Source organism: Rhinolophus ferrumequinum, chromosome 9, assembly GCF_004115265.2.
Source record: "Rhinolophus ferrumequinum isolate MPI-CBG mRhiFer1 chromosome 9, mRhiFer1_v1.p, whole genome shotgun sequence".
Classification (NCBI taxonomy): Eukaryota; Metazoa; Chordata; class Mammalia; order Chiroptera; family Rhinolophidae; genus Rhinolophus; species Rhinolophus ferrumequinum.
Window position 1 is genome coordinate 92,549,259 of NC_046292.1, and position 72,089 is coordinate 92,621,347.

Consider the following 72,089-nt stretch of genomic DNA (forward strand, 5'->3'; position numbering starts at 1 on the left):
CTCCAGATGCTGACTGCAGATGTTTATGAGGTCACAAAACAGAAGATGTAAATGTCCTGACTCTGCTCTATGCCCTGGGAAACATCCTTTTATTTATTTTTTTCCTACTTAGAGAGAGGGCGGGAGAGAAAAAAACCCCCACCAGATTAGCTTAATTTCCTGTTTTAAATACTTATGTGTTAAAGGAGTTTACTTACATATGAAATTGAATCATGTGTGAAGAAATTTTGACCAAAAATCATTTTCTTTTAATCTGCACATGTTGTGGATTGTGAAAGTGTTTGTGCTCACATGCAAAACTGCTTATCAGTGTGGAAGGCTTAGTCCATGTGAGGCACCATTGAAAATAAACTGTACTCAGCAACATTGTAAATTAGTCCTAAACCTCATTCTGAAAAGGACGCTTTAAAAGTTTATTTATGAGTTCATTACTGTTTTGTTTGTTCGTTTATTCCGTTCTTCATATTCTACATATAAGTGAGATCACATGGTATTTGTGTTTCTCAGTCTGACTTATTTCACTTAGCATAATACCCTCCAGGTCCATCCATGCTGGGGGGATGGGTGAGATAGGTGAAGGGATTAGAAAGTACAAATTCGTAATCACAAAATTGTCACAGGGATGTGCAACATGGGTACTAGACTTACCAGGCAGATCACTTCAGAAATTATATCCATGCCTAACCATTTCACTGTATACCTGAAACTAATATAAAATAATATTGAATGTCAATTGTAATTAAAAATATATAGTCATGGGATGTAAATAAATTACAGCATAGGGAATATAGTGAATGGTGTTGTAATAGCTGTGTATGATGTCAGAGGGATAGTAGACTTGGTGGAGTTATCACTTTGTGAGGGGTGTAAATGTCTAATTATTAAGTTGTTTTGTACACCCGGAAACTAATAATAATAAAAACTGAAAGGGATACATATGTGATCCAACAGAGCTAATGGATTCGTTTTTTAAATTTATTAAATTTATTGAGGTAACATTGGTTAATAAAATTATATAGGTTTCAAAAAAAAGTTTACTTAGCTCTTTTATCTTTAAATAATAGTAGACATTAAGTATGTTCATAGAATGATTTTGTTACTACCAAGAAAATAATTTAAGGTCTTAAAAATTCCATCATGTAATAATGTTTTACCTATAGTACTTTGGCGTATTTTATATGAGAATAAATATAAAAATGAAATTATAGAACTGAGTGGCTTCAAAATAGAATTTTAGGTTTTGCTGTTTTTAATCTTTATGATGCAGGAGTGTGTACAAGTGAACATTTGTAAAACTTTCATATCTTCAGCAAATATGTATTGAACCATAGCTAAACGCCAGGAACCTTTGCCAAATGCTATAGAATCAGAGGTGAGCAAGGTAGGTGTGTTTGCTGCCTGGCCCATACCGAAGAAATTTAAGTAAGCACAAAGGGATAACAGGAGAGAGAGATGGCTGGGTTGAACCATGTCCCCCCAAATTCATATGTTGGAGTCCAAACCCCCAATACCTCAGAAGGTAACTGTTTTGGAGATGGGACCTTCAAAGTAGGGATTAAGGTAAAATGAGGTCATATAACAAGGCCTAACCCAATATGACTGGTGTCCTTATGAAAAAAGGAGAGTAGGACACACACACACACACACACACACACACACACACACACAGAGGGAAGACTGTGTGAGGACACAGGAAGTAGGCAGCCATCTATTTACAAGCCAAAGAGAGAGGCCTCAGAAAAAACAACATTGCAAACAACATGATCTTGAACTTCTAGCCTCCAGAACTGAGAGGAAATAAATTCTGCTATTTATGCCCCCCAATCTGTGGTACTCTGTTATGGCAGCTCTAGCAAAGTGATACAGGTAGAAATAGGAGTTTTACAATCGGTTGGAGCGCATCCTCTCAACCACAAGGTTGCCGGTTTCGACTCCTGCAGGGGATGGTGGGCTGCGCCCCCTGCAACTAGCAATGGCGACTGGACCTGGAGCTGAGCTGCGCCCTCCACAGCTGGGATTGAAGGGACAACAACTTGACTTGGAGAAAGGGCCTGGAAGTACACACTGTTCCCCAGTAAAGTCCTGCTCCCCTTCCCCAATAAAATCTTTAAAAAAAAAAAAAAAAAAAAAGAAATAGGAGTTTTAGGTTGTACTATTTTTAATCTTTATGATGCTGGTAGATCTGCAAGTGAACATTTGTAAAACTTTCATATCTTCCACAAATATGTATTGAACCACCGAAATAGAAAGGCAAATAGTGCTCCAGGATAATGCATCAAATGTCAGCTTACTGTCATCTGGCGGGGGCAAATACAATGCTGTACACAGAGTATACACCGAATAAACGCTAACGCTTGCCAGACACAACTGCAGTCCATAAGGTGATACATTGCTACTGCTTTCACTACCCCTTCTATTAGTATTATCATTTGCAGGGCTCCTGAGCATGGGACTGATGTCATGTGCTGGACCTCATCCCTGCACGTCATGTTTAAGGGTACGAGAGTAGAGGTGATACTTGATATCAGTTCTAAAGAAAATCACTCCCAACATTGAACGATTCTGTTACGAGCCATTGGAAGTTATTTTCAACTAAAGGAGAAAGGCAGGTTTGTATTGTGCACACTGTTCACACCATCTCTTTTATTGGGAAGAAATTGAGATCCTTTTCAGTCACATTTTTGTCTATGGTAAGTGGATAAATGTGGTTTGCATCACTCAGTGCCTTGGGAATGTCTTACGGGATATTTATGGAATGGGCAAAGTTTAGCACAGTCTGGAGCCAAGATGTCTCCATTATTGAGCCAATATAGTCAAATGTTTATGACCCATCTCCAGAATGGTATGCATATGTGTGCGGTTGACAGTGCAGTTGAACATATCCCCAGGACCTGAAGGAAAGCTGCAGAGAAACAAGAATGATTTGTGGGCTGCCCACAAATCATTTTCTGTTTTGGAAGCCTGCAGCTGCCAGAGAAGGTCCAACAGCACATGAGTATTTATAAGACTTTTCCTGTTCAGAGAATCAAGCCTCCGAAGCCTGATGAGAACCTCAAAGGCTGTAGGAAAGCCCAGGTCCCTACGCTTTCATTTTCTTTCTTCTTTTCCCTGGTTTCCACCTTTAGGACCAGTTTTATCCAGCATCCCTCAAACTTCTGAAGGGAGTCATCTATAACAGTGGTTCTCAAAATGTGGTCTGTTGGACCCAAGGGGTCTCTGGGACCCTTTCCAGGGGCTTTCCAGGGGCTACACAGCATGTGAAAATAACATTGCTCAGATGGCTAATGAAATGTGTGTTCATGTATTCTTATGTTCTCTAGTATGTTCTTAATCAGTACATGCATGTGTGCATTTTCAGAGATAAACTCAGTTCTCAGTACTTCTGTGTTCTTACTAGTTATTTTTCATTATGCCTACCAAAATCTTTATGGATTATTATTTTGAAATCCCAAGTTTCCTTTACGAAAAGCTATCATTAAAATTATTTATATTTTGAAGTATTAATAACATCTCTCTTATAATCAGGAATTAGCTAGAGATGTCTTATACAATTTCTACTATTTAATATTTTAAAAGATCAAATAAAAAATAGAATTATTTTTATTTACAAATGAAATGCTTGTATACATAGAAATCCAAGAGATCCAATATCAAACCAATTGGTACTGAATAGCACATTTAATATAAAAATAAGGGGGAAATCTTACTCACAGCAACAAAAAGTTTTGAGGGTGTAAAGATGGCAGGAGACGAACAAAGTGTGAGAAACATGGTTCTAGAATTTTGACTAGACCAGATCAAGTCCAGCCCCACTAATTTCAGGAAATGGACTTATCTTTGAGCAGTCCCTAACCTATCTTGACCGAAATCTATTAATTCAACTAAACTAGGATTTCTTGACTCCCAAGTTCCTGTCATGGTAAATGGTGATACAAACGCAGAGGTTTGAAATAAGATTTCAAGGAGGTATGCAAGGGGATGGGTGGCCCTTGGATCCCAAGAGAGACTGGTTGACCACTTTGAGATCTTACGGTGCAGTGTATTTAAGTACAGGTTCAGGCATTTTCGTATATTTGAAATACCAAATATATGGGAAGAGGGGGACTGTCTTTTCTGGTGGTTTCTACTTTGGCAGTGAGAATAAGGAGATAGGAGGGCATAGTGTTTTAAGGAAAGAGGAGGTATGAAATAGTCTCGTTTATTTCTTGCTTTTACAAATTATTCAAACTGTATTATAATAATATAAATTGACATTTAAAGATACAGACACCATAAACGAAAAGAGGTTAAAGTCTGTAGTGTATAAGATAAACGGTTCATACATAGAATGTACAAAGAGCTCTTATTAATTAAGACAAATAATAGAAAAATAGGCAAAAGACACAATTTGGCAATTCATAGTTAGGGAAATCCAAATTACACATCAATATGAAAAGAAGCTCAGTAAAATAGGGAAATGCAATTTAAATAATGATATTGTTTTCACCTATCAGCTTGGAAAGAATTAATAAGAGTGAGACAGACAGAATTAGGAGAAATGAACTCTCCAATATATTGTTGCTGGGAGTGTGAATTAATACACCACCTTTGGAAAAAAACTTGGCAATATCTAAAATTAGGGGAAAAGAATCCCTATATAACTTTGACACAACAATCTTACACTTGGGAATCTATCCTTATAGAAAATCCATAGTATGTAACCATACATGTATAAAAATGTTTATTACTACATTTTTCCTTATTGAAAAGTTTATTCACATTCTATTCACATTCATTAAAGTGTACATTTCAGTGTACATATATTCGTAAAATTGTGCAACTGTCATCAATCACTATCTAGTTCCAGAACATATTCATTACCCCAGAAAGAAACCCTGTAGCCACTAGCAGTCATTCACCATCTCCTCCTAACCTCAGGCCCTGTTTCTATGGATTTGCACTGGACATTTTATATAAATGAAATCAAATATTATGTGGTCTTTCATGTCTGACTTCTTTTACTTATGTAATGCTTTCATGGTTCATCCATGTTGTAACATGTATCTGTACTTGATGAGTTTTAATGGCCAACTAATATTCCGTTATATGCATAGACCACATTTGGTTTATCAATTTATCAGTTGATGGACATTTGGGTTATTTCTATTTTGGGCTACTATAAGTAATGCTGCTGTGAACATTTGTGTGCATGTTTTTGTGTGGATGCATGTTTTCCAATTACTAAGTCATATGGTAAATCTATGTTTAACACTTTGAAGAACTGTGCAAACTCCTTTCCAAAGCTGCTGCACCATTTCGCGTTCCCACCAGCAGTGTATCAGGTTCCAATTTCTCCACCTCACCAATATTATTTTAATTCTAGCCATCATAGCGAGTATAAAGTGTGGTTTTGATTTGCATTTCCCTAATGACCTGTGATACTGAGCACTTTTTTTTTTATGCACTTATTTGCTGTTTGTATACCTTTGGAGAAATGTCTATCAAAATACTTGGCTCATTTTTAAAAATTGAGTTGTCTTTTTATTATTGAGTTGTAAGACTTCTTGGTATAGTATTGATATGCATCCCTTGTTGGACATATGATTTGTAGATATTTTCTCCCATTCTGTGGGTTAGCTTTCACTTTCTTAATCATGTCCTTTGAAACACAAGGGTTTTTAATTTTTTTAAAAAAATTTTATTGGGGAATATTGGGGAACAGTGTGTTTTTCCAGGGCCCATCAGCTCCAAGTAGTTGTCCTTCAATCTAGTTGTGGAGGGCGCAGCTCAGCTCCAAGTCCAGTTGCCATTTTAAACCTTTAGTTGCAGAGGACGCAGCCCACCATCCCACGCGGGAATTGAACTGGCAACCTTGTTGTTCAGAGCTCGTGTTCTAACCAACTGAGCCAGCTGGACGCCCAAGAGTTTTTAATTTTGATGAAGTCCAATTTATCTGTTTTTACTTTTGTTACTTGGGCTTTCAGTATTATATATAAGAAGGCTTTGCCTAACTCAAGGTCACAAAGATTTCTCCTGTGTTTTCTAATGGTTTGATAGTTTTAACTGTTACATTTAAGTCTATTATGCACAGGGAGTTAATGTTTTTTATATATGATTGTAAGGAAAGAGTCCAGTTTCATTCATTTGCATATAGATATCCAGTTGTTCAGCACCATTCTTGATTATTTTTCCCCATTGAATTGTCTAGTCAGGTTTGTCAAAAATCAATTGCCCATAAGTTAGTGGGTACATTTCTGAACTCTCAACTATATTCCATTGCTCTATATGTCTATTTTCATGCAGATACCACACTGTCTTGATTATAATAACTTTTTAGAAAGTTGTGAAATTGAGAACTGTGCATATTCCAACTTTGTTCTTTTTGATAGCCAAAGAACATTTGGCTATCTTGGCTCTTGCATTTCTATATGAATTTTAAGATCAGCTTGTCAAATTCTGAATAAAAGCCAACTGGAATTTTGATAGATTGTGTTGAATCTGTAGACCAGTTTGGGGAGTATTGCCCTCTGAACAGTATTAAGTCTTTCAATCCATGAACATGGGATGTCTTTCTGTTTATTTGTGTGATTTTTTTAAAAAAAATTTAATGATGTTTTGTAGTTTTCCATTTTTAACTTACACTTTGTTTAATTTGTTACTAAATATTTTATTATTTTTGATGGCATTGTGAATGGGGTGGTTTTCTAGTTTTCATTTTTAAAATGTGTATAGCTAGTGTGTAGAAATGCAATCAATTTTTGTATGTTGATCTTGTATCCTGCAACTTTGCTGCACTTGTTTATTATTTCTTATAGTTTCTGTGTGTGTGTGTGTGTTTGTATGTACATTCATTTCTATATACAATATCATGTCAAGTGCAATAGAGGTAGATCTCTTTCTTCCCAACCCAGATGCTTTTCTATTTTTTTTCCCTTGCCTAATTGTTCTGGATAGAATTCCAGTGCAATGTTGAATAGAAGTGGTGATAGCAGACATTCTTGTCTTTTTCCTAATCTTAGTGGGAAAGCATTCATTCTTTCACCATTAAGTGTGATGTTATATGTGGCTTTTTCATAAATGCCTTCATGAGGTGGAGAAGGTTTTTATTTTTTTAGTGCTTTTATCATGAAAAAGCATTGAATTTTGTCAAATGGTTTTTCTACATCTATTGAGATGATCATGTGGCTTTTTTTTTATCCTGTGGCTTTTGTACTTTATTCTGTTGATGTGGTGTATTACATTAATTAATTTTCAGATGTTAAGTCAACCTTATATACCTAGAATAACTCCCACTTGGACATGGTGTATAATTCTTTGTATACTCATGTTACTGGATTCAATTTAGTAGTATTTTGTCGAGGATTGTTGCGTCTATATTCATAAGGAATATTCATGTATCTTTTTTTTTCTTTTGTCATCTTTGGTTTTGCCATCAGTGTTATACTGGCCTTATAGAATGAGGTGGAAAGTGTTTCTTCTTCTTCCATTTTTTGGGGAAGAATTTGTAAAGAATTTGTATTAATTATTATTTAAGTGTTTGGTAGAATTTACTAGTGAAGTCAACAGGTCCTCGGTCCTTCCTTCTTCGTGGAAAGTTTTTTGATTACTAATTTAATCTCTTTGTTTCAGTTTTTCTTTTAGATTTTGGTAGTCTAGGTCTTTCTAGGAAGTTTTCCGTTTCATCTAAGTCATCTAATTTGTTGATATATAATTGCCTATAATATTACCTTCTAATCCTTATTTTCGTAAGATAGATAGTAATATCCTCTCTTGTATTCCTAATTTTGGTAGTTGAGTTTTTTCTCTTTCTTCCTTGATCAATTTAGCTAAAAGTTTGTCAACTTTGTTGATCTTTTCAAAGAAACAGCTTTTATTTTATTGGCTTTGTTTATTGTTTTTCTGTTCTTCATTTAATTAATTTCAACTTTAATCTTTATTTTTTTCTCCCTTATACTTTCTTTTTCGTTTGCTCTTCTTTTTCTAGTTTCTTAAGATAGAAGGTTAGGTTGTTGATTTGAGGTGTTTTTTGTTTTGTTTTGTTTTGTTTTGTTTTAGTATAGGTGTTTGCATCTATAAAATTATATTTAAAAACTGATTTTGTTGCATCCCATAAGTTTTGGTATGTTTGTTTTTGTGTTTATTTATCTTAAAGTATTTTCTAAGTTCCTTTGTGATTTCTTCTTTGACTCATTGGTCTCTAGGAATGTGTTATGTAATTTCCACATATTTGCAAATATCCTAAACTTCCTTCTGTTATCGATTTCTCATTTCATTCTATTTTGTTCAGAAAACATATTTTGTATATATCAATCCTTTTAAATGTATTGAGACTTGTTTTATGAACTAGCATGTGGTCAATCCTGGAGAATGTCATATGTGCTTGAGGAGAAAAAAATATGTATGTATTCTGCTGTTGTTGCCAGGAATTTTCTAAAGATGTCTGTTAAGTCTAGTTGTTTGATAGTGTTGTTTAATTCTTCTGTTTGCTTATGTCTAGTTTTTCTATCCATTATTGAAAGTTGAGTATTGAAGTCTCCAATTTTTATTGTTGAGTTGTTCACTACTCCCTTCAATTCTGTCTGCTTTAGCTATATGTATTTTGGGGACTCTGTTGTTAGATGCATATCTGTTATGTTAGGTGCATATATGTTTATAATTGTTTTGTTTTTGGTTAATTGACCCCTTTATCAGTATAAAGTGTTCTTCGTTGTATCTAGTAACATTTGTTAGTCTTAAAATATATTTTATCTGATGGTGGTATAGCCATTACAGCTCTTTTTATTGTTGCATGTTATATCTTCTTCTGGACTTTTACTTACAACTATTTGTGTCTTTAAATGTAAAGTGTGTCTTTTTTAGACAGCACATAGTGGGATCATGTGTCTAAAGTCCATTCTGCCAATCTCTTTCTTTTGATTTGACTTTTTATTCATTTACATTTAATATAATTAATGATAAGGTAGGATTTATGTTTACCATTTTACTGTTTTCTAGATGTGATAACTTTTTTTCCTTTATTCTACCAGTATCACTTTCTTCTGTGTTACACAGATATTTTCTAGTATACCATTTAAGTTCCCATTTTATTTCTCTAAATACATTTTTTACTTATTTTCTTAATGATTGTACTGGGGATCATAATCAACACCCTAATTTATAGCAATCTAATTTAAATAATTTCAGTACTGTACAAAAACTTTGCTGCTACACATTATATAGCTTAATTCACTCCCTTCTCCTTTGTTCTGTTATTTTCATTCAAATTACATCTTTATAGATTGTATGCCCATCAACACAGATTAACTATTATTGCTTTATAAAGTAACTTTTAAATTAGGTAGGCAAAAAAGAGTTACAATAAAAATACATTTGAACTGTCTTTTATATTTACCTATGAAGTGAATTTTACTGTGTTCTTTAGTTTTTCATGTGGATTTGAGTTACTATCTACTGTATTTATTTATTTATTTATTTATTTATTTATTTATTTATTTATTTTACATCCCTTGCCCCAGACAGAATCATCCTAATGAATAATGATCACAATAATATTGTGCTTTGCATTTTTTTCAGGGATACCTGAACAGCTGAATGCTTTATGAATATTATTTAATTAAGCCTTGTAATAATCCCATGAAGAGAACTGGAAAACTGAAAGACTGGTTCAATCTCTGCATAGATAAGGAAACCTGTCAGGGCAGATCTTCTAGCAATGGATTCTCTCAGTTTTTGTTTATCTGAAAAGTGTTAACTTCCGTTTCATTTTTTTGAAGGACAGTTTTGCTGGATATAGAATTCTTGGTGGACAATTTTTTCCATTAAGCACTTTAAATGTGTAATCTCATTGTTTTATGGACTTCATGGTTTTTGATGAGAAATCAGCTATTAACTTTTATTGAGAAGCCCAAGCACACAATGAGTTCTTTCTTTTTTTGCTACTTTCAGGATGATTTCTTTGTTTTTGTCCTTTGACAGTTTGATTATGATGTGTCTAGGTCTTGATTTCTTTGAGTTTTTCCTACTTGGAGTTTGTTGAGTTTTTTGGATGTGTAGATTAATGTATTCCATCAAATTTTGCATGATTTTGCCCATTATTTTTTCAAATATTCTTTTTGTCCTTAAACCTCATTTTAAAAAAAATTTTTACTTTTTTTACTCCCATTATGCATATGTCCATATACTTGTTGGTGTTCCAGAGGCCTCTGAGGCACTGTTCATTTTTCTTCATTCTTTTGTCTTTCTGTTTCTCATACTGGATAACTTCTATTAACTTATTTTCCAGAATTCAGATTTTTTTCTTCTGCCTACTCAAATCTGCTGTTGAGTTCCTCTAGTAAATTTTTTATTTTAGCTTCTGTACTTTTTCCTTCTAGATTTGCAAATTAGTCTTTTTTTAAAAGTTAATTTCTCTTTATTGATATTTCATATTTGGTGAAACGTCATTCTCATACTTTTCTTGAGCTGCTTAGATATGATTGTCTTTAGCTCCTTGGACATATTTAAAATTGCAGATTTAAAGCCTTTGTCTAGTAAATTTAATATCTGGGTTTCCTCAGATATAGTTTCTTTTGATTTTTTCTTCCTGTACTGAGTGATCATTTCTTGTTTCTCTGTATGTCTTGTTTCTGTGCATAATTTTTTTTTGGAAAACTGGATATTTTGAATAATATAATGTGTCTACTCTGTAAATCAAATTTTCCCTCACCCAAGGTTTGTTGTTGTTACTGTTTGTTTAGTAGCTTTTTGAATGAATTCTGTAAATTCTGTGTTCTTTGTCATGTATGACCACTGAAATCTCTGCTCAGGAATCAGCTTATGATTGGACAGCAATTTTCTCAAATGTCTGGAACCAGTAAATCTTCCAGTGTTTGCCTAGGGGCTTTTGTATGTGTTGAGACATGCCTTTAATACCCAATAGGACAGATGACATCTCTGTCTTAGCCATAGCTTGCTGCTTGCACAGAGTCTTGGTCAGCCGGTGGTGAGAAAGTAGGAACTTCTCAAGTCTTTTCTGGGATGCACATAACCCTACAAATGCATGTGGCCTTCTAGACTCCCAGGGATATGTCAGAGCTTTTCAAAACCTTCTATGGACATCTCAGTTCCCAGCTTTTCCTTTTAACCTTTTTTTAGTCTAATTTTTGCTCCACTTTTTATCATTGCTTCAGGCAATCATGATGTTACACAATTGCTACTGATTTGTCTTTCATAAATACCCCTGGGAAAAAGGTTGTTAGCACTTTATTTGAGTCAGGTCAAATAAAGTGGGGTCTTTCAGAGAACCACCTGAAAAGCCAGATAATGACTATTTTCTGTGATTGGGACTTTGAAGAAGTTTCAAACACCTTTCAACCCCCTTTAGATGTTGCCAGGATGCTGGTTTCACCATGATTTGGAGCTGTTTGTTTTCAAGGCTCCAAGAAGGTAGGGAGGAGGAGATGGGGATAGAACAGTTTAAAATGCCACACAGCTCTCTGTTATTACCAAGATTCAGCTGTTTTACCTGAGTAAAACATGCCTGGTTTATTTCAAGCCTTGGCTGATTTTCAGAGGTCAAAAAAAGTTGACGATGACAACTTTTGCTAGTGTTTTTGTTGCTATTAGGGAAGAGAGGATATTTGGAGGTCATTACTTTGCCATTCATAGGAATGTCTACCTAGTTTTTAACAGCAAAAGCCTGAAAACAACCTGATGGTTCATCAGCAAGGAAGTTCAATATGCCATGTAACACCTATATTACAAAATATTGTGAAACCTCTCAAAAGAATGAGTTAGAATTATGTCTCTTGAATTGAAGGCGTGGGGTGTTCATGATGTTTTAAATTAGAAACATTGGAGAGAGAATGAGTTCATGTGCTTATGTATGTATGTGTCCATTTATCTTTTTTTTTTTTTTAAATGACCAAAAGCCCTTATACATGTGTCTGTATTTTCCTTGGAGTATGAAGACGAGTGTGCAAGGATAATATTGGGATGTCAAGATTGATTGCAGTGAGATTTTGGGAATAAATGGAGAGAGGGTGTGTGGGATGGCTTATTAGCTTTTTGTAATTTTTGCATCCTTTCAGAGACTATGGTGAGCATGTGTTAGCATCTGTGATTTCTGAAGGTAATATTAAGAAATATTTATGAGGATAAAAATATTCATTATTCTACAATAAGGGGTTTTACATTGAAAGTTTTCTCTGCTTTCTATATCCATATCAATACTTTTTCACAGGCACAGCATAGGTAAATTTGTATTATTCTTTTTCACGTATACCAAAAGATTTCATAGTTCAAAAACTAAATATTGCACTGTCTCTCCATGTTTATTAGGACTATTTTTTTAGACTCAAGAGAGATAAACTATTCAGTTGATGCCAAAATACCCAGCTGTGCTTATAGTAAAGCAGAGATGGCTGAAACAATTGGCAGGGTCGCTTGCAGCCATTGCTGCCTGCCAACCCCTTGAAATCTTCAGAATGTAATGAAAGGAAAGGGAGAGATTTTCAGGCAGGCTTGGCTCTGTCTTGTGGAGATTTTGTTGGATTCCTACAGGATATTCTGTTGTCCTGTGTATTCGGTCCTCAAATGACCAGTCTAAAATCTTTAGTTACCCAAGACCTCAAAGAGATGCACTTTATTCTTGAGAGAAGGTTTCAGGAGAAGCTGAAAACTTCTGCCCTATTCCTGCTTTAATGTGTGGGGGCTCTATGCTGGATGGATGTGCAGGTTGAAAGAGTGGGGAGTGATTCAAGGGAGAAGAACTGGAAAGCACCTCCTTGCCTAGTGCAGAACTGGGGGCTTCTGCTGCACCTGGCTGATAGTCTCTGGTAAGCCTTTGAACAATCTCTGCTTTCCTCTGACTCCCTAGATTGTTCATAGAGCAATGACATTTCCCCACCAATTGGCATCTATATGGATTCATTACTTAGCAGGTGTGTATGGGGCACAGCAGACACTGTAGTAGACAGACACATTGTCTTCCAAGCACCATTGCAGCATCTGTACTATGGCACTGTTGTTTGAGGATAGGGTTCCATGCTGTTACTCTTAAATGTTGCTTCTCTTGCCACTTTTTCATATCTCTTTCCTTCCAAGGTTACACATCTCTTTTCTTTTGGTTACAGCAAAAATATATTATTTAAGTGGTACTATATTCAGGAGAATGACGCTGTTCATTATGTTGCCTACACAAGTGGATTTCCAGGCAATGTGGTACTCTGACCAGAATCATTATGTTGCCTGGATCTCACCCCTCATCATAAACACTGTTGTGACACAGTGAGGGGTGAGGAGGAAATGTGCGTTGGGGAAGGGATGGCTACAGCACTACTGCTGACAGAATATAAGTTAAGATTGCATTCCAACTCACCATTTCTCTAGAGAAATTCAGAGGGCGTCAGCTATGTGAGGTCTGCAATTAAATGTGACTGTGCAAGGATGTCGACTCAGGCCCATGTTGAACCTGGAGGACCTTGAGCAAGTCAGAGCTGCTGACTATCTAGCTGAAGAATATGGCAGGTGAATGGAGTCATGGCCAGATTAGAAACCTATACAGGAAGAGTCTATGACATTTGCACCCACTGTAGGCCCAGCTGAGCAGCGTGCCTTCATTAGCTGTTCCATGGGATGTTTCCTCTCATGACAGTGATCACATTTAATAAAGTGTCAACAGGCAACCAGTTACACATTCCTTATGAGCATGGCTGCCCTTGGGATTTGGGGGATCCATGGGCAGGACAACTGTATGTCGTAGCTTACAAGATCAGTGTCAATTTTAAACACTTCCCCTGTTATTTCTATAAGTACATCTGTACTTGTTGAAATATGTCCTAATTTTGAAACTAAGAAAATATGGTTGGTTCTATGGGTGGGGTTTTTCTGGAAACTGTTCTCCCAAATATCTTATCCATCCTACCAGTTTGATAATGTTGGTGTGTGTGTGTGCATGCATGTGCATACAGACATGTGAAGGCTAGAAGGGGAGGGGTGGACACTGGAAGGAGATAGCCAAAATTTTAGCATACATTTTATCTGGCTTTGAGGTTAGGGTAATTTTTTTCTTTTTTACAGTTTTCTGTCATTTCTTCATTTACTTGGAACATTTAGTACATTTATGATTAGGTGAGAAAAGAATAAATTTGAAATCAGTTTCTTATAAGAGGAATCACACATTGAAAAAGATCCAGCCACTACACTTTTGTTTTAACGAAAAAGTCATATTTTATTCTGAGAGCAGGTTTTGATGTGGGAAAAGAAAGAACCCATCCTGATGCTCAGACTATGAGTGGGTAGAGATGCAAGAGTGAGACACAGGAGTTCACTTTGAAGAGCAACCAGGACCCCAAGAAAAAGAGCACAGGGCTCAGAAGAAAAATTTTTTTACCTCGGGTCCAGTTTATTTATAAAAATGAAACTTGACCCTTCATATGATTCAAATTCAGCAAAAATTGGCAGACATACAGTCAAATACACACTTATTCAGAAAACTCCAGCGATGATTATTATGATGATGATTTTGAAAGTTCACCACAAAGCCCTTCTGTCATAGTGTTTTCTCTTCATTTATTTATTTATTTATTTATTTATTTATCTATCTATCTATCTATTTATTTATTTATTTTTTGATTTTTTTAAAAATTAACTTTATTTGGGTGACAGTGGTTAGCAAAATCACATAGGTTTCAAGTATACATTTCTATAATACATCATCTGTATATCACATTGTGTGCTCAGCACCCAGAATCTGTTCTCAGTATTTTATTATCATTTTGTCAAGACAGTGTTTTCTCTGTAGTTGAACATTGTTTTGACTTTCCTTGAGATTTTTTTTTTTTTAATTCTCTGTGTTCAAAATTGTCATCCATTTTGGTGGATTTTGAAACCATGCCTCTCAGGCAATGGTTTTCAGAATGTGAGCTTTGGACCAGCATCATCTGCATCACATTGAACTTGTTTGAAATTCAAGTTTTTGGGTCCCACCCCAGAACTACTGAATTATAGTCTCTGGAGTGGGACCCAGAAATTTGTGTTTTTACAAGTCCCCCTTGAGATTCTGATGCAGCCAAAGTTTTACAACTACTGGTCTAGAAATCAAAAGTAACAAAGTGTAGATAACAGGTAAATGTACTACCTATCGTAATTAGTGATATATACATATATATATATATATATATATATACACACACACACACATATGTGATCATACATATAAATATATGATTACATATATATATGATTACATATATATATGTGTTCCCATATATATATATATATATATATATATATATATATATATATATATATATGGGAAAAAGAGGAATGAGAGAAAACAAGGACAGGAGGATAGCCTTGGTATTTCATAAATCAATGGATATGAGTTAGCCTACATTCTTGGAAAAATCAGAGCGGAAATGCATAAACAGTAAGGAGTAACTCTGTTTAGGAAAGTCACAGAATTCAGTTACAGCTTCATCAGAGGAAAGATCTGTGACAAAATGGGGTAATTATGCAGAGTAATCCATCATGAATAATGATAACAATAATAATTTTTAAAAATTGATTATGAACTTGTGGCTTTAACAAGTGGGTGGTTCCATATGGTGCCAATACGGTGTTTCTCATGTTTAATTTCCTGCTTTGAGAATTTTACTTTAAAAGTTAGGGGCTGATTGAGTGGAGGGACAGCAGAGAGAGAAGTGGTTAGAGAGTGAGAATATGCACGTAGCAGCACATCTGCCTGCTTCTGTTTCAGACCACTAGGTGCGTGTGCCTTATTATTCACAAGCCTTCTTGGAGTATTGACTACAGCCTTTATATTCCACATGAGCTTCCCACTTTGGAGCTTTCTGTGGAGCAGAGATGAGCCTATGCTGCCATTTACATTACTTTTTTCAAACATGCTAAGTTGACAGCATTTGCTAAAATCTTTAGCATCTGCTTTAAGGAGCATCTTGGCTTAGGGAGCAACCATGTGGGGGGTGGTGATTAGTAAGTACTCACTCACTGGTGACAAGTAGTTAAGGGAATACTTTACAAATACACAGTTGAATTATACAAGTCTCACCAGAATCAGAATGTGCTGGTAGTTAGTACCAGAAGCCGGGGGTTGAACAGCAAACTTCCAGATGTGCTTTCTGGCGGTCATGTCCTTGTTATTCAGAATGTCAGACGAATGTATGTAGTCAGTTCCTCTGGAACTTATCCACTTATTTTCACTTCAGGTAAACAGCTCTTGGTCCTGGTGAGATCTGTTACTTCATGAAATCATTCAGGCGCTCTGTTCCAGGTGCTGTGCACTGTGCGAGGAATGCTGCCGGGAACAAGACAGGAGCTGACCTGCAGTCTTGTGGTGTCACAGCCATAGGCTGAGCTCCATACCTACCCTCAAGTGCTGTCCCAGGCTTTGATGCACAGGCTCAGGGCTCACACAGCGAATTTGTCAAGTCATCTGTCAAAGGACACTTGGGGTGTTTCTATATTTTGGTTCTTGTAAATAATGCTGCAATGAACATAGGGGTGTGTATATCTTTACTGATAACTATTTTCAAATTTTGGAGGTAGATACCTGGGTCATAAGGTAGCTCTAAATTCTTAATTTTTTGAGGAACCTCCATACTGCTTTCCATTCTGGCTGTACCAATTTATATTCCCACCAGCAGTTTGAGAGGGTTCCCTTTCCTCCACAGCCTCTCCAACACTAATTATTTGTCTTATTGATGATAGCCATTCTAACAGGTTTGAGGTGATATCTCATTGTGGTTTTGACCTGTATTTCCCTAATAGTTAGTGATGTTGAGCATCTTTTCATATAACTGTTGGCCATCTGTGTGTCTTCCTTAGAAAAATGTATCTTCAGGTCCTCTGCCCATTTTTAATTGGATTTTTTCTTTTTTTAATTAAAGTTTATTGGGGTGACAATTGTTAGTAAAGTTACATAGGTTTCAGGTGTACAATTCTGTATTACATCATCTATATATCACATTGTGTGTTCACCACCCAGAGTCAGTTCTCCTTCCATCACCATATATTTGATCCCTTTTACCCTCATCTACCACCCCTTTTCCCCCTACCCTCTGGTAACCACTAAACTATTGTCTATGTCTATGAGTTTTTGTTTTTTTCATTTGTTTGTCTTGTTCCTTTGTTGTTTTCAGTTTTATATACCACATATTAGTGAAATCATATAGTTCTCGACTTTTTCTGACATTTCACTTAGCATAATAATCTCAAGATCCATCCATGTTGTTGCAAAAGGCACTATTTCATCTTTTCTTATGGCAGAATAGTATTCCATTCTGTATATATACCACATCTCCATATCTAATCATCTATTGAAGGACTCTTTGGTTGTTTCCATGTCTTGGCCACTGTAAATAAAGCTGCAATGATGGATTTTTTTTCATTATTGAGTTTTGTGAGTTCTTTATATATTTTGGATATTACATCCATATTGGAGGTATCATTTGCAAACACCTTACCCCATTTGGTTGGTTGCCTTTTTGTTTTGCTGATGGTTTGTTTTGCTATGACGAAGCTTTTTAGTTTGATATTGTTCCATTCATTTAGTTTTGCTTTTACTTCCCTTGTCTTTGAGGTGAGCTTTTTAAAGTCTTCTCTGAGACCAAGGTCCATAAGTTTAATACCTATAGTTTTCTTCTATGTATTATTGTTTCAGGTCTTATATTTAGGTCTTTGTTCCACTTTGAGTTAATTTTTGTGTATTGTGTTAAATAGCAGTCCCATTTCATTCTTTTGCACATGGCTTTACAATTTTCCCAACACCATGTATTGAAGAGGCTTTCTTTTTTCCATTGTGTGTCTTTGGCTCCTTTATCAAAAATTCATTGCACATATACATGTGGATTTATTTTTGGGCTCTGAATTTTGTTCCATTAGTCTGTGTTTCTGCCAATACCTTGCTGTTTTAATTATTGTAGCTTTGTAGTATCATTTGAAGTCAGGGAGTGTGATACCTTCGGCTTTGTTGTTTTTTCTCAGAATTGCTTTGGGTATTTGGGGTCTTTTGTGGTTCCATGCAAATTTGATATTTTTTTGTTCTATTTCTTTTGAAAAAAGTCCATTGGGATTTTGATGGGGATTACATTAAATCTGTATATTGCTTTGGGCAGTATTGATATTTTCACTATGTTGACTCTTTCAATCCATGAACACAGATTATTTCCATTTCTTTTTTCTTCTTCAGTTTCTTTATCAATGTCTTGTCTTGTAGTTTTCAGTGGATAGGTCCTTCACATCCTTTGCTGAGTTTATTCCTAGGTATTTTATCCTTTTTGTTGCAATTATAAATTAGATTGTTTTCTTCATTTCTTTTTCTGATATTTCCTTATTAGTATATAATACTAATTTTTCTATATTGATTTTTCTATATTGATTTTGTATTCTGCAACTTTACTGTGTTTGTTCATTGTCTCTAATAGTCTTTTGTAGATTCTTTAGGGTTTTCTATATATAGAATCGTGTCATCTGCAAATAGTGACATTTTTACTTCTCATTCCCAATTTGTATATCGTTTATTTCTCTTTCTTGCCTCATTGCTCTGGTTAGAACATCCAGTACTATGTTGAATAAAGGTGGTGAGAGTGGGCATCCTTATCTTGTTCCTGATTTTAGAGGAAAAGCTTGAAGGTTTTTACCATTGAGTTTGATATTAGCTGAAGGTTTGCATATATGGCCTTTATTATGTCAAGGTACTTTCCTTCTGTACCAGTTTTATTGAATATTTTAATCATAAATGGATGTTGTGTCTTGTGGAATGCTTTTACTGCATCTATTGATATGATTGTAAAATTTTTATTTTGTTAATGAGGTGTATCACGTGATTGATTTGCATATGTTGAACTGTATTTGCTTACCTGGAATTAACCCCACTTGATCGTGATGTATTATCCTTTTAATGTATTGTTGTATTCTATTTGCTATAATTTTGTTTAGGATTTTTACATCTATGTTCATCAGCAATATTGGTCTGTAATTATTTTTTTTTGAGTTGTCCTTTCCTGGTTTTGGTATCAGCATAATGACCTCATAAAATGAGCTCAGAAGTATTTCCTCCTCTTCAATTTATGGAAGAGTTTGAGAAAGACCAATATTAATTCTTCTTTGAGTATTTGGTAGAATTCACCAATGAAGCCATCTCATCCTGGAATTTTGTTTTTTGAGATTATTTTTTATTATTGTTTCAATTTTCTTACTAGTAGTTGATCTATTTTGGTTTTCCAATTCTTCATGGTTTAGTCTATGAAGGTTCTATGTTTCTTAAGTATTTTCCATTTCTCTAGGTTATCGAATTTGGTGGTGTATAGCCTTTCATAGTATTCTTGTATAGTCCTTTGTATTTCCGTGGTGTCTGGTGTAACTTCTCCTCTTTCATTTCTCATTTAATTTATTTGAGTCTTTTCTCTGTTTTGTTTAGTGAATCTAACCTAAGATTTGTCAACTTTATTTATATTTTCAAAGAACCAGCTCTTTGTTTCATTAATGTTTTTCTATTATCGTTTTGTTCTCTGTTTTATTTATTCCTGCTCTATTTTTATTATTTTGTTTCTTCTACTGACTTTGGACTTTATTTGTTCTTTTTCTAGTTCTTTAAAGTGTGATGTTAAGTTTTTTCATTTGAGATTGAAAAGAAAATTGCTCCTTGAAATAGACCTGTCATGCTTAACTTCTCGCTTAGTACCACTTTTGCTGAATCCCCCAAATTTTGGTATGTCATATTTTCATTTTAATTTGTCTCAGTGTATCTTTTGGTTTCTTCTTTTATTTCTTCTATATGGGTCTCCTAATCCAATAGATTTTCAGTAGCATGTTGATTAATCTCCACATATTTGTGGTTTTTCCCACTTTCTTTTTGTAGTTAATTTTCAGTTTCATATTGTTGTGGTTGGAAGATATGGGTATGATTTTAATCTTAAATTTATGGAGACTATTACTTCCCTTGCCTGAGAGGATATATCAGTAAAAATATTACTAAGGGTAATGTCTGCAAATTCACTTCTCATATTTTCTTCTAGGAGTTTTATGACTTTGTGTCTTACATTTAAGTCTTTAATCCATTTTTAATTTACTCTTGTATATGGTGTAAGGAGGTGATCCAGCTTCATTTTTTTGCATGTGTCTGCCCAGTTTTCCCAGCACCATATGTTGAATAGACAATCTTTTCCCCAATGTAAATTCTTGCTTCCATTGTCGTAGATTAAATGACCATGGAGGTATGGATTTATTTCTGGGCTCTCTATTCTCTTCCATTGATCAATGTGTCTATTTTTATGCCAGTACCATGCTGTTTTGATTACTATAGCCTTGTAGTATGATTTGATGTCAGGTAGCATGACACTTCCCACTTTGTTCTTATTTCTCAAGATTGCTGAGGCTATTCAGGGTCTTTTATAGTTCCATATAAATTTTAGGATTATATGTTCTATTTCTGTGAAAAATGTCATTGGTAGTTTGATAGGAATTGCATTGACTCTACATATTGCCTTAGGTACTATGGACATTTTAACTATATTAATTCTTCCTATCCATGAGCATGGTATGTGTTTCCATTTATTTGTATCTTCTTTAATTTCTCTCTTCAGTGTCTTATAATTTTCTGAGTACAGGTCTTTTACTTCTATGGTTAAATTTATTCCTAAGTATTTTATAGTTTTTGAAGCAATTGTAAATGGGACAGTTTTCTTAATTTCTCCTTCTGAGAGTTTATTATTGGTGCATACAAATAAAACTGATTTCTGAACAATTAATTTTGTATCCTGCCACTTTACTAAATTTTTTATCAATTCTAATATTTCTTGGTGGAATCTTTGGGATTCTTCTCTCATGTCATCTGTATATAATGACAATTTTACTTCCTCCTTTCCAATTTGGATGATTTTTATTTCTTTTTCTTGTCTGATTGCTGCAGCTAGAACTTCACTAATCATTAAAGAAATGCAAATGAAAACCACAATGAGATACCACCTCACTCCATTCAGAATGGCTATCATCAATATATCAACAAACAACAAGTTCCGGTGAGGATGTGGAAAAAAGGGAACCATCATGTACTGTTGGTGGGAATGCAGATTGGTGCAACCACTATGGAAATCAGTATGGAGGTATCTCAAAAAACTGGAAATAGAACTACCTTATGACCCAGCAGTACCACTCTTAGGTATCTATCCAGAGAAATCCAAAATGCTAATTTGAAAAAATATTTGCACCCCTGTGTTTATTGCAAAGCTATTCACAATAGCCAAGACTTGGAAACAATCGAAATGTCCTTCATTGGATGACTGGATTAAGAAACTGTGGTACATTTATACAATGGAGTATTACTTGGCCATAAAGATGAATGAAATCACCATTTGCAGTGATATGGATGGACCAAGAGAACATTATGCTAAATGAAATAAGTCAGATGGAGAAAGACGAATACCATATGATCTCATTTATATGTGGAATCTAAAGAACAGAATAAATGAGCAAACTAATCAGAAACAGTCTCAGAGATACAGAGGAAAAAGTGAGGATTGCTAGATGGGAGGGGGCTGGGGATGAGGGAGAAGGTGAGGGGATTTGAAAGCACAAATCGATAGCCACAATATTGCCATGGGGATACAAAAGACAGTTTGGGAATATAATCAATAATGTAAAGATGTTGTAGGGATTCAGAGGGGCATTTGTCTTATTAGGGAGACCATTTCATGGATGGTTATAGATGCCTGACCATTGCAGTGTACACCTGAAGCTGCAGCTGAATAATAGTAAATGTCAACTGAAATTTAATAGATATACAGTCACTGTATGTGGAGTACGGCATAGGGAATAGAGTCAATGGAATTGTAACAACTATATACAATGTAGTAGATTAGTGGAGGGGAGTTATCACTTTGCGAGGGGTGTAAATGTCTAACTATTACATTGTTTTGTACACCTGAAACTAGTAAAAAAATTATGGAGACTAATTTTGTGGCCCCTTGAGACTGTTCCATGTGCACTTGAGAAGAATGTATATTTTGTCATTTTGGGATGGAAAGTTCTATAATTATCAATTATGTGCATTTGACCTAATGTGTCATTCAAGGTCAACATGTCCTATTGATTTTCTGTTTGGGTGATCTTTCCATTGCTGTCAATGGAATATGCATGTTTCCTGTAATTGTATTTTTGTCAGTGTCTCCCTTTAGGTTTGCTAGTCATTGCTTTATATATTTTGGTGCTCTCAGGTTAGGTGCGTATGTATTGATAAGTGTTATGTCTTCTTGATGAATTATCCCCTTTATCATTATGAAATGTCTATCTTTGTCTTTTGTTACTTTATTTTTATCTTGAAATTTATTTTGTCTGATATACATATAGCTATACCCACTTTTCTCTGGATGCCATTTGCTTGGAGTATCATCTTCCACCCCTTCAATTTGAGCCTGTGTTTGACTTTGTATTAGGTTGGTGCAAAAGTAATTGTGGTTTTTGCAATTATTTTTAACCTTTTAAGCCATAATTACTTTTGCACCAACCTAATAGTTGAGATGGGTCCCCTAAAGGCAACATATAGTTGGGTCTTGTTTTTCAATCCATCCTGCTACTCTGTGCCTTTTGATTAGTGAGTAAAGTCTATTTACACTTAAGGTGATTATTGATATATGAGGACTTACTACAGCCATTTTGTGTTTTGTTTTCTGGTTGCTCTCTGTCTCCATTGTTTCTTTCCCCTGTGTTTGCGTATGTTGTTTAGTTGGGTGGTTTTCTATGATTATTTCCTCTGTTTTCTCTTTTTTGTATGTGTTATATATCTTAGCTCTAGAGTTTTGTTTTGTTGTTACCATTAGGTTTGTGCAAAAAATGCTTTTATGTACAATAGTCCTTTTTCTTCTGATTGTATTTTACTTTCATTCATTTATGAAAGTTATCCTTTTCCTCCTCCTCTTTTATTTTTTGCCATAAATTGTCCCTTTTTATGTTGTTTCTTCATTTCTAAATTGCAGAAGTTATAGTCTTTATAAATGCTTTCCCCCTTTAACCTTTATGTTATAATTGTTGACTGCTCTATTCTGAAATAGAGTTGCAATATCCTGCTTCTGTCTTTCTGTTTGTCATCTTACTCTAAGTTTTGTACACTTCTGTCATTTTGTTACAGGTAGAAGATCTCCTTTAAACACTTCTTGTAGTGCAGGTCTATGGTGGTAAATTCCCTCAGTTTTTATTTGGGAAAGCCTTTATTTCTCCTTCATCCTAAAGGGTAACTTCACTTATATTATTCTTGGCTGGTGGTTTCACTCCTTCAATAGTTCGAATATTTCATCCACTCTCTCCTGGCTTGTAAGGTTTCTGCTGAAAATTCTGATGATAATCTAATGGGGTTTCCATTGTAGGTTATAGTCTTTTTGTGTGTGTGGGTGGCTGCCTTGAGAATGCTTTCTTTGTCATAAACTTTTGACAGCTTTAATATAATGTATCTTTGAGGATGTCTTTTTGCATTGAAATAATTAAATGTTCTGTTAGCTTCTCGAATTCAAGGGTCACGCTCTTTCCATAGATTTGGGAATGTTCTCATCGATTATTTGTTTGAATAAGCTCTCTCTTCTCTTCTCCTGCTGGTGTACCCTTTATACTTCTATTCTTCTTTCTAATGGGGTTCAGACAGTTCTCATAGAGTTCTTTCATTTCTAAAACTTTCAGTTTTCTCTCTTCTTCTACCTGAGCCATTTCTAGATTTTTGTCTGTGAGCTTGCTAATTCTCTCATCCATCTTGTCTGCTCTGTTTCCTATGTTCTTTAATGCATTCTTTATCTCATTTATTGATTTCTTCAGCTCCAGAGTTTCTGTTTGTTTCTTTTTTATAGTTTCAATCTCTTTGGTAAAATACTCCTTTTGTTCATTGAGTTTCTTTCTGAGCCCATTGAACTGCCTTTCCAAGTTGTTTGTTTGTTTGTTTTGGTATCTCCTTGAGTCTTTTTATAACTGCAATCTTGAGTTCTCTGTCATTTAAATTACACTCTTTCATGTCTTGGTTTTTGGGGACTTTTCATTTTCTTTCTGAGATACCTTGTTTCTTTGGTTATTCATGGTACTTCATGGATTGTTTCTCTGCCTAGGCATTTGAGTTAGTGAACTCTTCATTTTTAAGTATAGGTCTTTCTTTTTTTTCCTATAGAGGGTGCTATAGTTCAAGTTTTCCCCCCTTTCTTTTACCTGCATTACTGGCACCTCTGGAATCTCAGTCGGGCAGTGTTATCTTGCTCATGAAAAATGCCCTGTATTCCTCAATTGGTGGGCATCTATTTGTGTCTGGGTTGGCTCAGTCTCAGGGCATACTTCTGTGATGGAATGTGGCATGCAATGGGACTCCAGGTCTGCAGGGTCCCAGAGTTGCCTCCCTGTAACCAGAGACTGCCATCCACACTGTGCTATCTGAAACATCTCTTCTGCCTCTATTGGGTTCTACCTCTACTGGGTTCCACCATGATGGTAGTATAAAGAGGGGCATTGGTGGCAACGGGAGACAGGTTCTTAAGTCTGCAGCTTTGCCTTCTTGTTAATAATTCTGGCCACTAGTCCACGGCTGCCATACCACTGTGGTGTGTGTCTGCCCCAGTCACTAGGTATAGCTGCAGTGGACACCTGCTACCCAGGCCAGAATGTTTCTTCCACCCCTCCTACCCTCTGGACTGCTGTGTGAGGGCTGCAGCCCAACTCCTACACCACTACCACATCAAGTCAGGCAATGGTGGGAGCTGGACTGAGTATACAGACCCCATATCTGTCCTTCCCTGTCCTGCCTCCTCTGCTCATTCTGATATACTGACTTTCAGATATCTTGATGTGTGGATCTTTCAGATGTGTTTGTATGTTGAGCAGAGGATCCTTGTTGAATTATAGTTGTCTGACTTGTTGTAACTTTAAGGACAGAAATGAAGTGGTCTTCTCACTCTGCCATGTTTCTGATTTCACTCTCTACCATTTGTTGAAAAGACTATACTTTCTCCATTGAATTGCCTTTGCTTCTTTTTCAAATTTGATTATATTGGTGTGGGGTTATTTCTGGACTCTATTCTGTGCCATTTTTCTATTTGTCCTTTCACCTATACTACACTATCTTGATTACTACTATAGATTTATAGTAAATCTTAAAGTTGAGTACTCAGTCCTCTAACTGTTTTTTTTCTTTCAATACTGTGTCAGTTACTCTGAGTCTTTCCTTTCTAAATAAACTTTAGAATCAATTTGTTGATGTCCCCAAATAACTTGCTCTGATATTGATTGAGATTGCGTTGAACCTATAGATCAAGTTGGGAAGAACTGACATTTTAATAATATTGAGTATTCCTATCACTGCACATGGAATTTCTTTCCGTTTAGATCTTCTTTATCAGGGCTTTGTAGTTTTCCTCACATAAATTTTGCATATATTTGTTGGATTTAGAATGATTTTATTCTTTTTTTTTTTTGGTACTAATATAAATGGTGTTTTAATTTAAAAATCCAATTGTTTATTGTTGGTGTATAGGAAAACAGATGACTTTTTGTGTATTAATCTTGTATCCTATAACTGTAAATTGTTTATTAGTTGCAGGAGATTTTTTGTTGATTCTTTGGGATTTTCTACATAGACAATCATGCTGTCTGCAAAAAAAAATCTGTATACTTTTAATTTCCTTTTCTTGTTTTATTGCATAGCTAGGCCAGTACAATATTCAAAAGGAGTCATGAGATAGGACATTCATGCCTTGTTCCTGATTTTAGTGGGAAAACACAAAGTTGCTCACCATCAAGTAAAAGTTGAGTAGGTTTTTGTAGATGTTCTTTATTAATTTGGGTAAATTTTTCCCGATTCTTAGTTTGCTGAGAGTTTTTATCATAAATGAGTGTTGGGTTTTGTCAAATACTTTTTCTGCATCTATATAAGGATAATGTAATTTTAAGCCTCCAACTGTCTTTCTTACTAATTTCTAGTTTAATTCCATTGTGGTCTGAGAGCATACTTTGTTTGTTTGTTTGTTTGCTTATATCTTCAGCCTGATCTTTTTATTATTATTATTTTTAGTATACAACACAACATAGTAATTGACATTTATATACCTCACAAAGTGATAACCCTAAGAAGTCTATTATACATCTAACACTTACAATAGTATTGACTAGTTATTACAATATTAAATAGCTATTACATTACAATATTGAATAGTATTGAATAGTTTTTAAAATAGTATTGACTATATTTCCTGTGCTTTTCCTGTGCTGTACTTTATATCCCTGTGACTATATTTTAAAGATTTGTATTAAAATATAGCTAACATACAATATTATATTTGTTTCAGGTATACATCATACTTATCCAACAGTACCCACTTGGCACTATACAGAATTATTACCACATTATTGATTATATTCCCTATGCTAAAGAAGTGATCACTGTGGTAAGTCCAGCAACCATCTGACACAATATTATTGACTATATTTCCAATGCTGTATATCAACCCCAAGACTTATTTGTTTTATATCTGCAACTTCGAACCTCTTATTCTTCTTTATCTCCCTCCCTCTTTGAAATTTTCAATTAGAGTTGACAATATTATTTTATATTATTCAATATTATTTTATATTAGTTTCAGATGTACAGCATAGTGGTTAGACATTTATATAATTTAAAAAATGATCCCCCTGACTAGTACCCACCCTAGTACTATACATAGTTGTTACCATATTGTTGATTATATTCCCTATACTTTACATCCCCATGACTATTTTGTAACTACCAATTTGTATTTCTTAATCCCTTCCCCTTTTCACCCACCCCCAACCTCCCTCCCATCTGGCAACCATCAAAATGTTCTCTATATATGAGTGTGCTTTTATTTCATTTGTTTGTTTATTTTGTTCTTTAGATTCCACTTATAAGTGAAATCCTATGACATCTGTCTTTCTCTATCTATCTGACTTACTACACTCAGCATAATATCCTCTACGTCCATCCATATTGTCACAGATGACAAGAATTCATTCTTTTTTATGGCTGAGTAATATTCTATTGTATATATGTAAAACCTGTTCTTTATCCATTCATCCATTCAGGAATACCCAGGTTGCCTTCATATCTTGGCTTATGTGAATAATGCTGCAATAAACATAACGATGAACCCGTACCTTCCAGGTAGCATTTTGGATTTGTTTGGATAAATACCCAGAGCTGGGATTACTAGGTCCTTCTTTGCCTCTTGTTATAGTCTTTGTTTTAAAAGTCTATTTTTGTCTGATATAAGTACTACTATGACAGATTTTGCTTGTTTTTTTGTTTCCATTTTTATGAAATATCTTTTTACATCCCTTTACTTTCAGTCTGTGTGTGTCTTTTGATCTGAAGTGAGTCTCATGTAGGCGGCATATGTAAGGGTCTTGTTTTCTTATCCATTCAGCACCCCTATCTTTTGATTGGAGCATTTAATCCATTTACATTGAAAGTAATTGTTAATAGATTAATGTAGTTACTAGATATGTAGTTACTGCCATTTTCTTATTCATATTATTAATTAATTAATTTTAGTCTTAAAGAAGTCCCTCTAAGATTCCTTGTAATACTGGTTTGATGGTGATGAACTCCTTTAGCTTTTTCTTGTCTAAGAAGCTCTTTATCTGTCTTTCGATTGTAAATGATAGCTTTGCTGGTAGAGTAATTTTAGTTGTAGGTTCTTGCTTTTCATCACTTTGAATATTTCTTGCCAATCCCTTGTAGGCTGCAAAGTTTCTGTTGAATAATCAGCTAACAGTCTTATGGGAGCTCCCTTGTAGGTAACTAACTGCTTTTCTCTTGCTGCTTTTAAGATTCTCTCTTTGTCTTTAATGTTTGACATTTTAATTATTATGTGTCTTGGTGTCAGCCTGTTTGGGTTCATCTTGTTTGGGACTCTGTGCTTCCTGGAGTTGTATACGAGGTCTGACAATTAAGTTCGCAAACTTGTTGCAACGATATTGCTAAACTTTTTTGATATCAGAGGGATTATTCATTAGGAATTTGTATCAAGTGGACAAACAGTTAACCAAGTTTACTATTTGCAAGTGCTGAAAAGGCTTCATAAAAACGTTAGACAACCTGAACTTTTCACCAACAATTCATGGCTCTTGCATCAAGACAATGCACCAACTCACATGGCAATGTCTGTGAGGGAGTTTTTAGTCAGTAAAAAAGAACTGTATAGGAACACCCTCCCTACTCACCTGATCTGGCCCCCAATGACTTCTTTCTTTACCTGAAGATAAAGGAAATATTGAAAGAGAGACACTTTGATGACATTCAGTATATCAAGGGTAATATGACGACAGCTCTGATGGCCATTTCAGGAAAAGAGATCCAAAATTGCTTTGAAGGAAGTACTTCAAAGGTGTACCATAGTGATATTCAGCAATGAAGTATGTAGCACTTTTTCTAGGATGAGTTCATAAACTTAATTGTCCGACCTTGTCTCTATGTCCTTTACCTGGTTAGGAAAGCTTTCTACCATTATTTCTTCAAATAGGTTTTAAATTCCTTCCCCTCTCTCTTATCCTTCCGGTACCCCAATATTGTGAATGTTGGTACACTTGAGGTTGTCCCAGAGGCCCCTTAGATTCTCAATATTTTGGATTCTTTTTTTCTTTTTGCTGTTCCAATTAGGTGTTTTCTACTACCTTATTTTCTAAATCACTGATTTGATCCTCTACTTCATCTAATCTACTGTTGATTTCCTGTAATGTATTCTTCATTTCCATTATTGTATTCTGTATTTCTGAATGGTTCTTTTTTATGTTTTCTATCTCCATTTTTACATTTCTTTTTTCTTTGTTGAAGTTCTCTCTGAGATCACTGAGCACCCTTATAACCAATATTTGGAATTCTGTCTGGTAGATTACTTGTCTCCATTTTGTTTAGTTCTTTTTCTGGGGCTTTGTTCTGATTTTTTTATTTGGGACATGTTTCTTTGTCTTCCCGTTTCGGCTGCCTTCTTGTGTTTGTTTCTATGTATTAGGTAGGGCTGCTATGTCTCCTTGTCTTAGTCGAGTGGCCTTATGTAGTAGGTGTCCTGTGGGGCTCAGTGCTGTCTCCCTGGTCACCTTGAGAGACAGTAAACACAGCATTTACCTACTGTGCCATCTTGACCAGAAATCTCCTTGTGACTATATTTTTAATTATAGTTTATAGTCATTATTATTTTATATTAGTTTCAGGTGTGCTGCGTAGTGGTTAGACATTTATATAATTTATGAACTGAGACCCCAATACGTCTAGAACCTCTGTCCCCAATAAGTCTAGAACCTCTGTGACACTATACATATATTTTTTTTTAAATTTTATTGGGGAAGGGGAACAGGACATTTTTGGGGAACGTATGTACTTCCAGGACTTTTTTCCAAGTCAAGTTGTTGTCCTTTCAATCTTAGTTGTGGAGGGCACAGATTAGCTCCAGGTCCAGTTGCCGTTGCTAGTTGCAGGGGGCATAGCCCACCATCCCTTGCGGGAGTCGAACCGGCAACCAACTGAGCCATCCGGGAGCTCAGCTGCAGCTCAGCTCAAGGTGCCCTGTTCAATCTTAGTTGCAGGGAGCGGAGCCCACCATCCCTTGAGTGACTTGAGGAGTTGAACCGGCAACCTTGTGGTTGAGAGCCCACTGGCCCATGTGGGAATCAAACCGGCAGCCTTCTTAGTTAGGAGCATGGAGCTCTAACCACCTGAGCCACCGGGCCAGCTCCTACATATAGTTTTAACAATATTATTGACTACGTTCCCCATACTGTATTTTACATCCCTGTGACTATTTTGTAACTACCAATTTGTACTTCTTAATCCCTTCACTTTTCTCACCCAGCCTCCCAAAACCCTCTCATCTAGTAACTATCAGTTTGTTCTCTGTGTTCATGAGTGTATTTATGTTTTGTTAGTTCATTTATTCTCTTCTTTAGATTCCACATATAAGTGAGACCATAAGATATTTGTCTTTCTCTGACTTATTTTACTTAGCATATTACCCTCTAGGTCCATCCATTGTTGCAAATGGCAAGATTTTATTCTTTTTTATGGCAGAGTAATATTCCATGATATATATGTCCCACAGTGTCTTTATACAATCATCTATTGATGGGCATTTCAGTTGCTTTCATATCTTGGCTATTGTGAATAGTGGTGCAGTTAACATAGGGGTGCATATATATTTTTAAATTAGTGTTTTAGATTTCTTTGGATAACTACCCAGGAGTGGAATTGCGGGTCATAAGGTAGTTCTATTTTTAATTTTTTGAGGAACCTCCATACTGCTTTCTATAGTGGCTGCACCAATTTGCAATCCCACTAAGAGTGCACAAAGGTCCCCCTTTCTCCACATTCTTGCCAACACTTGTTGGCTGATTTATTGATAATGGCCATTCTGATAAGTGTGAGGTGGTTCCTCATTGTGGTTTTAATTTACATTTGTCTGATGAGTAGTGATGTTGAGCATCTTTTCATATGTCCATTGGTCATCTACTTATATATCCTCTTTGGGAAAATGTCTATTCAGGTCCTCTGATCATTTTTTAATTGGATTGTTTGTTTGTTTGGTGTTGTATGAGGTTTTTTTTTTTTTTTTTTTTTTTTTTTTTAATAAATTTAGGATATTAACCCCTTATCAGATGTATCATTAGCAAATATCTTCTCCCATTCAATAGGATGTCTTTTCATTTTGTTGATGGTTTCCTTTGCTGTGCAAAAACGTTTTAGTTTGATGTACTCCCATATTTAAATTTTGTCTTTTGTTTCCCTTGCTCAAGCAGATATATCATAAAATTATTACTAAGGGTAATGTCTGAAAGTTTACTGCCTATGTTTTCTTCTAGGAGTGTTATGATTTTGGGCCTTGCATTTAAACCTTTAATCCATTTGGAGTTTATTCTTGTATATGGTGTAAGGAGGTGGTCCACTTTCATTTTTTTGCATGTATCTTTCCAGTTTTCCCAGTACTATTTATTGACTAGACTGTCTTTATCCCAGTGTATATTCTTGCTTCCTTTATCATGATTAAATGACCATATTTTTTTCTGGGCTCTCTATTCTGTTCCACTGATCGATGTGTCTGTTTTTATGTCAATACCATGCTGTTTTGAGTACTATGGTCTTGTAGTATAGTTTGATATAAGGTAGTGTGATACATCCAGCTTTGTTCTTCTTTCTTAGGATTGCATTGCTATTTGGGGTCTTTCACGATTCTATATAAATTTTAGGATTATTTCTTCTATTCCTGTGAAAAATGTCACTCATAATTTAATCGGGATTGCATTGAATCTATAGATTGTTTTGGGCAGTATGAATATTTTAACTGTATTAATTTTTCCCACCTATGAGCATAGTATATGCTTCCATTTATTTGTATATTGTTTAATTTCTGTCTTCAATGTATTATAATTTTCCGAGTATAGGTCTTTTTCTTCCTTTATTAAATTTATTCCTAGGTATTTTACTTTATTTTTTATGCAATTGTTAATGGGATTATCTTCTTAATTTCTCTCTCTGATAGTTCATTATTAGTGTATAAAATGCAACCAATTTATGAATATTAATTTTGTATCTTGCTACTTAACTAAATTTATTTATCAGTTCTAATAGTTTTTGGTGGAGTCTTTGGGGTTGTCTATACATAGTATCCTGTCATCTGCAAATAATGACAGTTTTACTTCTTTTTTTTTTTTTCTATTTGGATGCCTTTTATTTCTTTGTCATGATTGCTGTGCCTAGGTCTTCCCATACTATGTTGAATAAAATTGGTGAAAGTGGACATCCTTGTCTTGCCATTTTATTATTCGTATTTTTTATCTTCTTTTGTTTGTTTTCCCCCTTCTTCTTGAAGAAGTCCTTTTACATTTTTTTTTGTAATACTGGCTTGGTGGTAATGAATTCCTGTAGCTTTTTCTTATCTGGGAAGCTCTTTATCTCTCCTTCACTTTTAAATGATAACCTTGATGGATAGAGTAGTCTTGGTTGTAGACCCTTGTTTTTTCATCACTTTGAATATTTCCTGCCACTCTCTTCTCCTCCCGCAAAGTTTCTGTTGAGAAATCAGCTGATAGTCTAATGGGAGCTCCTTTGTAAGTAACTAGTAGTCTTTCTCTTACTACTTTTAGGATTCTCTTTTTGTCTTAACCTTTGCCATTTTAATTATAAGGTGTCTTGGTGTGGGCCTCTTTGGGTTCATCTTGTTTGGGACTCTCTGTATTTCCTGAGCTTTTATGTGTATTTTCTTCACCAGGTTAAGGAATTTTTCAGTTATTATTCCTTAAAATAGAATCTTGATCCTTTTCTCCCTCTCCTTTCCTTCTGGTACTCCAATGATGCGAATGTTTTTATGCTTGATGTTGTCCCACAGATGCCTTAAATTATCCTTTTTTTTTAAAAAAAAAAAATCTTTTTTCTCTTTGGGTGTTTTCTGCTACATTGTCTTCTAAATTGCTGATTTGAACCTTTGCTTCATCTAATCTGCTGTTGATTTCTTCTAGTGTACTCTTCATTTATTGTATTCTTTGTTTCTGTTCTTTTTTATGGGTTCTATGTCCTTTTTTTATGCTTACCATCTCTTTGTTTAAATTCTAACTAAGTTCTTGAAGCATTCTCATAACCAGTGTTTTAAACTCTGTCTCTGGTATGTTGATTGCCTCCATTTTGTTTCGTTATTTCTCTGCAGTTTTTCCTGATCTTTTATTTGGGACATGTTTCTTTCTTTTTTTTTCTTATTCTGACTGCCTCTCTGTGTTTGCTTCTATGTATTAGGTAGATTTCCTATGTCTCTCAGTCTTTGCCAGGTGGCCTTATGTGGTATGTATCATGTTTGGTCCCGTGGTGCAGTCTTCCTGATCACCTGCACCGTGTGCTCCAGGACTGCCCCTTGTTGTTTTGTGTGTACTCTCCTGTTGTAGCAGTGTGTGTGGTGTGTCAGTGGGTGCAATTAGCTCTTAGGCTGACTTGCTGTGAGGATTGGCTATGCCCACAGTATATGAGCTGCTGTGTGGGGGCTGACACCTCAGAGGGGAATTTGCTCCAGCAGGCTCTTGTGCATGTCAAGACCACCCTCTGTGTGTGCTACTTGTGTGACTAATAAGACATGCACTAGTGTGGCCTGAAGCTGGCTTCTGGGTGTGTTGTTTGTGATGTTTCTTGGGAAGGGCTTCAGTGCTGGCTAATTTCAGCCTTGCCTGTGACTGGCTCAGGGCTACTTGGTAGGAGCTACAAAACTATATATGGTTGGTTGCTGCCTGTATGGGACCTTGAGGGGTGTGGTGGTGGCCTCCAGGTCCCGCACAGGTAAACCGAGCAAGGCTGGCTGCCACCACTATGGGGCCTGGGGCAGTTTAACAGAAGTCCCAGGGCCCCCCTAGGTATGTTGCCACCTGCCAGCTACACGTAATGCTCAGCCACTGAAAGAGCCGTTTTTAGGTCTGTGGGCTGGACTGGTTGACCTGGTGTTGAGAGTGCTCCCGGCAATGCAGCACTAGGTGGGTAGGGTTTTGTCTCAGTGATTCATGGGGCATGGCCAGTGGTTTTTACAAAGTTAATGCAGATTCAGTTCTTGGACCAGTGCTGGATATGTGACCACTTTGCAAAACATCCTGAGAACACCATGGCCAGCCACCATTCGTTTTGGGCCCATTGATCCCCAAGGGATGCCTAAGAGAGACTGCAGTGCCAGCTGTGGCTGACTGTCCATCACCAAAAGTTCACAAGCTTCCACTGGCCATCCAGAGCTGTATTTATTTATTTAATGCTGTAACAGTTTTCTGCAGCTTGTAGGGGCAGGGCTGAGAGTGCCCCCGGTGATGCAGCATTAGCTGAGTGGGGCAGGGACACAGGACATCACCATGGTGGTATGTATGTGTAGATTTTACCAGACCAATGTGCTCTCAGATCTGGCACTTTCGGGGGAGGATACACAGGATAGATGGAGCCCTCTTATAGGCTACCAGTGAGGCAGGCTCCACACAGGGACAATGGTGTCTGTCCTTCCAGCCCTCACCACAAAGCCATACAACTCAGTCCTTTCCTGTATGTCTCTGATGTCTCTTGAATTACCCGCCCTCCACCGGAGACCAGGTGACTGTTTGCAAGTGAGTGAGTGTCTATTTAGGCCCTTTAAAAGGACGTTTGGGTTTTCAGCTGCCTTCCTTCTCACGAGGATGGATGGAAAGAATCCTCACCGATTTTTCACTGCCAGATATTGTGGGGAGTCTTCTTCCCAGCCCAGGATCCCTGTATGAGGCTGGGACCCCTTCTTCTTCAAGGGGCACCTCTGCCACTGAAGTGTCACTTCTAGTGCTCAACCACTACCTGAGGGTTTGGGGTCAGCCCAAATCACAGCTCTGCCCCTCCTAACAGTCTAGATGTGGCCTCTTCTTTATATCCTTAGTTACTGGGGTTTTGTTTAGCTAGTCTTCAGATGATTCTCAAGGTTGATTGTTCTATAATTAACTGTAATTTTAATGTGATCCTGGGAGGCAGGAGGCATACCTTTTACCTGTTCCACCATCTTGGATCCAGTCCTAATTTCTATTCTTTTAATCTGTTATGGGTTGCTTTATAGCTCATCATGTCGTGTATCTTGGTGTATAGTCCACGTGATCTTGAGAGGAATATGCATTCTGTTGTTGTTGGATAAAGCAGTCTATAAATGTCAGTTAGAGTCTACATAACTGATGGTGCTATTCAATTCAACTACCCTTATGATTTTCTGCCTTCTGGATTTGTCAATTACTGATAGAGTGTTATTGAAGCTTCCAACTATGATATTGGATTTATTTATTTTTCCTTGCAGTTCTCTTTTTGCTTCATGTATTTTAACACCATTTTTTAACACATACACAGTAGTTATGTGTTCTTATAGAGCTGACCCTTTAATATTCTGTAATACACCTATCCCTGATAATTTTTCTTGTTCTGAAATCTGCTTTCTCAGAAATTAATATAGCCACTCCAGCTTTTAAAGCATTATTATTAGTGTTACCATGGTATCTTTCCTCATGCCTTTACTTTTAATCTATTTATATCTTTATATTTAAAGTGGATTTCTTGTACACAATATATAGCTTGGCCTTGTACTTTTAGCCACTCTGATTCTTTCTTTTAGTTGGTTCACTTACACCATTCACATTTGAAGTGATTATTGATATAAACAGATTAATATTTACCATGTTTGTTGCTGTTTTTATTCATTGACCTTGTTTTTTTGTTCTTCCATTCTTTTCCTGCCTTCCCTTTTTTTTTTTTTTTTAACTGTTCTTTTTAATTAAGATTTATTGGGGTGACAATGGTTAGTAAAGTTACATAGGTTTCAAGTGTACAATTCTGTAATACATTATCTATATATCACATTGTGTGTTCACCACCCAGAGTCAATTCTCCTTCCATCACCATACGTTTGATCCTATTTACCCTCATCTAGCACCCTCTCCCCCTTTTCTTGTTTTAATTGAGCATTTTATATTTTATATGATTCAGTTTTTTTCCCCTCTTTTAGCATATCTGTTACTTTAAAAAAAAATGTTTAGTGGTTGTCCTTGAGTTTGCAACATAGATGTACTACTCCAAATCCACTTGAAATAAGACTATACTACTTCATGTGTAGCGCAAGTACCTTATAACAGAGTATCCATTTATCACTCCCATCTTTTATAACACTGCTTTCATTCATTTCACTCATCAAATAGCTATAATCACTGAATACATTTTTGCTATTATTATTTTGGACAAACTTTTATCTGTTAGATTAATTAAGAATAAGAAAAATAAAAGCTTGTATTTTACCTCACTTACTCCTTCTGTAATGCTCTTCCTTTCTTTATATATATCTGAATTTCTGACCTATATAGTTTTCCTTTCCTTTAAAGAACTTGTTTTAACATTTCTTGCAGGGCAGGGCTACTGGAGACAAATTCCTTCAATTTTCATTTGTCTGAGAAAATCTTTATATCCCCTTCACTTTTGAGGAACAGTTTTGCTGGATGCAGAATTCTAGTTTGGTAGGGGGTGTTTTCCTGTTAACCTTTAAATATTTCACTTTATTCTGTTCTCGATTGCATGAATTTTAAAAGTCCAATCTTATCCTTTCACCTTTATAAGTAAGGTGTCTTTTTCCCCTCTGGTTTCTTTCAAGATTTTCTCTTTGCTTTTGATTATCTGCAGTTTAAATATCAGTTGTCCAATTGTGAAGTTTTGGTTATTTATGCTGCTTGGAGTTCTCTAAGCTTCCTGGCTTGGTGGTTTGGTGTCTGACATTAATTTTGGATTTTTTTCTATCATTATTGCTTCAAATATTTCTTTTCTTCCTCCCCCCTCCTTTCCTCCTGCTCCTCCAGATCCTCCTCCTCCTCCTTCTTTTTCTTCTTCTTCTTCTCTCTCTCCCCCCTCTCTCTCCCTTCCTTCTGGTATTTCTATTATGTATATGTTAACATCTTTTGTATTTGTACCTCTGTTCTGGGATATTCTGTTCTATAATTTTCTTTATTTTTATCTTTTTACATTTCAATTTTGGAAGTTTCTGTGAAATTTCTTCAAGCTTACGGATTTTTTTCTTGGCTGTGTCTAGTTTACCGATGATCTCTTCAAAGTCATTTTTTATTGCAGTTATAGTGTTTTTTTTTTCAGTTATAGTGTTTTTGATTTGTACTATTTCCTTTTGAATCTTTCTTACATTTTCCATCTCTTTGCTTGCATTACCCATCATTTCTTGAATATCGCCCACTTTTCTCATATGAGTCCTTAGCATATTAATCATAGTTGTTTCAAATCCCCAGTCTGATAATTTCTGCATCTCGAATGCATCTGAGTCTGGTTTGGGTGCTTGCTCTGTGTCTTTAAACTTTTTTTTTTTGTCCTTGAATATGCCTTGTAATTTGTTGTTGAAAACTAAAATGATGTACTGGGAAGAGGAAACTGGTACTAGCAGCAATGTTTAGTGTTTGCTCCTGGGCTTCTGCTCCAGTGAGCTGTGAGCCTCTGTATCTGCCTTTCTGTCTCCATTTTGGGGGGAGCAGTTTGCCCTGTGATTACAGTTCTTTGATGGATCTAAGAAGAGTTATTGATTTTCAGTTTGTTCAGTTTTTGTTTTTTTTCTTGTTGTGAGGATGGGAGTAATGACTTCCAAACTCTTTATACGCCAGACCAGGAAATGGAAGTCCCCCACCTATTACTGCAGTTTTGATAAAATGAATAAACAAAATTTGTTAACAGATACTTTTATTATCTGAATTGGCACTAAGAGAATTCTTGAATTCGCCTGTCATTTTCTGGTATAGGGTCTCCTCATTGGAACAGAGGAAAGTAGCATGGGAGGTAATGCACAGATATGCATGGTTTACAGACAAGAAGCGCTTGAAGACATGCTAAGAGATTTAAAAGTAATAATTACTCTCTATAAAGTGGAGCATTTGACCCTAGAGATGAGAGCTTCCTTGGGTTGCTCTTGATGTTGAGGCAGAAGGAGAGACAGGGAAGTATCTTTATTATATAAACAGCAAATATAATTTTTGAAAGTATGGCATTCAGATTTGAACATTCTACTGGTGAGAAAGACTTTAATGTGAGTGAAAAATAGGACATCACTCTGTAGTACTGGCACTGAATACTGGTTAAATAAGATACAAAATTATATGTGTTAAATAGGGTAGAAAAGTATTTTCATTTACTTATAATTTAAATTTAATTTTTTGACTAGATAATGCTTACACCTGGTGCCAAATTCAAAAGCAACAAAAGCATGTGATGAAATGTCTCTTTGCCACTTCTGTCCCCTATCATCAAATTCCTGGAGTCATCCTCACACACCTGTGTGTGTGTATACTTATGCCCCCCACCTTTATGCACACGGTAGTATACTGACACACTATTCTATATCATGCTTTTTCCAAGAATAAATCTTGCAGGTAAATATAGATTTTCAGAAAGAAAGGAAACACTACACCATAAATATCGGCATCTTTAAAACATCTGCATGTTTTAAAACACAGGCCAATTTCAGAATGTTAAAATTGTATAGGAAGAAAAAAATGTTTTTTGTGATGGAAGAAAGATGAGTTTCTTGTGACAAAGATGAGTTTGAAAAACCCTCAGTTGGGTTTTACACTAAAGCTATGCATCGTCCACAGTTCAGCACACTTCCTGATTGAATATGTTGCCTGTACCTTCTGAAGTCTTGCAAACTGGTGATTTGACAACTCCTTTATTACCGTTCATAGAATGAGCACTACTCTTTTCATAGTTAAGTGTAATAGATCTTGATTATGTCTGAAGTGAAACAGAAAGATTTTTACAGAGTTTTTTGGAATGATCTGTCTACCAGAGTGGGCATTTTTTGATCACTAGGCTATGGATCCTGTAGGATGCTGCCAAATTAATGGGACCTCTCAGACCCACAGCAACCCTGTGAACAATGCGGACCTCATTCCTCTGGCCAGTGACTATAAGACATGAATAAAATCTCACCCAAACTCCCTATTGTACAATACTAGCATGTGGGCTTTGCTTCTGGTTCTAAAATACTGGCAGGGTAAGGATCACAAGCTGCACATCATTGCCTGGGTTGGGCGTGTAGCCGAGAATGAAGATGTGGTGACACTGGACACATGACTGAAGGAGGGGAAAGTCAACCCAGACATTACCAATGTTAGGAAGAAGAGATGAGCAGCATAAGCTGACAGCTCCATAATAAGTGGGTTCTCATTCTGACATCAGTACTGCTTGGTGCCTTCATAAGTTTCTTAATTCTGGCAGGTGAAGGAGGTACCGTGCTGTGGCTCAGTAAGCTTGAATTTGGAAAGAATACCTGCGTTATTTTGAGATTAACCTGGCCCATTGTGTATCCTTGGAGGAGAAGGCACAGATGAGGCTGGGATTGTGTCAGTTGGACTGAACACTTAGATGGTGACAACTGAAAATTACCACCAGCCGGCAGGGATTGGCTGCAGTGGGCATCTTGACCTAAGCAGTGTGACAGAAAAAGAGCAAATTACAGAGTTACCTGTACCCATGTATGTCGCTATAATAAGCAGAGTTTGGCAAAACAAAATCAGCTGACATCAGTGTCAACTCAGCCATGGACACTTTTGAGCTAACTGCAGGATCCTACAAAATCCAGTGTTCCTGAGAGTATCCCGGAGAGACTTTTGGGTATGGACCCAGGGCCATTGTAATGTTAAGGGCTCCCCGGCCTTTAGAACAAGAAGGAGGACTGCTAGAAGGGAGGTTGGAGGGAAAGCGTGGCCAGGTCCTGCTCAGAGTGTGGATAAGTTGAGCTAGGCTGGGTTAAATTTATTCCCTAAAGCAGCATTGCACAAAAAGTTAATGTGCACAGAAATCATTTGGGAATCTTACTAAAATGCAGATTCTGTTTCAATAGGTCTGGGATTTTGGACCTGCTACTCTGCGTTTATAACAAGCTCCCAAATGATGCCCAAGCTAATGATCAGAGATCACCCTGGGTAGCAAGGCTCTAAACAAAAATTGGCATTTATTTCCTTATTTGTTAAATTACTCTTTTCCCCACCCTCCACCACTTACATACTTGCTTTACAGACTGTTCCTAATTAGTGCATTAAGAATGCACTTTATTTTTATTTAAAGACTGTTTTGTATTCCATGGCATAGATTTCCTTCATTTATTTAACCAGTTCCTATTGATGGACATTTATATGGTTTTTCATCTTTGCTTAGAAGTCAGGCTGTGAACCTTTTTCATATGTATATTGTGTATGTACAAAAAGGTGAGGATTAAATAAAGGAATGATATGGGCACACCTGAATACTGAAAATCATACTTTTTTGACAGGCTGTGTTTTTTGTTTTTTGTTTTCTGACTCAGATTGAGCTGGCACGCACCTGAAACTGTCAGTTTTGCACGTGCTATTATTTAGCCACATTATCTTTCCCATCTTGTTCTTGTGCAATTATTTTTCTGAAATCTAAGTGTGGGATTGATTTACGGAGTCTGTTAAATTCCATTTGCTAGCTTCAGACTATCATTCTAACCTGTCAAGATAATTTTGGTTGTTGACTTTGTCATCTAATATTTCCCCCAACTATCCTGAGTTTATGTGGTATTCACGTTAGATAAGCTATCTCCATCCATCCATCCATCCATCCACTATCTATTGAGTACCCTACAATACGGGCACTGTTCAAAGCTCTGGGGATACAATAGGGAACAAAACGGAAGAAATATCTTTTCTCCTGGAGCTTTCATTCAAGTAGGGAAGACAGACACTAAACAAAGATAAATAAGTTATGTGTATATGGTAATGACAAGTGCCAAGGGGGAAAATAAAGCAGGGAAGAGAGAGAAGAATAAAGGGGGAGAATGTTTTACAATTTTAGATAAGGTGGACAGAGAAAAAAATCTCACAGAAAATGTGACATTTGAGCAGAGATATGAAGGTGTTTATGTCCAGTTCTTTGGAAAATATGGTGAAAAATTATTCTTTGATTTAGAGGACTCTCTATAACTTGATTTTAATCCATTAACTGGGCACCTTTGGGGTACAACTGACTAATCTATTGAAATTCTCTGTCACTTAAGTATCTAGCTTGCACTTCTCTATACCATTCTTTTTTTTTTAATTAAAGTTTATTGGGGTGACAATTGTTAGTAAAGTTACATAGATTTCAGGTGTACAATTCTGTATTACATCATCTATAAATCCCAGTGTGTGTTCACCACCCAGAGTCAGTTCTCCTTCCATCACCATATATTTGATCCCCTTTACCCTCATCTACCATCCCCTCCCCGCTTACCCTCTGGTAACCACTAAACTATTGTCTGTGTCTATGAGTTTTTGTTTCTCATTTGTTTGTTTGTCTTGTTCTTTTGTTGTTTTTGGTTCATATACCACGTATCAGTGAAATCATATAGTTCCCTCCTTTTTCTGTCTAACTTATTTCGCTTAGCATTATACTCTCAAGATCCATCCATGTTGTCACAAATGGTCCTATTTCATCCCATTCTTAATGATATGTTGAGACATATTAAAATCTGGATATTCAGCATTCATGGCATTTCCCTGATCTAAGCTAGTCAAACTCACGCACAAGGGGAATGAGTTTGATGTGAAGGACTATTTTTCCTTTGTCCACTTGGAGTACCTCTTAGTGATAAGCAAGCACCATGATTGAGTAGTGAAGGCTGCTGTGGGCAGAAGAAGGAGACAGGGTGACTCATGGGCTATTTTTCTACTCTCTGGGCCTCGTCTATAAAGCACAGATGAAAAGACTAAATTCTCTTAATAATATTGTGAAAAATTAAACTTTTGTTCTCAGTAAACTTTGGCAAATGTAATTCTGAATAACAAACCATGCTTTGACTCCATCATTTCAGTCTAAACCCAAGTTTACCTCTTCAATGCCATCTCTCCACCCAGTTTCTTTGGACATATCTTTATTTTTGTAGGGGTTGAGGCTGTCAGAGACCTGGGCCCTTGTGCTGTCAGGTCACTCTATACAGGTGAAGTGCTGTTATCTTCAAACTTACCTGCAGGCTGCAGTGTTGCCATGAGTATCTTCTATCCCATACACAAAGCTGAGTCTTCCAGGTGTACAAACAGGTTGGGTGGAGGTTGCAAATAGACTCTGAATTCATATAGGAGACAAAGAAAGCATGCGAGGTTAGCTGTGTATTCCAAAAATAAAAAGGTAAAGCCAAGTGCCTTCATTAGGGCCCCCCAAAATGTTCATAACTAAGCTTACCTCTTGCCTTCTCTCGCCTCAGTTTCTTCATCTCTAAAATCAGTGGACTAGACTAGATTATTTCTGAAGCTAGTTCTCTAGCCCTAAAATTCAGGTTCAATGTATTCATATGATTAAGTAACCAGGAAAGTAATACTTTAGAACCCTGATTTCGTAAACATTTAGTCCTATGAAAAATATGTGGTACATGAGGGCAGCGATTTTGCTGACAAGGAGAAGCCTAGAAACCAAGGAGATTCAGAGGCCCAGCGGGAGGTATGGTGCCAATTGTTGAGCAGTGGCCAGTATGGTCACAATGGAAACCTATAATTTGGTGGGAGATTACACACAGTGGCAACAAGAAGAAATGCAGCAGCAGGAACAGAAAATCCCCACGGAATCTGTGTTTTCTGCAGCAAACTCTTTGACATACCTTTTTCTCCCCACATCTCCACCTTTTCTTCCTAACCCCAGTTACACTCTTGTGGGGGAGAATGTGTAAGAAATGTGTCCTTTCTGGAAAGCAAATACAGACAATGTTAGAGTGCCACCGTGGTCAGAATGGCCCTTTGTTCTGCTTCTTAATGACTAATTATTATGCTATGAAAAGGGTTATGTAACCCTGGCAGAGTTAGGCCCTCCCTCCAGAGCTGCTGGAAGTGTATAATCTCAGAAAGCTATGACTGCGGCCGTGGAGTTGGCTAAGAAGTAATTACTGAATCCAGCCGAGGCTTGCTTCTTATTACAGGCTCCGGGCTTTTACCGCCACTATCTTTACATGCTCGTTAATATTTAAACTGTCGAGTAGTAGAATATTTTGTAAGCTTCAGTCATGTTGTAGAGTTCAGTGTGGGGCTGGGAACAGGACAGGCAGGGTAGGAGCAGGGCATAAGGGAGGAGGTCTCATTTGTTTTTCTTAGAGGATTTTGTCCTTCTGTTGGCCCTGTGGTAGGTCTAGACTTTTCTCCTTTTCCATAGAAAAGTTAAAAAGCAAAACAAAACACCTCTTAAAGCCTCTCAATTTTTAAAAACTAGTTCTTAAAAAAGAAAAACATTCTCTGCAATAACCCATTATCTTTCAAAATAGACCTCAAATATGGCTTGAACTTTTAAAAGTAAATGAAAAATAATTGAATGTAGGTTCTGGTCAGCTACCAGAATCTTAAAAGGAAGAACAAAGCTATTTCATCTAGTAAAGCCTCACATGCACAAGCGACAAAGACTGACGCTCTAATCTGCCCCAGACTCTGTCGGAGAAGCTCTTCCTAGGATCCCTGATGGGCTTCTTGGCCTTTACAAAGGAAGCCTCTTGACCTCCACATGTCTGTCCTCTCTCTGCAAAATCAGGGGAGCTTTCTGTCATCTGTGTACTTTGGTGGTGCCTATCACTGTGGGATCTAGGCACAGAGACAAAAACATCAGGCAAAATACAAATTTGTGTATTATGGGAGGAAATGCCGTCTGGCTTCCTGGAGTCCCACTTGGCTTACATTGCAGTAAGCACTTTATCCCAAGTTGCTTTGCAGAGACCCAGGAAAAGTGTAGATAGATCCAGGAGTGTGGTGCTTCCTTGTTTTCATTGAGAAGAAGTAACAAGGTAGTGTTTGAAGTTTGGTAAAATCGCTGACGTTTTAAAATGTGCTAATATTTGTCTCCTCCTCATCTAAATAGGTAAAGAGCTCATCTGCTCAAAAGAATGAGAAAGTGTTTCTTTTCTCTCCCTTCTCTGTCCACCTCTCCCTCCCTCCTTCACTCCCTTCTGACCTCCCCCTCTGCTCTTTCATTCTCTCTTACTTTCCCCCTTTTGTTTTCTTTCTCTTTTAGTAAACTATGCTTGTTTAAATTGTAAAGTAATTCACATTAATGGTAAAATACTTCTTCCAAATAGAATGAAAGCATATAAGGTGAAAGGATAAAATATTTTCTCTACACCCCCAATCTCTCCGGTCCTGTCAGTTACCAAGAGGTAACTACAATTTAAGCATTTCTTCAAATCTTTCTAAACATTTCCTCTGAATACACAGGCGTTTATGCATGTGGAGATATACTTAAAGATTTTTAACGTGAGTGCATTGTTCAGCAGCTTGCTTCCCCCTACAGAACAGACCCTTTCCATAGCAGCACACAGAGACCCACCCATTCACTTCCTAACTGCTTAGTGGTCCACTGTGTGGCTGTATTCTAAGTAATTTAACTAGCTCCTTAAAGTGGTATTCAAAGATTCCCCCCCCCCATTTGGGGGTGGGGAGGACAATGTTGCAGCACACAACCTTGGTACACAGGCACAGTTGCACAATGGAGAGAGCGATCCCTTAGGGTAAATTCTTAGCAATGGAATTGCTGGGTCAAAGGGTGTGTGCCTTTTACATTTTAATAGATATCGCCAAATTGCCCTGCAAAAGTTGCACCAATTTACAGCACCATTAACATTGTACGAACAATCTATTTCCTTAAAACCTCATCAACTCCATGTTCTATCAAACTTAAATCTTTGCCAATAGTCGACAAAGGGCAAGTCATTATTGTTTTAATTCATATTTTAATTATGAAAGATTGAATATTTTCACATGTTTATGAACTATTTGCATTTCTGTTTTGTGGCAACTATGTGGTCTAGACCGCTATGCATTTCTCCTGGGTTTTTAGTAATTTCAAAATTGGTTTATAAAAGCTTCTTTCTTTTTTTATCATTAGCCTTTGTTTTTTACATAGGTAGGTCACAAATACATTCCTTGTTTGTCTATTTTTTAAACCAGTAGAAGTTTACAATATTTATGGAATCAAACCTACCTGCCTTTTCTTGGATAGCATTTAGGGTTTGTACTACGTTTAGATGAGTCCTACATATGCAAAGAAGTCTAAAATCTCTTCCAGCTTTCTTCTACTACTCTGACAGGCTTGCTTTATACATATAAATCTTTGCTATTTCAGACATTTATTTGGGGGTTGGGTGAGATAGGGATTCAGTTTGAGCAGATTCTATTGCCTCCATGTAGTTCTGCAGATTGACCTATTAACTATAGTAACGTGCTGCCAAATGGAGGCTTTGTGCTTCCTTGGAAATAAAAGGATTTAGACAGGCTTTTTGTATGGTCCAGGCAGGAACTTGTCTCATTCTCTCTCTCTCTCTCTCTCTCTCTCTCTCTCATCAAAGATTCTGCCATTTTCCACTCAGGAGAATATTTGGCTGTACTTTGAAGGAGGTCTCAAAGAGTAATGAAGAAGATGGCAAGAGGATCGAGAGACAAGTGGAAAATTAAGGGGTTCTGGTAGGAAGAAACACAAATTTAAAATGAGATTAATCACCTATGTGCATCAACCATGAGACTAATAGGGCCTGTTTCTACTTGAACAGTGTGAAAAATGACGACAGAATCATTGGGCTGAAAAAAGCAATTGAGCAGATGAATTCTGTTTATCTTTTGTGCATTTAGCTCTGCTCAAAAAGGAAAGAAGGAATACACAACTTTTTTGTTACTATCATTTTAACAATATTTTTGGAGTGAATTTTCTTGGTTGTTTTAACAGATGAAAATTCTTATGAGAAGGCCAAGAGATTTTATTCACTATATCCACTAGGTTTTCAGTGTTCCTCCCATAGTTCTTAAATATATGGGGTATTTTTCCTTTATAGACCAAATAAGTTAATTGCACAATCAGTAATATTAAAGGTTTATATTTCTTGGCATGAATGATATGATATGCATGCTGGCAAAGACATACATGACTTTTGATGTGCTACATAAATAATATAATCCTGTAGATCAAATTCCAGGTAATTTAGTTGAAGTCACTGAAGAACTCTACCCCCAGGTGTTTACCTCAAGGTAAATTGTGTAATTTGTATAATAATTATAAGTTGATTGATGAGAATTTGATTTCATCATTAAAGGATAAGATGTACTACCACTACTACTAATACTGATTACTGTTTGTGCCATATACTGTACATACACAGTACTCAAAAAATGGGGTTTGTGTGTGTGTGTGTGTGTGTGTGTGTGTGTGTGTGTGTATTCTAAGTGAATCCTAATGCCCCCAACAAGGGCAAAAGACCTGTTCCATTCTGGTCTTTTACGCCTTGTTGGGGGCATGTAAAAGACCAGTACATTCTATAGATGAAGAAACAGAGGCTCAGGCCAAGTACCTAGTGTCAGATCAGAACTATTGAATACAGAGTCGAGACCTAACGCAGGATTTCCTACTATTCTTCCCCAAGGAGGGGTGCAGATACAATGAGAGGTAAGACAATTTCCAGTGGAAGTTTAATTTCACATCATCTTAAGGGATAAAAATTGGTCACACTCTCTCTTCCTGCCACTCCCTTCACCAGATCTGCCATCTTCTTGTAGCAATGGAAGCCTTACCACTATGGTCCCAAAGGGCCCCCTTTTCTGCCTCCACTGATATTCCAATTATCTCAAGATAGTCTATATGGAGCCCTAGGCAGGGCAGGGAGCCTCTCCCAGCCTGGCCACCTCTAGTTTCAGGCTGACACTAGAGGCTTGCACGACCAAAGGGTGGGGTGGAAGACGTCTGGCAGTGGCTTGCTCAGACCTCCACCCACTGGCCAGGTGTCCATGATTAGCCCCTGTTGGGGGGAGGGCCCTAGTGTCTTGATTATAACTGCCCCCTAATCTAGTCCCATGTCGTGCAGGGGATCCTGCCGACTTCGCCATGTGTCATGCAGGGCGTCCGGCGGGGTCTCTGCTCCCGCTCCCCACACAAGAACGCAGGACATGGTGAGGCCAAAAAGGAACACCCACGGAGCCATAGGTAGGGGAGTCATACCACTATACTCTCACTGCAGCTGGGTTGGAGACACAGGAAGCAGGAGCAACACAATCCTCAACCCTCACTGTGCCGCTTGCAGACTCAGCCACCACCTTCTTGCTAGCCCCCATTTTTTTCTGCTAGCCTAGCCACGGCAGTTATATTAGTGCCCAATGGCTCACTGGTTACAGCTGACGGCCAACTAGCCACAGCTGCTGGCCATTTGATCACAGTCGATGGCCATTTACTACCTGAGCCAGCACCTTTCTATGTGAGGCCGAGAGCCTGGAAACTGCTTTTTGGGGCTCTGTCCCCACAAATGGTACCCCTTTTCATTTTTGCACTGTATTGAGGACTGAACACCTGCATGCTCAGAGCCCCCCTCCCATGTGTAAGCAGAGTCAGCTCCTTCTTGATGCCTTTGTTGCATGGACGTCCACACCCCCCCCCAGTGTCCTTCTGCTCCCCCATATCCAGTCAGTCTCCAAGTCTCAGTTGCCCACCTCAGAGCTCGTCGGTCCTGCCTACTTTCCATCTCTGCTGTGGGCACATTGGTTACATCATTTCATCTCACCTGGATTGTTGCAGGAGGCTCTAGTTTTCCTCTGGTTGTATTCCTCCCTCCTACCTTCTGTTCTTTACAGAGTAGCCGGAGTTATCTTTATAAGGGACAGTAGCAGTATTTTCTTAAAAACACTCCAGTTACTCCCCGTTATCCTCAAAATGATGACCAAGGTCCTTCATAATCTGGCTTATACTTACCTCTCTTCTTGGTCTCCTTTTCCCACACACCACAGGCTCTGCAGTTCATGTATGCCGACAATTTGCTCTTCCCTGACTATGCTGTGTTTTCTCTTGCTCCATGCCATTGTACGAGTTACTTCTTCCAACTGGAAAGCTTCCCTTTCACTCCTAGCCCTTTGTGTCAGGCTTATTCCTGGTTCAGGTTTCAGTGGAAATACCACTGTGAGATAGAGCCTCAAAAAGCAGTTTCCAGGCTCTTGGCCTCACATAGAAAGGTGCTGGCTCAGGTAGTAAATGGCCATCGACTGTGATCAAATGGCCATCAGCTGTGGCTAGTTGGTCGTCAGCTGTAACCAGTGAGCCATTGGGCACTAATATAACTGCCGTGGCTGGGCTAGCAAAAAAGGGGGAGCTAGCAAGAAGATGGTGGCTGAGTCTGCAAGCGGCACAGTGAGGGTTGAGAATTGTGTGGCTCCTGTTTCCTGTGTCTCCAACCCAGCTGCCAGCGAGAGTATAGTGACTCCCCTATCTATGCCTCCGTGGGTGTTCCTTTTTGGCCTAGCCATATCCTGCGTTCTTGTGTGGGGAGTGGGACCAGAGACCCCTCATGCCACCCTGCATGACACATGGCATAGCGAGCAGGGTCTCCCGCATGACAACCACACTTATAGGAAGCCTTCTCTAAATCCCTGGGGCCCAGGAATAACGCACCTCTTATGTGGCCGCAGGACATCCAAGACTTGCCTCTGGTATAGCACCACCTCAGGTGTGGTACTCTCCTGCTCACGGTGAGACCTGGAGGGCAGGGCTGTGCTTTCCCCTTGCTTCTTCAGTGCTAGATGCCTGACACATAAGAAGCTCCTCACACTCCTCACAAAGTGATAACCCCCAAACCCCAATCTGCTACCCCTCTGACATCATATACAGCTGAGAGCCTGCCACCAGAGAGAAAAAGAAAGGTCCTCACAAAGGTTTGAAACTGAACAAAATCCTTGGAAGAACTTCATCTTATTCATCACCTTTGATTTCCTATTCATACAATTCAGCTGGAACCTCCTTATTTTATTGAAAGCACTTGACGGACCAAAAGCTATGTGTATAAAAGAAAAGGAAGGCATCTGTTATTTATAATAGTTCTAATCTGCGCCTGGTGCTGTACAAACCCCCAAACAAGGTAGGTGTGCTTTCTGAGACCTGGGTTAAAAGGTCTGCTTCATTGGTTGTGGCATTAAACATTTCTCTCATCAAGAAGACTCTCTCTCTCCGCCCCGCCCCCCAACCCCTCTCCCAGGGTAAATTCTGGATATAACTCCAACTGATGGAACCGCAACACCTTCAGGAGGAACAAGACAGCTTCATTATGTTCCTAGGGTCTTGGCTTATCAACTGCTCACTCCCATCGCTAAATAATAATAATAATAATAATAATAATAATAGTAGTAGTAGTAGTAGTAGTAGTATTTACTATATTACTCTAACTTTGTGCCAGACAAAGTTCTAAGCACTGTGTGTATAATAACTCACTTAATCTTTACAAGAACCTTGCGAGGTAATTACTATTGTTATCATTGTTATTCTCATTTTATGAGTGAGGACACAGGCACAGAGAGGTTAAATAACTTGCACAAGCTTACAGCAGATAATATATGATAGAGCTGAGAGTCAAGCCTGGGCAGTCTGGCTTCAGTCCATGTTCTTAATTATTACACTGCATTGGCTCTTATGTCTCATGTCAGCCCTTGAACTTTAAAAATCGGCTCTAGACACAAGAGCTGCCACTGGATTGAGAATCCCATTGTAGGGGTCACTGTGACCAAGAGACCCTGTCCCTTGGTGACAGCAAATGATGAGAGTAAGGCCAGTGGCTCAATACCTGAGCACCAGGCTTGGGGATCCCCATTCCACTCTGTGAAGTACTAGAGCACGCTTCTCTCAGCTCAGGACACTACAGCCAGTTGCTCACTAGTCAAGAACGTTGCATCCAGTGTCAGATGTTGATGGCTTAAAATTAGCCATAGTAGGAGCATTTACACCACAGAAAGTGGCAAACACTACAGATCAGAAGCCATATTGCCGAGCAGTGTTCTTACTAGAAGATGTCAGTCTTGACTGAAAGAGCCTGGTGTGGGTGCAGAGGATGCTTTCTCTTTTCCCAGGACCTGTCTAGGCTGGACTGGATTAGATGTTTCTGTCTGTGAGATGTTTGTAGGTGCTGGTATCTGCATGAGGCTCTCTTTGAAGGCATGGAAAGCCACTCAGCCTAACTAACGCATGGACGCCCAGAAACACCAAGGAATAACATTCCCCTGCCCCCCCAGCCCCCAAACCTTGTTACCAATGACTACCTTGTCCCTCTGCTCACTAGTGGTACCTTTTGGAGGCAGACCTTTTACACTGTTCCCAGAGATTCCACATGGCCTCAAGCTCTAGTTACCCACAGTCAGAGTTGGCTTGATAACTCCCTCTTTACTTTCTGTCCTCAGTTCATGGGCTCAATTCCTTGTGCCCATCTTCATATTTCTTATGCCTACCCAATAAACTTGTAGACCAGTTCTTGTCTGAGAGTACTCTGGGGGCACCCCAATCGAGAGAGGCTGAGTGGGTGGACTCAGGTGCTGATATGCAAAGGCTGGGAGGCTGGGCCACAGGATGGAGCTGCCTTAGGTCTCCCCCGGGTGCTGGCCTGCCTCTGGGCCTGGCATTTGTATTTCAGAGACTCAGTTCTGTTTGCCGGCTCTGCTGCCAGGTTTGATGGTGTGGGCACTGCCTGCCTACTCTGCTCCTGCAGGTGGTGGGGCATTACTGCCGGCCTAGCCGCTGCCCAGGTGGTGCACAATTCTCCAGGGAAGACCTTGTAGCATCTAAAAGAGTTTTCCTCAGTGAAAGAGTGATCTGAGCTCATTAGTATCATTCTGACACTACCTGAGACTTGTTTCCCCAAGTCCGAGTATATATTACCTGGGACTCACTCCAGGAGAGTGATGTGAACTTTGCTGGAGGAAGTCACCAGCTCGCTTGGGTGCGGCCATAACAAACATCTCTAGTGTGATGTTTGGGGAAACAGTCTGTTTGAACTGGTCTGTTCCCTGGTCTGGCAGGGAATCGAGATTTTGAGCTGATATGTTTGATTGCAGTGATCCCGTTTATCCTTTAGATTCCTTCTGACTTAGAACTAAAGCCTGCCTTTGGCTATGGGGTGGGGGGTAGTGAAGGGGTGGGGGGGCGGGCGGGTTCTCAGCACTAACAATGTTTGCATTCTCCAAAAGGGCAAAACAGGGAAGTGCAGCAAGGAGTTGAGGAGCCCGGGCCTCAGAGCCCGCAGCTGACCTAAAAGCTACGCTGGAGGGGCAAGCTCCTTCCCAAGTCACTGAAGTTCGTCCTGGCTGTCCTCCATCACTCCTGTTTCCCCACAGCCTGACTTCTAAATGTGGATTGTGATTTTTTTAAGTCCTGCATTTGCTTTCTAACTTTGGTAAAAAGCTGTAGACTGGAGCAAAATGATCTGTCGAAGGAATTTAAAGGTAAATTTATTCCAGTACACAATTTCATATCCTAAGACAAAGGAAAAGTGACCATCGAGAGAGAAGACGGGCCCACGGGCAGCAGAACTTGGCATCGTGTTCCTTGCATGAACTGAAGTCACTGCTGGTTACCAGAAGTGTTTCATTCATACCTGATGACTCTGCTACTGAAGTACAGAAGATAAAAGCTTAAGATGGGCACCGGGAATGTTATTGAAGACTCTGTAATCTGTGTTGTGTTTGCCTATTGACAGATATGTTTTGTATGTAGAGCTTGTGGGTCCAGCAAGTGGGTCCACATGGGCCCCGCAATTACAATTAGCAAAGATGTGAAGAAGGGGAAGCCGTGTTTGCAGTGGAACGATGATTACCTCTGTCTCCCCGCCCCTTTTCTCTTTTTTCCTTTTAGTAGAATTTATGCCCCATTTTTATTATATAACTTGACGGAATGAATCAGATGGTGTTATTTCAGACAACAGAGTGAGCTGGGGCAGGGTAGTGGAGTTGGTGGGCAATCAGAGAAGTGTGGGGAGAGAGATCTTATCAAGCAGAGCATTTGGCTCCCTTTCTAAATATGAATTACTCTGCAAGCGACCAGCCAGTGGCCCCAGCTGTGGGCTGGGCCCTGATTCTGTTCAATCAACTATTGAGTAAAAGATACACTAGTTTTAATTTCCTGTGACTCATTAAGAAAGCCCTTTGGGGCAAGCTTTGTTTCTGAGGCCAAATCTCTTAGCATAAGCGATTTGACTATGCTTATGGACACAGCTCAAAGAGGTGACTTGGGCCACCCGACATCTCTTTTCAGTCACAAGTCATTCTGAGGTTACATATTGGAAAATATGGGCTCAGATTTAATTTTACTAGATCCAAATTGGTTGACATCTCTTACTGACTTCGAACCCCTGAATAAGTTCAACAAGCATTTACGAAGCAGAAGCTGGAGTTGTGCACACAAGTGGAGGAGGTTTAGTCACAGCATGTACCGTCCTTGAAGTTAGACAGAGGCACAGTGTGGGCCTGAGGGTCTTCTGAAGCCAAAATACAAAGTGACCCACATCATGTTGCACTTAACAATGATGAGGTCTTTTATTGCATTTGTAAATGCCCCCAGAGGCCATTACTTAAAAGGGTTCAGCTAATAAATATGAGAACTAATAATTATCTTGTTTCAGATTGCTGACTTGTATAACTGCTATGTGGGGTCAAAAGTGTCCAGTTTTCTCAACATTTCCGTAGCATTCTGACACTTGTGATTATAGAATTGGGGTGCAGGTATGGGTCAGGGAGCAGAGGGAATGAATTGTGTTTGTGTGACCTCTTTCATTTGGGGGCTGCTTTCTGAAATGTGTTGGTAGGTGAGTGTGTTTGATAGGTTTGGGTGGTGTCATGTATTCCTGGTAGTTCCATTTTGGGTCCCTCGTTTGGTAGCCTTTCCTTGCAGGGGTGCTGGGCATTGATCCAGGTCTTGGAGTTGGCAGTACCCCCAAGGAGTTGCTTTGCGAGCTCATCCAGGCTTCAGGCAGCCAATGGGAACAAGTAATGCTGTTTTCTCTTCCACTTGGGCTGTCAGCTCTTCGTTCCTCTGTCCTTTCTCAGCCAGTGGGTCAGATGAAGGAAACAATGTGTCTGAATGTGGGAGGAACACACACAGGGTAAGTTCTGGCATGGCGTCCCTTTTTGATGGTGGTCCTTGAGACAGTTCCCATGCTGAAGAAGAGTGGGCACCAGTGCCACAGGCTGCCTTACCCAGAGTAGGAATGGGCGGCTTGGTGCTATGTATGATCTTTAAGAAGCATTGGGAAGTTTATTTTTCTTCTGTTAATACTCCCTTAACTAGTACATCAGTCGAAATTCCATAAAAAAAGCATTATTTCCTTTAACCTAAGCTGTTATTTGTTAGGACATATCCCTGCTTTGGGCAACACAGTACGTCTTACCATTCATTCTCTATGAGTTTATTTGTTAGGTCATGGAGATTGAAATATAATGTACATATAGGAACATGTACTTTTTAGATGTATGGTGCTGTTGACCAACGTACACAGTCCTGAAACCACTTCCATAATCAAGAGGTAGATTATTTCCATCACTCCCGAAATTCCTGTGTGCCCCTTCAAGTCCCCCACTCCAGACCGTGGCAGCCACTGATCTGATTTCTGTCCCTTTTGCCTTTTTCAGAGTGTCGTACACATGGAATTATATGGATGTAACCTTTTGGAATTGGCTCCTTTCACTCAGCCCAATGTTTTGGAGGTCTCCTGTCCTGAGCTCTGTGGCCCGTTGCTTTGTCTTGCAGAGTAGCCATTCATAGTGTGAGGTCCTCTTTGCTTGTTGTGTGTTCCCTAGAAGGGAAGAGAGCTGCGCTGAACTGACCTACTGCCTGGCCCCCCATTTCACACTTCCTCGTACCTTCTGCGTCACCCACAATCTCCCACTCGGGGTCTGTGTGTGTCCAAGCAGGGCCAGTAAGTGGAGAAGAGTTCCCAAAGGAAAGGGAGCAAGAGCAGGAAAGCCACCTTGGCTGCCTGGCTCTGTGCCTGCCGACTGCACAGGACAGTGATGAGCTTACCAATGACAGAAACTGACGAATGTGAGCAAAGCAGGGCTTGATTGGAAGGATTTCCCTGAAAAGGAGAATAGACAGGGCAATTCCATAGTAGAACCTAATGGACCATTTTACTGGGGCATCAGGGACAAATCAACCCAACTCACGCCTGGTCCTCGCATCCCTCTGCTCCAAGTTCAGAGTCCTGGGGAAGAGAAGGCCTGCTTGGCCTGTCTTAGGCTGGGGAGGTCAACCTGCAGAATGGCATACATCGGGAGAGGTGGCTCCTCCACAGGGTGCTGGTACCAGGGAACGGGGGTCAGACGCTGGGATGGCAGAGACAAATGTTGACTGCTCCCCCATATGAAGGTGGATCTATCTGCAGGTATCATGTAACCATTATCATTCATGTTTTCCTCAGGTCTGAGAATGTATCTGGAATGCACTTTATTAAATAATAATGTTTATAACTATTTGGCTTGGTATTTTTGGGACTTTTTTTAGTTTCCAGATTTGCCCTCCTTTAGTGTTCCCACATTTATTTCATTTTAATATTTAGCATTAGTATTTTTATGTTATGTTTGTACACACATGTATACATTCGGTTTCCATAGTGCTAGTTGCATTTTTAGATGTTGCCCTGAGAATTGCCTGTGGTATTTGGACTTTGTTCTTCAATAAACAAATGAAGGTTGGTCTGATCCTCTCATCCCAGGATTTGAGCACTGGTCTGGGAGCCATCACGAGAGCCAGGGAAGTGGCCCTGCATGCCTTGCTTATGATGAAACCTCTTGAAAATAGCCCAACCTCTCTCAGCCTCAATTTCCTGCCTGTGAAATAAGCGTGTTTTACACCTAATTTTGATAGCCAGGATTTTGTGCAAAATTTAAGTTGTTGAAAGCACACTGGGAGAAAATTTATTGGAAATACATGTTATGATCCGTTATAATGACAAGTTGCATATGTCCACTGTACCTTAACAGTCTCAAATATGTTTTGTTGTGTCTATAAGTATTTGACTTACGTTGAATAATGCTCTAATGAAACTTGTCCATGAAATATACAGTTGATCCCAAGTTGATTGAGTTTAGGGGAAAGAAAAATCATCCATTCGCATGACATCTTTAGCATTCTATGCAAGGTTTTCATGGCTGTGAACTGTGAGGGGAGGTGTGTGAACATGTTCTAACTCAATCCCCTTGTTGTACTGAGGATTAGAGGGGTGACCCACTGCCCTAAGGTCACCCAGATGTGAGAGCCAGAGCCAGAATTTAGACTCAGGTCTTCTTGGAGTTTTCATTAGGAGTTCCTTCTTGAATGAATCACTTCTGTGATTTTGAGTATTGCCAGATATTTAAGTACAGCGAGCATAAGCCAGCCAAAGGTGGGAAAACTTGTCTACCTTTTCCCTTAATAGTTAGAAATTGGTGATCAGAAAAAACAAATACATGTCAATGATGTTGAATACATATATTATTTTGGGCTCCAAACAGCTGTGATAAAAAGGCTCCATTATGGCGAGGCTTCTGAGTTAAACTGTTCTTGGAATGAGCAGCAGAGAGCGTCCTGGAGTGGTAAGGGAAATGGTATATTATGTTAATGTTTATGTTTGCCTGTAGTTCACCAAAAGCGAAGGTTAATACAGCTCTCTCCTCTGTGTATAAGTTGGCAAATGACAGGAACAACATTTGCTTCTAATCACCCGTCCATCTTAGTAATGCTGAACAGATACAATTGCAGCAGAAACTATTGCACAACAACCAGCATTTTGTGACATCAGAATCTTTGCCAATTTGAAAGAGGACCTAGAATCCGGTCAACGTTACATTTTTATGTTTTTGATCATGATCTTTTTAGAAGATACTTATTAGACCCATTTGCTGACAACATTAAGAATTAACAAATTATGCTGTTAAAGCATAACAAAAGTTTAGTGGCTTCATTAGAGAACTATCAAGTCTGTTAAGAAGTATTGTGGTATTGGAAAACAGGAAATATTTATTGGAGGACTCTTTGGGGTCTAATTTCTAGAACCAAGGCAAAGCTCAGCTATTGTGATTTAAAGAATTTAAAAATAGTTGAACAGAGAAGCAATATCTTTATATGTGTAATGCCAACAAAGTTCCTTACTATCTAAGAAAGTTTTCAGTCATGTGGGTGCTTTGAGTAGGTATTTTTTTAGAAGCTAAAAATGGAAGGCAAATTATAAGAAGTTCTAGTTTCTTTCCAGTGTCGGAAAGGGGCCATTTTTTTTTTTTAATTTATTTTTAATTTATTGGGGTGACAATTGTTAGTAGAATTACATAGATTTCAGTTGTGCAATTCTGCATCACATCATCCATAAATCACACTGTGTGTTCACCACCCAGAGGAAAGGGGCCGTTTTTAATTTGGGCTTGGTGTGGGAAAGTAGGAGAGGTGTGCCCCAGTGAATGCCCCCTGTGAGTGTTTGTCATCTGAGACCCAGGCCTCAGCAGACCCTTTTTTCTCAGCACAGAGAGACTTTTGCTACCCTTGGCAGGGGTATGTAATTGGCGCAGAGCAGATTTGAGAGAAAGTGGTGCTACATTCCACTGTGATAGCATGAGCACTGCCCCATACACTGAAGCTAAAAGGTCTAAGACACCCCACACCTAATCTCTCAGGCAAGGGCTGGATGTGGCCTCTTCTAGAAAAGGACAATTATGGGGGGGGGGGGTGGAGGGAATAAATTCTTACCAGTTTGGGAAATCTGCTTACCATTGTAATAAAAGTGAATTGAGACAATTATCTGCATAGTTCAACTAAGTTCAGGCCAAAGTTTGTTTTGGTCTGAATTACCCAGATAATTGTTTTATAGTGGAAAGAATTTTGAACTGGATCTTGGTTTCCACATGGGTCTGCTACAAAGGAGTGTTTAAGCTACTCCATGGGTCCCTGTTTTTCATCTATAAGATTAGGGTCTATCCAAGACAGTCAATGAATTCATTGACTTAAATTTAAGTTTCCCAGAGGCAGAAAAATGTCAAGTTTGTGAAATTGTGCAATAGTGGAACCAGAGAGGGCATAGGTAATTCTCCTTAGGCATGCTTCCAGCTCAAGGAGTTCAACCTGGGGTGCTCCTAGAGCAATCCATCTTTATCTGTTTGGGGTGAGACTTTCTCTGATTTTTAATTATTATTTTAAGGAGGGTGCAGCTCACAGTGGCCCATGCGGGGATCAAACCAGCACCAAGCTCTAGCCAACTGAGCTAGCCGGCCACCCCTGATTTTTTTCTTTTCCCTTCCGTTCCCTTTCCTCCCCCCCGCCCCTCCCCCGTCTGTCTGTCTGTCTGTCTCTGTCTCTGTCTCTCTGTCTCTGTCTCTCTTTGTCTCTCTCTCTCATAATTCATGTGGAATCCAGAATGTGACTCACAAGTCTAAAGGGAATCTTAGTTAGGTTGACCATCCCTAAGCTAAGGGACTTGAAGTAAGCCGTCCAAGAGATGGGTGAAGTTGTTCGCTGCCCTGGCTCACACACAGGCAACTGAGCGGATACAGGGCCCAGGACCAGGGCGCAGCCCCCACCCAGCCCCATGTTTCCAGTATTTATATAAATCGTCTTCTACATTAGAAAGGGGGATTTAGATTGATCAGAATATTGTGTGTCACTATACAGAGAAGTTTTCAGCTCCCAAAGGCAGTAGACTTGACCCCTTGTTGTGGGGAGGACCTGGGCACTGTCGCCTGTGACTCAGTAGGAGCTGGAGTCGTGGTTGTGCATTTCTGTCCCCCCCACTTGTCCACCGAGGCCTGGAGGAGTCTTCTAGGGGGTTGAGGGAATGAGGGACTGCAAAGTGCCAACGCAGGTGCCAGAAGGGGTGTTCTTTGAAAACCGACTCAAGGAGGCCTCATTCCTGGCTTCAGGCAAGTCTGACCTTTATCAAAGGGCATTTCCCAAATGAAACAGACCCCCACCCCGACTCCGCAGTCCCTAGACCCCCGCCGCCGCCGAGGTTCAGCTCCAGCACGATTCGCATTCTGGAAAGGGCGAGCTGGAGGCTAGGGACAGAGGTGTGCTGCGGGAGGAGGGTGAAATAGGTTAGGGGAAAGAAGCGGGCTGTGGAAGGGGTTGGGAGGGGGCTGGAGGAGGAACAGTCCCTGCCCTTGGCCAGCCGCCCGAGGCGGGGAGCGTTCCTCCCTCGCCTCCAAGGAATTCAGTTTTCTGGGCAGATACCAGAAGGAACAGTCTTGGCGGGGTCACACCGCCGTGGCTGCAGTTGGAGGCCCGGGTCCTGAGAGCACGACTGGACCTCATCCCTGAAGGCTCTGGTCATCGTATCGACATGTGGTTCCCGCGAACTGGAACTAAAGGCGTCGGTGCAGCTTTCCACTTTCTTGTGGAAAACGGGAGCTCATATGGTTTCCTTCTGCGCTTCCTCCACGCTGCGAAACTGCTGGGGGTGGGGGAGGGGGCGAACAGTGCGAAGGAGAGGCGGGAGATGGCGACAGAGCCCTGGGACCCTCCTAGCTGTCCGCGCTCACCGAGGCCCCCTGTCCCCCGTTTCAGTTATGTCATTTGGGTCATGGGAGTAAGGAGCTTGGTCACGGAACACCGAACAGGGGCGCAAAGTTCATGCGACTCTGACCATTCTCTAGAAAACCTTACAGTACCTGGGGAGACATTGAAGGGGACCAGAAGCTGGGGGGGGGGGGGGGCTGGTCAACCGGACGCAGACTCCGGAGTGTTCATTAGGAAGGAAGGATTTTTTTGAGGGGAGAAGAGAGCAGCTGTGATTTTAAAAACATCACCTTTTCCTTTCCTTTTTTACATTGCTTTGCTGTGTTCTTCAACATAAATCAGCAGCGACTGAAAATCTCCATTTGCAGACCTGTTGGCCCGTACTAACGCAGCAATAAAAATAGTGGCTTTATAAAACTGATATAAAAAGCAGCACCTTGCTCTGGAGACAAGGCACAAAGTTGGAGAGAAACGTCTACTGGCATCAGAGTTGGGAAGATGAGTTTGATGACTGCCCCCTCACCTTCGATCTTAGAGTGTGTTTCCAAGAGAAAAACAATGAATTGAGTATGGGTTCTGATCATTTCAGCTCATTGTCCCCTCCCTTCTCCCTCTGCTTCAGTTTTATTTTCTGGTCTAATTATCGGTCTCGTGGCTGCAAAGCTCCCCTTAAAATGCCTACCTTTCGTCATAATCAACCCTATGATTATCACTCTTCATGACTGCCACGTGGATAGAACCCAAATCAGTCAAGGCTTGTTTCTTGTTAACTAGACTTAGGGATGGGCTTTCCCCCATTCCTGCTGAAAGGCAGCATCCTGAAGTAAACTTCACTTTCTTTCCCTACCTCACAATATGTTGATCCCAAATTATCCTCTTGGATGAGATGAGATCTACCCAAGAATGGTAGGAACAACAATGGGGCCTAAATGTCCAGTCTCTGAATTTCTCATTGTTTGTATTGCTCTTTAGAATATTGCAATCCATAAATTGTTAGAGCTCCACACTTTCTGAATTTGAGAAACAGGTGTTCACACTTTTCTGGTACTTCCTCTGATCAAAACCTTCCATTTTTAACATGGGAAATTATCTCTACCCATCCATCTGGCATTTTCTCTTCAGATCACAACTGCAATAGGCCCAGCAGGCCCGCATCTACAAATACTTTCTTCATACAAAAGGGGAGAGTGAAAAGAAATACTACTGATGGATTAACTCCCAAATGGACTTTTTGCATTTCTAAAAAGGTAGAAAGTTTTATTTTGACAAAAACACTGACATTCAAGTTACTCTTAAAATTGCCCTGAAGAAGTCATTGGTGTGTTAAGATAGTACTATGTCAAGATTGTTTCCAGCTTTTTAAGCCCCTAATCAGAACCAATTTACCTGAAAATATCTGCTTGATTATAAGCTTGTTAACAACTTGTTTGCTAAAGGATTCTTGGGGGCACATACCTTACGATTTGTTCTAATAACTCAGGAGAGGTCATTGGTTTGAAGTTTTAAGAAATCCCATTGATGGAAATCCCATTCTGGAGTTCTATACAGCAATTTGGCAGGTAAGGAAACCTGCTGACTGCTTCTGCCTTTATTGAATCATTCAGGAAAATCTTTTGACCCCCACAGGAAGTTTCTTGAGACTCAAACCTAAACCTATTTTTTGGGGGGTGGGGGTTAAAAACTCTCCATCTCCAGCCCATCACCACACTCAGTTGTGAATTTTATTAAAAAATAAGCACTATGCCTGGGTTTCATAAAATTTATACATGAATATGTACACAGACACAAATAAAATAATATTAAAAATAAAAATCACACTTGCTTTCACGTGGCAGTGGTCCTGGCACCCCACATACATAATGTTAACTTTTCCTTTAAAGGAATTGCTTGGCCCAAGGAGACCACCATTAGAGATCACCGAACCACTAATAAAGCTGTAGCCCGTTGCCTGCAACATTTTCAATTCAGGTTTCAAAAATATATAAATAATTTAATTACAAACCCCATATATATATATAGATATATATATCTATATATCTTTTGGCACAGTGAAGCACTGGTCAATAGCGGAGAAATGACTGAAGGTTCTCTGACACCTCTCTCACATTCAGTTATACCTGTAAATGACACATAAGTATACGGAACAGGGGCCCAATAAACCCCAAACAGTAGTCATATCATTTGTCATACGGAATGGTTCCCTGATGTGCTTTTTTTCTTTTTTGTTAGGGACAAATCAATGAAAGGTGAGACAAAAACAGTAGGAATAAGGGAGAGCCTAGGCAGTAAGAACAGAGGGAAAATCTTTTTAAAGGGAGAGAGGGACATGCTTGGTCATGAAACAAACAATTATGAAAAACTGCTTTGGTCCTCTGTAAAGTTATAAAAGACGAAGGAAATATTCTGGACTAAGTTAAAACACTTCTGTCAAAAATTCTTTAGCTTTAAGGCACGTTTGATTGAGAATTTTCTTCAAAGTCTCCTTTTCTCTGGACAGGAAGTGCAAAACCCTGAACTTTGCATTCCCCGAAGTCGCCCACCGGCGCTGCTCAAGCCAGGAGCTTCTCCACCGGGTAGGGCAGGTGCCGGCCAGGGCCGCGGGCCGAGGCCGCCTGCAGGGCCGCGGGCAGCCGCAGGGGGCAGTACAGGTGCGCGCCGCCGCCGGCCGCCGGGCCTCCGAAATGCTTGGCAGGCGCGGAGGCGGAGAAGGGCGCGAGCAGGAGGTGCGGCTCCGGCCGAGGCGCCTCGGCTCCGCGCGCGCCCAGCAGGGCCGGCTCGGCCGCGCCGTATGCGCAGAGCGGCAGCAGGGCCCCGCCAGGCGCGCCGGGGAGGAGCGCAGGATATGGGGGCAGCGGCGGACAGGGCGCGGCGCCCCAAGGCAACCGCACCTCAGGGACCGTGTCCCCGTCGCGGCGGCTGCGGAAGGGCTTGCTGAGGATGCTATCTATGGCGAACGAGCTGGAGAACTTGCCCGCGGGACTGCCGCGCCCCTCCTGGCGGGCGGGCGAGCCCACACGGGGCGAGGCTGGGGCAGCGGGCGCAGGCGGCGGGGGCGCGGCGGCGGGGCGGGCTGCAGCCTCCTCCGGCCGCAGCCCGGGTGCAGGAGCCGCCGCCCGATGACTGAGGCGCTTTCGGCGGCGGCGGAAGACCCCGTCGGCGAAGGTGTACTCGCTGTTGGGGTTGAGCATCCAGTAGTTGTCCTTGCCCCAAGGCCGCGAGGGGTCGCGCAGCACCTTGACGAAGCAGTCGTTGAGCGAGAGATTGTGGCGCACCGAGTTGCGCCAGCCAGTGTAGCTGCCGCGGAAGAAGGGGAACTTGCCCATGAGGTACTCGTTGATCTCGGCCAGCGTCAGGCGCCCGCCTGCCGAGTCGCGGATGGCCATGGCGATGAGCGCGATGTACGAGTACGGAGGCTTTGGCCGCCGCGTGTACGGCTTGCTCCGCGCGCCCTCGCCGCTCCCTGCGCTCCCGGCTCCCGGCCCCGCCGCGCCCGCCTCCGCGTCCCCCGCCGCTGCCCGGCCCTCCTCCTCGGCTGCTGGCTCCCCACCGTCCGCGCTCCGCTCGCCACCACCCGCCAGCTCCCCCGTGCCGCCGCCTGCCGCTGGGCTGTTGGCCGCACAGTCCCCGTCCGAGCCCAGGGAGTCGTCGCCGGCTGCCGACAGCGGAGATGGCGCGTTACTACCGCCTGCGCCCTCCAGGTCACTACCCGGCTTATCCCCGTGGGCCGTGCGGGGGCCGAACACCTCCAACTTCATGCCGGCGAACCCTGTCCCTGCCCAGCTCCGTACCCTTTTCCTACGCTCAGTCTTGGGAAGCTGGTGCCGGAGGTGGTGATTCCGGGGCCAGGGGTCCTTGCCTTTCTCTCCCGGGAGCTCTCTCTCCCTCTTTTTGCGCTAGTCACTTTTCCGTAGAAGAGACTCTTCCGCTGGAATTTTTCTTTGGAGGCGGTGTACTTATTGGGTGAACTAAGAGGGGCGGAGAGGCAGGAGTTGGGTGGGCACTGTCTTCAGTTCGAGGATAAGAGACTTCGGGGTGAATGCGTGCAGGGGTGCGGTTCTAACCTCTGGTGCCCAGGAGTAGGGGCCTTGGGATTTCCTGCCGGAGGGAAGAAGCATGCGCATCTGCTATCGGTCCAAGAGACCAGGAGGGTTTCTTCACTGGACGTCCCAGGTCCGGGCAGGAGTTCTCGGGGCAGGGAAGTGGTGAGGGCTGGTATGCGTGCCACCCTCGGAGGAGGGTCCGGTGCCTTCAGCCTTGAGCGCCCGCGGAGCCGAGTCCTCGAGGCCTTGGCGCCCGCAGCCGCCTTCCTGCCCCCGGCCTCGGGAGCAGCATCTCTGCTCTGGCCCGCTGCCGCTAGGTCTCGCCTCCACCTTCGGCCCGGCCCAATATAACCCTGCGGCAGCTCCGCGGGGGCGGGGCCTGGGCACCGACGGCAGAGAAGTGGGGGCACGAGGTGGCCTCGGGGACTGCGGCTCCCAGGCGGGCGCACACCAGGTCGGGGCCGAGCGGTGGCGAGGCCCCAAAGTGACTTAGCCCAGGTTGTTTGTTTTGGGTCTGGCGGGCCCCGCCCTCCGCCTCCTGCCAATGGGGAGCGTGCGCGCGGCTGGGGGTGTGCCTGTGTGCCGCCCCCGCCCACTCGCTCCCAGGCTCAGGTAAGAGCGCGGGGCCGCGGGGGAGGGGTCCCTGCGCCCTGGAGCGATTTGGGCAAGAGGGCTTGGCGGGGGTCATCTGGAAGCTCTGGGCCTCAGGCAGTAGGAACTTTGCTCAGGCCCGTGGCCTAACTACGATGCACGCGATGAGTGTTTGATTCTCTGGTAGTGAAACGGTGCTTCTTCCGAAAATAAACGCCTCTCGTCCCTGACAAGGTGCTGAACTGCAGAGATCGCACCGGACACACTTCGAAGTGGCCTCTTACAGGGGTCACAGGCCGTGCCCAGTCTTACGATTCCTTTTCGACAGCTATTTTTGTCTTCTTTCCATTTTTTAATGAATATTGTATTGGACTTGACATTGTATATGCTTTTCTTTGGATGACATTGACTCTGGCTGGCTAAATGGCGTCCGACTCACTTTTCTTTTGCCTTTCTTTACCTTTTTCTGTACCTGGCTGGTGGCTTTTGGGGAAGAACAGCAGTGTTCCCTCTTCCCCTGGGGCGGCTGTTTCTGGCGCGGGATGCCGGGCTCTGCCTGCGCGCTTGCCGCTGCGGAAGCCTCCAGAAGCGAAGCCTTGCTATTCGTGGGTTCCAAGAGGAACAACGGGAAGGGCGTCTTCTCTGGGGGCGGGAGCCGAGACTACGACGTGTTTGCGGCCATTTCCAATCCTTGAGGACTTTCACTGTGGTTTCAGTAGCACTGGGTCAGACGGTCGGGAAAAGGGAGACCTTTCTCAGCCCCAGGACTTTTGAGACCTGACCCCTACTCGGTGTCAATACTCTAGGGAGGGGCGCACAGGCCCCCAAAGGGTACATTTCTCACCCGCTGCCCTTCCACGGTGAGATTTCCTCCTTTTTCCTGCCTTTGTTGCGAATAGCTACGGAACTGCGAGTACGTGGGCGCTCACCTTTGATGTTTATTTTATTATTTTCCACCATTTGTGTAGAAGGAATACACAATCATCTCCCATCTTTATTCAGGCAGTTTTAAAGGCATGTAGCATGGGTTGGGCAAAATGACAGACCCAGAGAAGGCTCCTTCAGTTATTTTTGTGTTTGAGGAAATGATCACGTTTGGAGATTACACTGACATTTATTGCGTGTTCGAGTGGGGAGGGCCTGGGGTAATGGCTTCTTTCCTGGGGAAGAGCCACCCTGAAAGGGATCTGCTCAGCTCTAGCCCTGGGAGTTTATGGTCCCTTGGACCTGGAGAGGGGAGTGAGCTGGGACAAGAAAGCAGCCAGGTAAAAGAGCATCGATTTGGCTAGGGATAGTGGGCACTCGTAATGAACATTATCCTTGTTTGAACTCTGGAGGTGGGCAAGACAGGAGGACAGAAGGCCTATTTTATGGAGGAGATAAACCCAGGCTGATTGAGGTGCAGGCCCAGGTTGGCGAGAGTCTAAGGGGGGGCCACTGAGAGACTACAGGGCCAAGGCTTTCTGCCCACTCCCAGTTCCATCTTAGAGACCACATAGGTGACCTGTCCCGCAGGCCTGAAGCTGCTCAGTTACCACCACACCACTGCCCCCATGCAACCCAAAGGGTTTGCAGCAACATTGCCCTCCGTGGAGGCTGGCAATTCACTTCCCCAGACCCGCGTGACTTCCTACACCCTGTTCCTACACCCTGGGGAACACTCTCCTATACACCCCGCACCCCATCCCCAAGTCTCTCCAGATCCCCCAGCCCAGCTGCTCCAGGGTCTTCAAGTTTCAGAAGTTCCAGAGAGCTTCAGTCCGTTGATAGGACTATTTATTGTTCAGAGAGGAGAGAAGAAAATTGTGCACCACACTGGGCCCTGCTGCCACTCACAAATGACCACGTGACCTTGGGGCTGTGGCTGGCCCTTTCTTGCCTGTAAAAAGATGCCTATCAGAATGGACAAGACGTTTTCTTTAAGCTCCTGTGCAGAATTTTTTGGTATGCATCTTTTCTTGGGTGGAATGTACAGCAAGGGCATTTCTGCTTCTGGGGACTTCTCGGGGCCATCTGCCATGAACTCCCAGCAAACCCCACTACAGCAGCCCAGGATGCTTGGCCTGGTGGGAGGGGTTTGGTGGTGTTGCTCTCCTTGCAGAGCAACCTGGGGTTGGGGGTTATATCCAGCAACTTCTCCCCTCCTGTGGACAGTAGGAGTGTCGGTCATCACCAAGGAAGGTATACACCCCATCCTACTTTTCCATTTTCTTGGGGTGACCTCCCCACCCCAACAGCAGTAGCCTCTCAGTATCCCAGTCCAGGATCTCAGGTAGGGAAAGGACCTGCCAGTCACTCCTGTGGGATAGGCTTTCCCTTGCCTCAGCCACTCGTTGCCTGCTGTCTGCAGGGTTTGCCGCCTACAAAGGTTTAGGTGGAAAGAAGTGGGGTAGAGGTGGGAGAATTCTCAGCAGGAAAGCCTTTTGTATATTTCAGGGTGACTCAGAGCATTGGGAGACAGGCAGTAGACTTTGGACAGTGCGGCCCCACGTGACAATGGCTGTCAGTAGGCCACCTGGAAAGGACTGAAAGATCCCCAGGAACTAGAATGTAAGCCCCATGAAGACAGGACTTTTGTCTTTTTTCTTCACTGTTGCATCCCCAGTCCTTGCCTTGACAATGGCTGTCGCATTGTGCCACATGCTGGGAATATGCTGCATTTATCTTCAGTTACGATCAGGAATAAAACTGCTCTTCCTCTTTGTAGTTGATTTTGGTATATTTTCTTTAACTGTTGTTTTACAGCTGGGAAGCCATTTACCTTTTGTAGATATAAGAAAAACCGGGAATGCATGGGGAAGTACATCATTCTCTGCACCTCTATCCACAACATCCTCAAGTCTAGGAACAGTTGAAGAACTCAGACACTGCAAAAAAAAAATCATATGTAACATTTTGTTAGTTCATAAATCCCCCAGAAATGCTGGGAGATTTCTGTTCTCTAATTCTTAATCCTTTCTATTGGGAGGTGGTCTACTATTGACGGGTTAATAATAAGTGCCTGTAGAGGGGCCTGACCAAATTACTTGTAGGTACAAAAAAACCTATTAGCTAATTTTGTCCCTTGCCCCTTAATTCCCATGGAAATAAGTTAATAAACAATGGCAAAGAATGAGTTTACATTTCCATGATTTCTGAGCCTCCCTGAAGTGGTTTTAGGCAAAGGAAGATAATGCATCTATCTCTAGACACCAATAATTAACTTAACTATGGCAAGTATCTGCAAATTTAAGATTTTCTGTTATTTGATAGTGCAGTACTGCCCCAGTTCCTAAACACTGATGTGGAAAGGAAATAATTTAATTCCTAAAATACCTAAGGCCATTTGGTAGACTGGTGCTTGCTCCTCTGGCGGGGGTCAGGGGGCGCTTTACGGTCAAGATATCCCTCTGATCAAATGTGGTCGTGAGACCAGCCTATTCCGTGTCTCTGCCCCTCCTACCAATGGCAAGAAGCCACAACATTTGTTGTGGCTTCTTCTGTATGTCCTTAATTATAGGGCTTTGGTTCAGCTAGACTTCAGGTGATTCTTCAGGTTTTGTAGTTTAGTTGTAATTTTGATGTGGTTGTGAGAGGAGGTAAGCACAGTGTTTACCTCTTCCAACATCTTGACCTGACCCTTCCAATTATTGGTATGTTTGACTGCTTGATATTGTCTAACAGGTTGCTGAGTTTCTGTGTGTGTTTCTCTTTTTCCCCCCTATTATTGAATATTTTTTATTGCAGTGTCTTCATGTTCACTGATTTTTCTTTTGCAGCATCTGTTCTGCCGTTAAAATTGTCCGATGAAAATTTCCCAACAGATATTGTATTTTTCTTCTCTGGAATTTCCACTTGATGATATCTATATCTATATCTATCTATATCTATATCTATATCTATGTCTATATCTATATCTATATCATCTATCTGTCTAGTCTCTTATTATATTCATGTTTTCCTTTAAAATCTTAAATATATGGATAATAGCTTTTCAGAAGTCGTTGTCTGCTGTTTCTAATATCTCTGTCATTTATGGATCTATTTCTTTTGACTGATTTTCCTTTTTATGTGTCATAATTTGCTGATTTTTTTTGCATGTCTAGTAATTTTTTATTGGATGCAGGATACTGTGAGGTTTGTGTTGTTGACTATTTGGATTTCATTTTCTTTCTCAAAGAATTTTGAAATTTGTTTTGGTAGATAAATAAGAAATTTGATTAATCCTTACCAAACTTGTTTTTAAGCCTTTTTTAAAAAAGGGCAATTCTAGAATAGTCTGTACTTTATGGATATGTTAGCCTTACTACTAAGTGTTCAAGAAGGGGAGTACACCCTGGCTGGTTAGAATCTACATGCCTCCCAGCCCTGTGAAAATTCTGGGAACTGTTCTGATTATAGTTCTTCTTCAGTTCTTTGTCTGTTCTTGTAGACTTTTATCCTGTGAATACACAGATTAGTATTGAGTAAAAGACTTAAGGGGTCCCCTATGCTGATTTCTGGCACTCTTCTTTGGGTAGTTTAATTCTCTCTGGTACTTTATTACAAATTCCAATAGGCTTAGCCTCCCTGAACTCCCATCTGTTTCTCCTCAACTCTGAGATTTTGGAGCAACTCTTGTCTTCTTCTGTCCCTTTGCTGTTGTTTTAAAATTGCTCTCAGGCCAAAATCCAGGATGATTGTAAAACTCAGATCCTTTGTTTCCTTTTCTCAGGGATCATAGTTATATTGCTTGATACCCTATGTCTGAAATTTTTAAAAATATATTTTGTACAACTTTCTATTTGTTTGGGGGAGGAAAAATATTCTGTACCAGTTTCTCCTTCATGGTCAGGTTTTTAAATCATAATTTGAAAAAAAAACCTGTTTATATATTTGAATTAGGATTCAAATAAAGTTTACACATTTTGATTGGTTGGTATGTATTTTTACTTTATTTAATAATTAAGTCCATTCATCCCCTTCCTCACTATCTCTTTTTCCTTCCATTTTCTTTTGTTGAAAAAAAAAAAAACTTCAATGTTTATATGTAAAGTTTACCACATTGTGGATTTTACTGATTATATTCCCATGGTGTCTTTTAGCATGTTCTCCATGTGCATTCTCTGGCAATTAGCACTTGAATTTAGAGAGTCAATGAGATTCAGATAATTTTTTGTTCAAAACAACTATAAAGACCTTGATTTGCTTTTCCAACAAGAGGCACTTGTCTCTCTTTTTGTAATGTTTGCAGGCATTGATACTAAATAACTGACCAAAGCACTTCTTTTAATTTGTTAATGTATCATAGATACTGGGCCTATGGTAGGTTGAATTTCTAGACTTTGCAACTGGGACTATTATTTCTGGCTATGTACTTGTTTTCAAAATATCAGTTACGAAGACAAATTGGAGCGCCAATGAAAAGTGGAATGTTTTTAAACTTTCTCAAGAAAAAATTGACTGATTTTTACAAACAGGAAGGAGGCCAGCTTGAATTATATCAATCTATATATGTTACTTTCAAGATTATGATCTAACTAAAGCTGGGCTCAAGTGGTACTTCCAGGAAGGAAGGCACCCCTAGGGCTCTTCAATGAGAGGAAAGAATGGCTTTTCATATCAGTCAAACGACAAGATGCTTTTGTAGTGCTTAAGGATATGTAAAGGGTCTTTGTAGAGTAAATTTGTTCAAATATTTGTTTTCATGCTAGTTTATAAGGCTGACTTATATTAGGTGTGAACATAGGATTTTCTAGGCAAAGCTGAGTGTCCTCTCATACTAGTGGACACGAGATTATTTGTTTTTACAAAGCACATTCTACTTTACTCTTTCATTTCTTCTTCCTCGTGATTTCTTTCTGATATTATCAGCGTAATTTTGTTATAAGATTTGGAAACTGGGGCACAGATGTTTCAGGGACTTGAAAAAGTTCATTTAGCCTCGCCTCCCTGCCTCCAGTCCCTTGGTTGTTTCACACCTGAGCTCCATGCCCTAGGACATAGTGGAGAAGTTCTCTTTAGTCTTCTTACACACACGCTTGTGCAGAAGAACTCGTGTCAACACTTTCTAAGTAGCTTTTGGGCTAGTTATTTTAGGTCAGGCCTGCTTGTGTCTTGCTTTGAACTTTGTCACTCTGCAATGTTTGGGAAACTGAAACATGTTTTTTTGGTGTGTTGGTTGATCTCCACTGGCATGCTCAACAGTTGTCTGTAGGTGTACTCCCCAAAGTGGTCTGGGTTATGTGGGCTGTGGGACTGGTTGCTTATACTCAGCTGCAGATAACCCTTTTGCTTCTGGAACGCTCCCAAGATGTTTTGCATATTTGGTAAAGCACAATATTGGTTTCTCAAGCTCTAAGATGTTTAATTTGGAGTACTGCAGTATTAGTATACCTTCCTCCACTACACTCCAGGTACACCTGAGAGGGTAATCTCCTCCTCTCTAAGTTAAAATATTTGTTTAGTGTGGGATTTTGGTCTCAGCTTTCTGGAAAGTATGTCTTAAAAGCTCCTTCAGCCATCTCAGCTCAGATGTGGTGACAACCTGTTAGTACTGCTGTGGCCTGTCTTTGGCTTATTGCCAAACAAGACCTGATACTCTCTGCCTCTTTGTCTCACTCTCTTGAGGGAAGTCAAGTTAAACCTTTTTTTCCCCCACCATTCTTTTAGAACGACAGCAACTATATATCCCATATTTGGGAATGGTCCTATTTCAAAATTTCTGACTAGTTGTCTACAAAAACCATTAGATGCTCTGGAATTCTGTATACTTCAGTATGCTATCCATGTCTTCCAGAGTGTCTCCTTGAAAGTAGAAACGGCACACATTTTTTGTAAGGTCTCCTGTCCTGTTTGTTGATTTTAAAACTGTGGTCATTGGATTTTACTGTAGAAAAGGATTTGCCTTAGCCTGCGTTACCCTGAGGCAGAGCCTGAAAGACCAGCCTGTATGCAGGTTCTTTATTTGGGAGATAATGTCAGGGGCCAGGAGTGAGGAGCAGGAAGAGGGAGACAGGGAAGAAAAGCTCTTATAAGTGCATTGTGGAGAGGAGACCAGCTCCCAGAGAATGCCTCAGGTGCCTTAAGAAATATATCTTGGAACTGTCTGCTGTTCCCTGCAAAGGGTGAAGCATTTATCCATGGCTTCATCTCCCACTGGTCAAGGGTGGCCCTGTGGGTGTTAAGCCCCTGTACTTCCTGTTTTAGTGCCCAGAGGTCCCAGCAGGCATGGAGATGCTTGGGGCGAGGTGCTGTTGAGTCACATGTGTTCAGAGGGAGAAGTGGGCAAGGGGAATTTCGGGGTCAGATATTGTATTGAGGGGAAGGAGAAACAAATGCCAGCATATGTATCTTTAAATGAAAGTATCTTCTTCAATTTTACCAGATCTCAATTCACATTGATACATGAGAAAAGATGAAAGAGAGAGTCTGCATTTGTAGAGCTGCTAACAAGTCCCTCCCAAGCACTCCATCTGGGTTACATCTTGAGTGTGCACCTGGCTGTGACACTGGGAAGAAGCACACGACCTGAATGTACGTTTAAACAACAGTTTTTAGGGCTGCATGGTTTACCCTGGGACTGATGTCAGTTCAAGCAAATCGTAGGCCCTTTGCAGTATTCTCTTTATCTTTTATTATTTTTTAAAGGTCGTTTAAGGATCACTAGGTTGTGTGGAAGGACTTGTACAAATTAAAATGTACTTGGTTGGTTGTGCACAAGTGTTTAAAGCAATCAAGGCTGTCAAAGTGGAGGACCACAGGGGCATTTTGACTCACGTAGCAGGACAAGCTAACTTTGCAGTGGAGAGCCAGCCTACTGTTATCCAGAAGTGAAGAGGTCGGAGGCTGTGTTCACTGCGAGATGCCTCCTGCTTTCTCCAAAGTTCTACCAAGGGACGGAGGTATGAGCTGGCACCGGCAGAATGGAGATTAGAAAACAAAATGGCAGTAACCCCAATCAGGGAACCTACCTTTTACTGAGCACTTATATGTGCCAATCAGTATGTTAAGCTCTTTATATATTTTGATATAGTCGATCCTCATAATAATCCTGTGAGGATGATATTATCTTCCCTCAGTTTACAAATGAGGAGAAGAAAGCTCAAAGAGCAGTTCAGGTGGCTCAGCTAGTGAGTGGTGAAGGGGCCATTTGGATTTAGGTCTGATAGATGCCAAACAAGTGCTTTTGTCTCTTTCTAGAGCATAATCTTGTCAAGTTACGTAATTTTTCAGCAGTTGTTTCCTTACTGGGAAAATATGAGTTAATGATAAGGAGGAAACTAAATATGATAATATTCCTGAAACAATCAGCTTGAAATAATTGCTCAGTAAATTATGAGGATTTTAGAGGGTAAGAGAGCAATTTATGGGAGCCATACAGTCTCTGGTACCAAATCCTTGGCAATTCTCTATATTTTTCCCCTGAGAAGGTTCACTGAGTCAGTGAGCTGTGACCTGTCTATACGGGAGGCCTCATGTAAGTTTAGGCCACTTCTGGGATATTTATAGCTTGAGCTTGGAGACGATCAGGCTAGGCTAAATGTCTGGCCCAGACATCTCACACTACCAAGGGTGTGTGTGTGTGTGTGTGTGTCTGTGAACACTGAGCGGTGGGATGGATGCGGAGTCCTTTGGACACTGGTCCTTGCTGGCAGGGACTTCTCATAGCTGACTCTGCTGACACATGGCTCTTTCTCCTGTCTCTTATTGCTCTTGCTTCTGATATTCCCTGATTTGAGGGATGACTGTAGAGCTGAGCTTTTTTGCGAGGCAGGCTCCGTGTGTGTGGGACTCCCAGAGTGTCTGCGTTTGTTCTGAGACCAGGCCATTCTGTGTGTGTCTGCCTTGTTCCTCCTGTACAGTTGGGGCTTGTGCGCTTGGCCCCTGAGAAGCTGGTGTTCAGAATGTGTGAAGAGAGGGGGAAATAAGGATCTTTCTGCACCTTCCCCACACTGATTGAGTCTCTGGGAAACAGTCACTTGAGAAGAATCTCTGAAAAGATGCAGGGCCTTCACCTGAAGGTTTCACTGGGGTGGAAGAAAACATATTCCAGCATCAGGCCCTTGGGTCCCCGTTGGATCCAAATGCCCTCTCAGCTGACGGGGGCGGGGCGGGGGTAAGCATTGCCTTCTAGGGCATTGTGATCTAGTTGGGCAGAGCAACCCAATGAAACGACTTGCGGATGCTAACAAAGCTACTTAACAACACGTGCATGGCGACATAGCAGAATTCAAGTGCTGAGCATCTGCCGCGACGGGACCCATCTGAGTCCCTTCAGAGTCCCCAGGCAAACGCTTCCTGGTTAGGTAAGTTTTGAAGGGGTCTGGAGAAACTTCCCATCCATAGAGGTGGACTGTACTCTGACTGCACACCACGCCTAGTGTCTGGCGCTGTGGGATTACAAACGCACCCTGGAGGATGAAGCTGTACACCAGCTGAACTTTTGGAAAGGAAGGGGCAGAACGGTGCATTTCTCCACCACACACAGATCTCAGATCTGGTTGTTGTTCTGTTTGTTTAGCACCTACTGTTTGTTGGTATGGAGTCAAGCAGCAAACACATATCATCTCATTTACTCCTTGCAGCGGCCTATGTATATAGACTCTGGAGCTGAGTGAGGGTAGGCAATCTGCCCAAAGTCAAGAGCAATGTGGGGATCTCAGCCCAGGTTGTGTGACCCCAAAGCCCCTGCTCATTCCACCACTGTCTTCTGCCTGACACATCCCAGCTAAGACAGGCTGTCGTGAGCTAGGCACCATGCTGTGCCCTCT

The 72,089-nt window shown here is 40.3% G+C and overlaps 1 protein-coding gene and 1 long non-coding RNA gene across 2 annotated transcripts; one reads left to right on the forward strand and one right to left on the reverse strand.

Annotated features, from left to right (window-relative positions):
- The first annotated feature begins 26,325 nt into the window (after nucleotides 1-26,325).
- Nucleotides 26,326-50,973, forward strand: LOC117027315 (uncharacterized). The gene is made up of 3 exons (XR_004423892.1): nucleotides 26,326-26,384; nucleotides 44,817-44,931; nucleotides 50,446-50,973. It is a non-coding gene; the product is annotated as an uncharacterized LOC117027315 (long non-coding RNA).
- An 8,019-nt stretch (nucleotides 50,974-58,992) lies between these two features.
- FOXQ1 (forkhead box Q1) lies at nucleotides 58,993-61,618 on the reverse strand. The gene has a single exon (XM_033113332.1). It carries the CDS (start codon nucleotides 61,480-61,482, stop codon nucleotides 60,277-60,279), a length of 1,206 nt encoding a protein of 401 aa, XP_032969223.1. The 5' UTR covers nucleotides 61,483-61,618; the 3' UTR covers nucleotides 58,993-60,276.
- Nucleotides 61,619-72,089: the final 10,471 nt, after the last annotated feature.

Coding starts and splice junctions, on each gene's coding strand:
- FOXQ1 (XM_033113332.1), bottom strand. CDS start 61,482: ATGAAGTTGGAGGTGTTCGGCCCCCGCACGGCCCACGGGGATAAGCCG.